A 72,089-nucleotide genomic window follows, 5' to 3' on the forward strand; every position below is an offset into this window, starting at 1 on the left:
GTGGCATCCCACTTTTTGAACTTGAAAATATCACTTTGGCCTTCTTGCCCTTTGCTGCTTGGCATTCAATACAAATAATAATAATTAAATAAGCATTTTAAACTCTGTACTCCAGTTGATCTTCAAAGACCCGGCTTTGCACCTGAGTTCAGTCTTCTGCTTTTACAGTCATCTTTTCCTGAAGTTTAAGAATTAATACTGGCACAATGTGGCAAGTGGGAAAGAAAGGATGTCCTTAAAAATAAAGCTTTGACCTGGAATTCAGTACAATGGCATGAAGCACACAGGAATAACAATATGATCAAAAAAATATTCCTTTTGTATGGGACCAGAAAAGACCCTGAATTGCTAAGAAAATGTTGAAAACGAGAAACAAAACTGGGGGCATCATGTTGCCTGATTTCAAGCTTTACTACGAAGCTGTGATCACCAAGACAGCATGATACTGGCACAAAAACAAACACATACACCAGTGGAACAGAGTAGAGAGCCCAGATATGGACCCTCAACTCTATGGTCAAACAGTCTTCAACAAAGCAGGAAAAAATATATAGTGGGAAAAAGACAGTCTCTTCAATAAATGGTGCTGGGAAAATTGGATAGCTATGTGTAGAAGAATGAAATTTGACCATTCTCTCACACCATAGAACCTAGACAGTAACCTCTTTGACATCGGCCACAGCAACTTCTTTCAAGACCTGTCTCCAAATGCAAAGGCAACAAAAGCAAAAATGAAACTTTTGGGACTTCATCAAGATCAAAAACTTCTGCACAGCAAAGGAAACAGTCAACAAAACAAACAGGCAACCCACAGAATGGGAGAAGATATTCACAAATGACACTACAAAGGGCTGATATCCAAGATCTATAAAGAACTCCTCAAACTCAACACACACAAAACAGATAATCACATCATAAATGGGCAGAAGACAAGAACAGACACTTGTCCAAAGAAGACATACAAATGGCTAACAGACACATGAAGAAATGTTCATTATCATTTAGCCATCAGGGAGATTCGAATCAAAACCACTTTGAGATATACCTTACACCAGCTAAAGTGGCCAACATCAACAAGACACTAAACAAGTGTTGGAGAGGATGTGGAGAAAGGGGAACCCTCTTACACTGTTGATGGGAATGCAATTTGGTACAGCCACTTTGAAAAACAGTGTGGAGACTCCTTAAGAAATTAAAAATAAAGCTTCCCTATGACTCTGCAATTGCACTACTGGGTATTTACTCCAAAGATACAGATGGAATGAAAAGAAGGGTCATCTGTACCCTGATTTTCATAGCAGCAATGGCCACAGTCGCCAAACTGTGGAAAGAACCAAGATGCCCTTCAACGGATGAACGAATAAAGATGTGGTCCATATATACAACAGAGTATTATGCCTCCATCAGAAAGGATGAATACCCAACTTTTGTATCAACATGGACGGGACTAGAGGAGATTATGCTGAGTGAAATAAGTCAAGCAGAGAGAGTCCACTTATTTGTGGAGAATAAGGAATAACACAGAGGACATTGGGAGATGGAGAGGAGAAGGGATTTGGGGGAAATTGGAGGAGGAGACAAACCATGAGAGACTATGGACTCTGAGAAAGAAACTGAGCGTTTTGGAGGGGAGGGAAGGGGGGTTTGGTGAGGCCAGTGGTGGGTATTAAGGAGGGCACATATTGCATGGAGCACTGGGTGTGATGCATAAACAAGGAATTATGGGTCACTGAAAAGAAATTAAATTGAATTTTTAAAAAATTCCTTTTCTTTCTAGAAGTCATAAAGCAAGATTAATGGTCAATTTAAAATTAAAATCAACCCCCAAATGAAATATCTTCTCCTAAAATCACCATCATATGTTAACTGAATACATCTCTTTGCCCTGCTATTTTTCACTGCTGGCATCCTCCGGGTTTCCAGCCAGAAGCAGGAAACACTAAATGCCTTCCAGGAAGCCTGCACTGTTGCAGTTGGCCCATTTGGCAGCACCAGGAGTGAAGAGAATCATCACATCACCTTGTTTATCACATGGTGGTTTACTACTGATGAAAGCATGGCACCAGGCTCTCTTTAACCAAAGGGAACCCTGAATCCACACAAGCAATGCTGGCCTCCAGAAAGAACTGCCAAGTCAAACTGCCTTGATCACAGAGGGGATGCCCAGAGACAAATATTTTCCACCTCCACACAGAAGGATCTAGCCCAAATGCCATGCAGAACTATCTGCTAACTGTTTATGCAGAATAGAAAAGACATAAAGGCACGAGCTGCAAAGAGAAAATCTTGGCAAAGAACAGATACTGTCACTTAAATCATTTGTCAATCTCTTAACCTATGGTTGTTTGAAATTTCCAGGTGAAATTTTAAGGGACTGGAATAAGTGAAGATGCAAAATAGCCAGAGTTTGGTGTTTTACTGATTTACATTCAGCTATTCTTCAATTAAGACCACTTTCTTGACTGTATGGTTTCATTTGCCCACAATAGGTATTTTAATTTAAAAAAACAATTGGACTTGTGAGTCACCTAGTAAAAATAAATCATTAAAATTAGCAAGGCTTTACCTTGTATAAGAAATATGAGCAGAGGGGTGCCTGGGTGGCTCAATGGGTTAAAGTCTCTGCCTTTGGCTCAGGTCATGACCCCAGGGTCCTGGGATTGAGCCCCGCATGGGGCTCTCTGCTCAGCAGGGAACCTGCTTCCTCCTCTCTGTCTGCCTGCTTCTCTGACTACTTGTGATCTCTGTCAAATAAATAAATAAAATCTTTTAAAAAAGAAAGAAAGAAAGAAAGAAAGACGAGCAGAGTAGATATAAATAGGTATTTTATATTCATTTGGTACAACATTCTAGTCATTGCACCAGTTTAAATATTCCAGTGTACCCATTAATTAGTATAGGTATCATTAAATCAAAAAGAAGGTAAGGGGGAGAAAAATAAAATTAGTGACTCCAATATTAGGTCTGTTGCCAGATATGCTTTCTCAGCCCAATTAAGACAAATCAAGAGTTCAATTTTTATCTCTTCTCTTAATTAAGGAATTGGGAATACATATAAGACAGGGTGAAGTGTTCTTTTTTCATTTTGTCCCCTCTTTCCCGGTCTTCTTCATCGTCTCCTTGAAAGGAGGATGCCTTTGAAAGGACCCAAGAAAGGGAGACTTTGAGAGTACAATGCTACATCAAAGTTAGACTCCAAGAAAAAAAGGTTAGCATCAGCAGGGGAAAAGTTTGTCTTGTAGATGTGATACTCCAAAGACTTTGAAAGACATATGTCCCTTTACATGACACACAAGTCCAAAAATACACACAAAAAACCTGACAGAAACCCTCTAAGATGAACTCAGCAGCCTGGATGGAGGAAGAAGGTTAGAAATAGGTCATAAGATTGTAGGAGATGAAGAGAGTCCATAAAAAGAAAATAAGTCCTCTTCTAACATGGTACAAGATGGACTGACAAGACAAGGAGAGAAGTCAGACAAAGACCAATACTGTATGATCTCTATTAGATGTGAAATCTAAAAACAAAACAGAAAAACAAACAAACAAACAAAAAAACCAAGCTCATAGATACAAAAACCAAATTGGTGGTTGCCAGAGATGGGAGATAAGAGAAACAGGTGAAGGGAGTCAAAAGATAAACATTTTTTTAAAAATTAATACTATACATTTGTACATAAAAAATATATATAAATATTTAATTAAAATTATTTATATGTCAATATCTATATAATGGGATAAGGATAAAAGTGCTAAGGAGGGAAAGAATGCCATGTGGGATAGGGAAGCAAGAGAAATTGCCCATACTGAGTGATTTCAGTAGAACACTAGCACTTAGGGGAGGTGGAAAGTTAATGGAGTTATGAGAGGAGAACTCTTCTTGAACAAATGGAAAGATAAATGAACAAACAAACAAACAAAGGAAAATGTCCCCGGACCTTATTCCTCAAAGCTTCCTATCAGGAACTACTGGGACAGTTTCCTTTCTTTTGCAGAAATGACCAGTGCTCAGTTGTACTCCACACCTTTGCCTAAGCTGATCCGTTCAGTTCATCCTTTCCCACTACCTCTGCACAGAGAGCTACCTCTTCTACTGCCCTCCAGGTTAAGTGTTATTTCCTCCCTTAAGCCTTCCCCAATAACACTAATACCTCACCCTGACCTAGCACAAGTGCTTGCCACACATTAAGCTCCGTGATGCTTCTGAGACGTGGACAGCACTGTCGCTGTTTTCCATGGGAGGAAACAAAGGCACAGGGAATGTGAGTGACTTGTCCAAGACTGAGCAGCTAGAACTGGGACTGCAATGAAGATCTTCTGAACCCAAGCTGCAGGCCTGAAGAAGGGAAGAGCCATAAAAAGAACACAGGTTCAAACCTTGATGTTTCCTCCATTAGCAGGGCGACTCAAACAAGTTGCTCCACTGGTCCAAGCGTTAGCTTTCTCCTTTACAAAACAGGAGAAACAGAATGGGTTTGTTGTGGGGGTAGACCGTGGGGCCTCATCCCAGTGTCTGGAACCTGGGGACACTCGACTGTTAGCCACCCCCTGCCTTCTGCTCCCTCCTTCCCACCATGTGACAGCGACTGCCATAACTGTCTCCCAGCTCATATGGACCTTCTCTCCTCCACACTTAGACAGAAATCATGATCTCTTCCATGCAACTCGGTCTTTATTCAAATAGAAACTGGGATTCTATATGCCACAAGGGACCAAAGCCCAGGTCTAAAGTGGTTATAACAAAAGCATATTTATTAACTCTAATAACTGAAAAGAGCAGAGTTAGGTAGCTAGACATGAAATAGTCAGCAGGGTTCTGGTACCCCCACCCCCACCCCCGCCCTGGGATTTTCCTCTGGCTTTGCATGTGTCCATGCAGTCCTCCTTCTCGGGCCACTTCCCATCATGACAGCAAAATTTACCCCAGCAGTTCCAGCCCTCATACCTGCATGCTACCCCAGCAGTGAAGAGGTCTTGGTTGCAGTATTCTCAGAAAATGTCCCTGAGTCCCAGCTCAGGTCACCTGCCCCCCCTGAGCCAACCACTGTGACCAGAAGGATGACTAAGCTCAGAGTCTTAGCCTGGGTATGTGCCTGACCCCAGCCCTGATACAGAAATGGAGTCACTGCCCACGAACCAGCACTGGGTACAACAAGCATTTTAATAGATGTAATGGCAGTCTCCTGTTGGGCCCAGTTCCATGTCCTGGCCCTGAAGTGAGCAATGCTGAGAGGATACAGCCCTGTCAGTCCACAGCCTCCCAGCTCTTTGAGGGTTTCTACAGCCCAAACCTTATGCCCAGGTCCCACTTGGTTATTTTTTTAAAGTATTACACTTCTACCCCATAGCTAAAATAGCCACTCTGACAGGAGTCCAGAATAAATAAAATTGCATGGGATTGGATTCTGTCCCTAAATTGATTTTCTATCCTTTGAAAGCTTTATGTTGTTTTCGTGTGTGTGTGTGTGTAAAACTGTTGACCGGGTCACTGAGGGATGGTCTTATACAGAGTCACCCATTTGGCTTTTCGTAGGAATAAAATCCACATTATGACAATGACTTTCAACAAAGGTTAAGCAGGCAAACTTCGGTTTAAAAAAACAATTTGCCCATAACTCAACTGCTTTTATCTTCAAGCCTTTGAAGTGGAAGGTAAAAAAAAAAAAAATCAAATATTTCATCCTTGACATCTTCAGGGAAGGTGTGTGTATACAGGAAACACCCATAAAATCCCTGAACATAAAGAGACAGCAAATGATTATGCATAATTACAACCACAGAAATGTAAGGAGGTAAAATAGGTTAAGGATGTTGTCCTTGGAAGCTACTTTCTGTCAATAAGGCATAGATCTCTATATATTTCTTCTATTTCCCTGATCCACAGGTTAAATTTGCCATCTCCTAATCCCTTGTCATCATTTCAGATATCAGGCTAAACACCTCTGGGGTGCCTCTGAGGTATTCACAACCTTCAGAGGATTGGTGATAGTGATCACTTTCTTCTGAAGTCTTTGTTGATCCAAGAATACGTATTTTGTTGTGTAAGTCTTCATAAATCAGTCTTTCCGCCCATTTATCATCCTTGTGGCTTTTCTCTGAACACTCTCCAGTACGTCTCTGACTTGCTAATAATGAGGTTCCCAGACCACAGTGCGTCGTTCCAAGCTCAGTCTGGCATTGTGCAGAGAGGACTTTGCCTCGTTGCTTCCTGACACACTGTTTCTACTTCCAAGGTTCTGCTGCCAGATCATATAAGGAGCCGTGATTCACGTGTCCTCCATGACAATGCCTGGGGGAGCCCAAGCACTTCCCGGTGTAGGTCAATGTCTAATGTGTAGTAAGTGCTTGAAAAGATCCTGAAGATCCTGAAGGAAACAAGCAAATGAAAGCATGGGCTCCCCAGTTGTGTCTTCACTGTAGCTGAACTCCTATTATAAAATGAGCAAGGGAGAGGGAGTATGTGTGTTTGTGACAAAAGTGGGAGACAAGGGAACAAAGAAGAGACACAAGAAATCCTTCACTGATTATTTGGCCTTTGTCACTCAAACATTTCTACCACTTTGATTGGGTTGAGATATAGTGCCACTCTCATTTAGCAAAAGGCAAACGGAAGTTCAGAAAACTATGATATGTCACCACAGTGGCTGAACAGTTGAATTACAACTGGGAACATGTCTAGAATCACAATTCTAGTACCTGATGTAGCCTCCAGGCTAAACCAGTTTTAAAATACTTTTGGTAAAATCTTTGCAGGACTTAACTTCTTTAGCTAAAACATTTGAGGCATGGGTTCCTAACTTGTTTTATTGAGAGAAGTCTGGCCATGTCTATCCATAATAACAGCATTCAAGAGGATGGAAAAGGTAGCAGACAAGAGCTAACCTGTTTTCTTGCTTTCTCTAACCTGATGGCTCTAGTGGTAGTGAGAGTGACAAGAACAGTAGTTGCTGCTAGTACAACTGAGCACCTGCTGTACACTGTACACTCTGTTGACCCTTCACAAATATGTGATTTCATGTAACCCTTTAAACACCCTATTGAAACAGACATCATTAGATGGATGTTACAGTAAGGAAAGTGAGTCCCAGGTTAAATGCCTCAAAATCACATAGCAGAGCTAGGGTGCCAATTCAGCTCTGTGAAACTATGCCTCATTCTTCTGCCCCAACAGACATCCTATCCTTGATTGCAATACTATGTCATCCCTGATAGTCATTCCTACTTTCTGCTTTCTATAAATTTCTCACTAAGGAGGCCCCTGGGTGGCACAGTTGGTTAAGAGACTCTTGGTTTAGGCTCAGGTTGCAATTTCAGGGTTGCAATTTCAGGTGATTTCAGGGCCATGAGATCATGCCCCACGTCAGGCTCTATGTTCAGGGTGGAGTCCGCTGGAGATTCTCTTTCCCTTTCCCTCTGCTCCTCCTGCTCATGCTCTCTCTTTCTCTTTCTCTCTCTCTCTCTCTCTCAAATAAATAATCTTAAAAAAACAAAAACTTCTCATTAAGGACCATCTGTCAAAACTACTTGAGATATTGGGGGGGGTCCATTCCTTTTAGTTTCATTTAGAAAAGTTTAGAGTTTTCAAAAGGACCTTTTCTCTAGGAATTAAGGAAACAACAAACCATCAAGACTGTCACTTGCTAATAGGACTAGCCAGGTATAAGGCCAAATGTAAAGGCCTAAAAATTTAATGGTATAGTCCCTGCATGGCCACAGATGGCCACAGTGGCCCAGAGGCAATCCCCTCTTCTCCAATCCATCTATCCACTTGCTCAGTTTGTTCCACCGGGTATGTATACTAATGGCCTCTGGCTGGAACTGAGCAGAGCAGATGACAGAGCAGCAAACGGTACTGTCACGAAACACTACAATGAAATGCATGGGAAAACAAGTCCCCCGAATCACTCTTCTTTCAAAAAAAACTAATCAAAAAAAAAAAAAAAAGCAAGACCAAATAATCTCTTCTCTTGGTTAATTCCTTTACCCAAATTATCTGTACCATACTCTGTCTTTATGTTGCAACTCCAAACCAAAAAATACTTGGATGGAAAAACTGTAAAGAAGTAAATTTTTCAGGGAAGTCCACATGCCATACAAGAGACAACATAATTCCATAGAAATAGCACTGGAGAAGAAGTGAGAGTTGGTAGATATGTGGCTCTTATTTTGTTTGCAGGAACTATAAAGTAACCATTTTTGAAAGCCCCCTGGGATAGATAAAGCATTCTACGGTACTCACAAAACATTGGTTGAATTTGTTTAACTGAACTTGGATAAACCTCTCCATATTTCCAAGCTTTAGTTTCACCATTTATAAAACAGAAAGTAATAATAACTTGCTTATATCACATGACTATTGGGGGCTCCCAACAGGATAATATGTATGAAAGCATTTTTTAAACAATAAAGCATCACAAAAGTAAGCCATGAAGAAACGGGGATGAACTGTGATGGCTCTGCCAACAACACAGGCATTGTGCCAAACAGCAAGTTGGAAAGTTAATAGCACTTTTTTGCTATTCATCCAGATGTTAGGCACATTCTAACTATAAAAATGGAAGCGATCACTGGCAAACATTCAGGAGTTCAGAGGACTGCTAGAAGGAGCAATGTGAGTGTTCTCTGGCTCTCCTGGGCCCCAAGGAGGGCAGGAAAACTTCTGCGTCGAGCTCTTTCTCCTCTAAGAGAAACCACAACTCTTGCAGCTCTAAAGGGAAAATGGTGCAGATTCTAAATATTTTGCTATGGCGCCGAGCTGAGTGAGTGCACACAAGAGTTAGGTCTTTGTTTTCTCACTGGGGAATAAGCCCTTTGGATCTCACACTTTAACCCCACTTCTATAGCAATCAAACCAAGCCAGAAATTTGCACTTGCAAATATTTTTGAAAGATCTGACTAAGCCATTTTTAGATGTTTTTCCAGTCTTCATGTGCCTTTCCCTCCCACAGAGCACAATTAAAAAGGCACCTTTAAAAGGCTATTAAAAAACACTGATTGGCTTAACTGTGCTAATGTCATGGCTTTAAAATAAAATTCTATTAAGTCCTTAAAATATTGCAGACAAGTACTTTATAGCAAAAACTCAGGACAACCATCCTGAGGCTTCTGTTACTCACAGATATTTAGTTAATTACTTTAGTTCAGTTCATCTTTCTTATCATCTTATCTTTGAACTTTTTTAATCTTTTGATAGTTCTCATGAAATAACTCCCCCCATGGATACCGGAAGCCAGCACTCGGCAGCCCCATTTCCCCCCAGGCACCATAGTAAATTAAAAAAGAACAAGTCGGACACGTGTATGCTTTCACGTTGTTGCTATCGATACATAAGGAGGGGATGATGTCTCCCTACATGTGACAGTTAACATCGCAGAGCACCGCGCCCTCAGAGATGTCCCAAGAGTTACTGTGGATTCTGATTAGCCCACGTGATTAGGCCATCATCCCTGTGTATATACTGAATCACCCTTGTCCCTGGAGAAGCTCAGGAACACAACTCTAACATAGAGAACTCCTTTCTCTTCTTCTGTATTTCAATTCTTGCTGTTATGCCTCAGGCCGGTGTAATGCCTGAGACCAGATCAAGAAAGAACTCCTCAGGAACGGCTCTCATTTAAGGGGAGAGTTAACACGACATTCCAGTTTGGGTAATGTCTCAGGGTCCTGCTAACATTCTCACATACCCCACCTGGCCACAGAAGGCAGAAGAAGAGAAGCAAACAGTTTCACACACAGGAAGGTGTATGTAAACTGCTCTCTGTTTTGGAAATTCTAAGTGTTTGTTGTTGCTGCTGCTGCTGCTGCTACTGATGATGAGGAGGATAGATGGATGGAATGTTGGTGTTACTAAAGTAGGATTTGCTCAAGAACCAAGTGGACTCCCTTCTGACCCTGTGGAAACCTGAAAGTACAAGTGAGCTATGTGTCTGACTTATGTGCAAACTGTGTGAGGCAGCTTTATGAGTTACTACACAGACTCAGCTAAGAGATATGACAATGAATGAGTTATTATGGTTAGCAATTTCTCCGTAGCTCAAAGTCTGGGATCCACAGCCTTGAGAAAGGAACCTCCAGGACATGACTTCCCCTGAAACAAATTTCAAGGTTAATGAAGGTGCTTGCCATCTCCCATCCAGGTGACCTGTCCTTACATCTCTGTTGTCATTCATTTCCACCTTTATCCCAGGTGCTGACAGGCCTTCCCACCATCCTGGGCCTAATTCTATTAGTCAGTTTATGGAATGTGTATAAATACCATTTAATTTACTCTATCCTCAATTCTCCCCCCTACTGAGGTAACTCTCTGTTGTTTATTAGGCCCACAAGTAGACTAATTAAATATTCCTTCTCTCTACAGAACAGAAAATGACATTTGCTGCTATTCTACAAATAATGGCTTTTTTCCCAATTTTTCTAAGTGTTGAATGGACCATTGTGGGAGGAAAAGAGTCTGGGACAGAACAAGCAGCTTCTCAAGTCAAGATGCAGTGTTTGGAGAAGACTTTCTGCCCAGTCGTCTCTCCTCTCTACTCAACTCCACAGAACCATGACAGCTATAGGGGGAGAAAGAAGTCTCATTGTCCGAGCCCTCCAAAACTGCCTAGGACTCTGCAAATTCATCCCATTGTGCACTGGCTACCCCTGCTTGACCACCCTTGGATTTTTAACTCCTCCAATCACTCCTGCTCCTCCTGCAAGACCAAGCACTGGGGTCATCTGCAAGAATGTCAACTGCTATGGCACCATCTCTACTTCCTAGGATCACTTAGGAACTCTGAGCTTGTGATACCTCGTTCATATCCCTACTCATATTCATGTATGGTTCACTAGTTTTTGCAGGGACTACAAATAATCATTTTTAAAATTTTTTTATTTAAATTCAATACAGTTAAGACAGTATAACAGTTTCAGGGGTAGAATTTAGTGATTCATCAGTTGCTTTTAACACCCAGTATTCATCACATCACCTGCCGGCCTTAATGCCAATCACCCAGTTATGCCATCACCCCCACCTCCTCCTCTCCTGCAACCCTTAGTTTGTTTCCTAGAGTTAAGAGTCTTTTATGGTTTACCTCCCTCGCTGTTTTTATCTTATTTTTCCTTCCCTTCCCCCAAAATAATCATTTTTTAAAGTCTCCCCCTCCACACCACCACAAAACAAAGTACTCATGAAATATTGGTAGAATTTATTGAATTAAACTTGGGCAAACTTCCCCATGTTTCCAAGCTAAGATCTCACATATGCCAATAATTTGGTGCCTTTCAAATAGATATTCTTTAAATACTGATTTATTATTTACTTGGTGAAGTCAAGAAAAACTATTCATAAAAATAATAATCACTATGGGGCACCTGGGTTGCTCAGTCGTTAAGCGGCTGCCTTCAGCTCAGGTCATGATCCCAGGGCACTCGGTTTGAGTCCCAGGCTTGTGGGAAGCCTGCTTCTCGTTCTCCCATTCCCTCTGCTTGTGTTCCCTCTCTCATTGTGTTTCTCTCTGTCAAATAAATAAAATCTTTAAAAACAACACTACTAATAATAATCACTATGTTCAAAATAAGGAAAATGCTTGGACTGACATAATATTTAGACTTATTTGGAACTGTCTTTCATTCCACTTTCTTATTATCATGTATAACTGGATAGCATTTGTGTATTTGTTTTCTATTGCTGCCATAACAATTTACCACAAACTTGGTAGCTTAAACAACATAGATTTATTATCTTATAGTTCTATAGTTCAGATAGCCAACACAAATGTCACATCTAGAAGCTGCCTGCCTTCCTTGGCTCATGGCTCCCTTTCTCCTTCTTCAAAGCGAACAATGGTGGGCCAAGCCTTTCTCATGCCGCCACCTAGGGTTCTCATGTGATTATACTGGACCCAATAACCCAGGACACTATTCCCACCTCAAGGCACTTAAGCTTGGTCACAGCTATAAAGTCTCTTTTTCCATGTAAAGTAACATATTCACAAGTTCTGTAGACTAGGGTGTGGACATCTTAGGGCCACTACTCTGCTTCCATGATTGGTTTCCACCCCTCAACCCCTCACTTGGAGTAGATGCAACTGACAAGGACAAAAGCAGCGAGAAGCCATGAGAGGATGGAGAGCTCTTTTAGCAGCCTCCTCACTGTCCTCCTGCCCCTGCTTTGACCCATCCCCCATGCTGTTGCCAGATGAGTCTTCTAAAGTACAGCTCCCAGTTGCTAATTCCTGCTGAAAACTCTCCAGTGACCTACACTACTTTCCAAAGTAAGTATAAAATATTCTCAAAAATGTAATGATGATGGTAAGACAGAGATCAAGGTACCTGCTAGGAGTTATTACACTTAATCTTCATATGCTAAAAGAGGTCGCGGCTTTTAATGTCCCCAAGAATAGGAAAGACTTTACAAAAGACAAAACAAGGGACACCTGGGTGGCTCAGTCAGTTTAGCGTCTGCCTTCAGCTCAGGTCATGATCCCAGGGTCCTGGGATCGAGTCCCACATCCAGCTCCCTGCTCAGCAAGGAGCCTGCTTCTCCCTCTGCCTGCTGCTCCCCCCTGCTTGTGCTCTCTCTCTCTGACAAATAAATAAGTAAAATCTTGAAAGAAAAAAAAAAAAAAGGAAAAAGAAAGAAAAAAGACAAGTGCTGAGAGGTTGGCTAAACTGCTCCACCCACAACACATACATTATACTTTAATTCAAACGTAGATAAACTTGGCCCACAGGTCAAATCTGGCCTGCTGGCTGCTTCTGTACAACCTGAAAGCCAACAACTATTTTTTTCAGATGAATATCTGTAATCTATTTGATGACAGAGAACACTATCTTTGGATCCCACTTGAATGAAATGCTATCCTCCCTAAAAAAGAAACCATTGTTTTCATTAGTAGGCTGATATTATAAAATATATATATACACTCAAATATTATCATCATCATTATCAGAAGAAGAATTATTGTTGTTTGTATTTCATCAATAAAAAACAAATAAATTTGTTTTTTCTTTTATTATATAAGCAGCAACATAATGTCCTCAATTCTGCCTCTTGGTCTGCAAATCTTAAAATATTTACTCTCCAGCTCTTCACAGAAAGTTTGCCAACTCCCACTCTAGCCAATTGTCTCTCAAATATGAGTAAGATATGGACTTTAAAAAAAATTCCAATTAATTAACACAGTATTATATTAGTCTCAGGTGTACAATACAGTGATTGAACAATTCTATACATTACTCATGGCTCATCTTAAGTGTACTCTTCATGAACATCAACCCATTTTAATATATTCTTTCAGATGCCCAGCATTGAATTAAATCATTTCATTACAATGTTATTAAATGTGAACAAAAAATACTCAGTAAAAAATAAAAATAAAAAACTTCCTTATGCTCATAGCTTTTAAACAACTGCAAATCAAAAATTTATGAATTAAATACAAATAAACTTACAAAACCAATAAAATTCAAATAACATCAATTTTGTGTGCTCAGTCATGATGTTCTAATCAAACTCACAGCACCATGAATATAGTATCTGCTGCTCAGTGCAGATTATACAGAAGGTGGCCACATCAATGGCCAAATATGTGCTTATGTTCATTATTTTCAGGTCATTATTGAAATTAAACTAAAGTTATAGTAATGTGTAATGAGAACTCACAGTGGCCCTAACAACACCTTCATGGCCCCTGAGAACTTCACAGACCCCTAACTGAGAAACACTTTACTAACCAAGGTGAACTGTCCCATGTTCCCCCAAACATGCTCCAATTTGTGCCTCTGTTCAAACTATTCCCTCCTCATGGCTCCATGACTTCATTTGGAAGACTCCCAAATCCCTATTCCCATTTCTCAAGTGATGATTCCCAAGCCAGAGAATATGGCAAACACTGGAGAAACCAAACATCTCAGGGTAACTTATAGAAACCAAGAAAGCTGGAGTTGTAGAATGACCAACCTATTCAATCAAAGCCCACTTCTTGGACAGGATAAATGCCAGACATTCAAGAAGGAAGCAAGTTCCCAAGACTAGGGGATATCCCTCTGAGCTCTGGCCATGTTAGCCCTGGGACCCAAAGCCACTGTGTAATTGCCCAGAGGGTTCTTGGAGCTGCCTGACACTCCCGTGTAGCCTTATAATAATCCTTCCCCCGTGATGATTGCTGATCAATGTCTCTTCCTTAGAACTTTTTTTTATTATTATGGGAACATAAAGCTGAGTATATTTGATAATAGGTTCTAATATTGAAGGAAACTCAAAAGACATAAAAAAATTGTTAAAGAGTCTAACTAAACAATGTTGTCTAGAGATGCACATTTGAGTAATAAAGTTTAAAATAAAAGGAGATTACTATAAATATCAAGATAGTGGATACTTCGGGCAGCAAGGTGGATAATGATCAGACATGTCATGAACAGAAGTTCCTGCAGTGCTTAGTAGGGTTTTTTTAAAGTTCTTGATTTAGTGTTCCATGATACATGTTTGCATGTAACACCCAGTGTTCACTGCAACACATGCCCTCCCTAACACCCATCACCCTGCTACTGCCTCTCCCCCATCCCCTCCCTTCTGAGACCCTCAGTTCATTTCCCCAGGTCCATAGTCTCTCATGATTCATCTCCCTCTCTGATTTCTCCCCCTTCAGATTTCCCTCCCTTCCCCTATAGTCCTCCATGCCAATGTTTATGTTCCACATATGAATGAAACCATATGATAACTGACTTTCTCTGCTTGATTTATTTCACTTAGCATAATCCCCTCCAGTTCCATCCATATTGATGCAAATGATGGGTATTTATCCTTTCTGATTCCATTGTATGTAAGAACCACATCTTCCTTAGAACCTTAAAGAGCAGAACAAGTTTGTTGGCTTGTTAGCCTCATTCTTTCTGGAAAATTCTTTCAGAATATTTCCATGCCCTGTTCCTTTTTCTCCCCAGTCCCCATACATCATTTAAAGAAATTGTTAATCACAAGAGACAATGATTCCTGAGAACAAGGAAGCCTGGCTCTCACAAGAACTTACTGAGTAAACTTAATCATTCATTGAGCAGGTATTTTTGTCTGTTTTCCCATCAAGAATATAATTGTCATGGGGCACCTGGGTGGCTTAGTCAGTTAAGCATCTGCCTTTTGGCTCAGGTCATGATCCTGGGAGGGGATCCTGGGAGTCTGCTTCTCACTCTTTCTCTGCCCTTCCCCACCCCCGACCCTGACTCATGCTTTCTCAAATAAATAAAGTCTTTAAAAAAAGAATATAGTTGTCATAAATAACAGTTTTGTTGGGGTATCTGGGAGGTTCCGTCAGCTAAGCTATCTGTCTTTGGCTCAGGTCATGATCCCAGAGTCCCAGGACAGATCTCCCCAGCTGCTCCCCGCTCAGTGGGGAATCTCCTACTCCCTCTGACCCGTCCCCATCTCATGCTCTCTCTCTCTCTCTCTCTCTCTCTCACTCTCTCTCAAATAAATAAATAAAATCTTTAAAAAAAAAAAAAAGAACAGTTTTGTTGAAGGATACATATACACCATTACCCATTCTCTATAGATTTGGAGTTCATTTGAGACAAAGTAACATGGTGGTATAAGCTTAAATGAGATCCATAATTGGACCATCAACTATTCATCACTTATAGCAGTACCTACCAAATGTTACTTTGTGCAGTAGAAGAGAAGGAGAGAAATATAAGCTGTAAAACAGAATTGTCCAGGGCAAATAATCAACTGCCCCAGAATAAAGGTGAGTCAAAAAGGCGAGAAAGTGACATTTTTATGTCTTTGATATTAACATAGAATAGATTCTCTCATTTAATAGTATTTTTGAGTGCCCAATAAATATTCCATGCTGAATTACAGGAAACACAATACTTGGTTCCAGAACTCAAGAAGCCAAGGAAAACAGATGTAAAAAGAAAGAGTATCTACTGGCCCATGTGCCAGGTGCTTTTACAGATACTATATTATTTCTTTCTCTCCAGTGCTGGAGAGACATACTATTGCCCATTTTATATCAGAAGAGACAGAAGCCTGGAAAGTGAAGTAAGTTGCCCAAGGCCCATGCATGTGATAAGCATCAGAACCATAATTCAAAATTGTGCCTCTCTACATATCCAAAATCGTTATACTTGCATTAAGATACATTTTCTACTAAGAAGCATAACAACCATGGAAGTAATTACAAAATATTTAAGTTTCATAATGGGACATATACATGATGCTATGGATATTGGAAGGTGTAAAGAACAGAGACTGTTTCTCTAAATTCCATGGTTACTAATAGGCAACAGCACAGAAAGAAGTTCTGCTATTATCCAAAAGTCAAAAGATAACAAATATTGGCAAGGATATAGAGAAATGAACCTTCTGTCCTACTGGTGGAAATGTAAACTGGTGCAGCCACTGTGGAAAACAGTATGGAGGCTCCTTAAAAAACTAAAAACAGAGGGGCGCCTGGGTGACTAAGTGGGTTAAAACCTCTGCCTTCAGCTCAGGTCATGATTCCAGGGTCCTGGGATCAAGCCCCGCATCGGGCTCTCTGCTCAGCAGGGAACCTGCTTCCCCCTCCTCTCTCCGCCTACTTGTGATCTCTGTCAAATAAATAAATAAAATCTTTTTTAAAAAATTAAAAACAGAAATAGCATATGATCCTATAACCCTACTGCTAGGTATTTACCCAAAGAAAACAAAAATACTAATTCAAAAAGATAAGTGTTCCCTTATGTTTACTGTAGCACTATTTACTATAGCTAAGAAACCTAAGTGTCCACGGATAGATGAATAAGAAGATGCGGCATTAGCTAGATGGGTAGATCATGGAATATTATTACTTAGTCATAAAAAAGAATGAAATTTTGCCATTTGTAACAACATGGGTGGAACTGGAAGGTATTATGCTAAGTGAAATAAGTTAGACAGAAAAATACCATATGAAAGAGGTGCCTGGGTGGCTCAGGTCATGATCTCAGGGGCTTGGGATGGAGCCCTGAATTGGGCTCTCTGCTCAAAAGGGAGCCTGCCTCCCCCTCTCTCTCTGCCTGCCTCTCTGCCTACTTGTGAACTCTCTCTCTCTTTCTCTGTCAAACAACTAAACAAAATCTTAAAAAAAACAAAAATACCATATGAGATAAGTCAGACAAATACCATATGATTCCACTTAGATGTGGAATCTAAAAAACAAATGAATGAACAAACAAACAGAAGTAGACTTACAAATACAAAGAACAAACTGATGGTTGCCAGAAGAAAGGTGAGGATAGGCAAAGTAAGTGAAGGGGATTTTTGCAGTTACAAAATAAATCACAGAAGTGAAAAGTACAGCACAGGGAATATAATCAATAATATTTAAAATGGTGACAAACGGTAACCATACTTATTGTGGTGTTTTGTAACGCACAAAATTGTGGAATCACTATATTATACACCTGAAACCAATATAACAATGTATGCCAACCATAGTTTAATACAAAAATGCAAAAAAGCCAAAAGAAATACTTCTACGTCCTTAGTAAGCTAAGTTCTTAGTATCTGCAACAAAATATATATTTAAAAGGAATCACAAGATGCTATCATGAACATAAAGGTTAAAATATAGAAATGCTCAGGCTATGTGTTTCCAGCTCACTCTCAACCCAACCAGTCAGAATTTACTCATTATAAACCATTCCATGGTGTATATTTTATTTTTTTAACACTCACATTCATTTTAAAGGCACCTGCGTTACAAATCCCTGGATCTTTGTGGTCTCTATTTTGAGTTCTCCTTTTAAAAATTAGACCTTTCACCCCCAGATAATACAGGAGCCTTGTCCTCACATCCCAGCATCTCCTGAGCCCCCTTTCCAGCCGAGCTTGGACAGGCCAGTCTGACATGATGTACCAGTTATCCAGGGCCTACTGTAGAAAAAGAGCCCTTAATGAGGTTTTCTATTTCGAGCACGGGCCTTCTGGATTCTAAGCGCAATATAGAGTTTCTACTACTGAGATGGCATTAATTAGTTTATCACCTATGACCTGAGAGATTGTGACATTATATGGATATAATTTATCACAGCAGAAAGCTGAGGGCGTTGCATTTGAAACCAGACCATGTTCTCGTGTGTAAGGCTGAGAACAGTTGCCTTCCCTTCCTATCCACTCTTATCACACAACCAGAAACAACATCCACCTATTAAGAGGAATGCGGGCCTCACTGCACCTCTACGGTGGTTGTGCACAAACAAGAACCTGTACATACAAATGACTCTGCCCGCCCCACCTCCCAGAGGGGACACCAGTTTCTCTGGTCTTGATCTCGGTCCTGACAGTGTTTGATCTCACTTTCTGGAAGGGAAGGATAAGATATAAGAATGGACTAAAATCAGCCATAGAACACAAACTGATCTTGCATACTAACAGCAAAAACAACACACACCATTGGGAGGTAATGGGGTAGAAGCAAGGAAATGGAGATATCAATTAAGACCATGAACTAATGACAGGGAAACTAGGTTACCACAAATTTGGGACACATTGTCATCTAAGGATATTATTTTATAGCAAGAATACCTGAGCAAGGGATAGATCAACAGAAGCACTAACCACTTTTTCATCTCAACACAGGGTTATCTTAACATATCTCAACCTTCTGCTCTCACGTAATGAGCATACCATGAATGTTTGTTAAGTGCATGACTGATGTCACTGGGGGACAGTGCCACTGAGGCAGGAGGTCATCCCTCATTCTCCCATGTTTGTATCACCTTCTAGGTTCCAAAGCACTTTCAGATACATTATTTTATGTTTTCCCAATAATCTTGTGGGGTGGTATGAAATTATGATTCAGAAACGTAGAATGACTCACCCAAGGTCACACAAGGGTTATTTGAAACATAGGTCCTCTAGGCTAAAGCCCATTATTTTCTTCTTGGAGAAGGCTGAAGATGAGAAGCCCTATTTCTGTTCTCTTTATCTACCATTTCTCATTTCTGTGGGATTAGGGGCCACATATCACTGGGAATAATCCAGGTCATTAGTAATAATAACTAACATTCTACGTTTCTGAATTTAATGACTTTAATAAGTGTTATCCTTGTGCTTCAGATTCCTCATCATCAAGGTGGGATATTGGATTGAGGATTAAATGAACTAATGCATTTTGATAAGTGGCTGGCACATAGCCAATTATTAGTGATACCCCTTGCCTCTGTGCTAATCTTGCAACCAAAGCCCACTTGCCCACTGGAAGATTTTTTCCCCACCTCCCCCTTTAGGCAATACAAATGCAGTATCTTCAGGGTTTCTCCATTCTCTCAGGAACAAGAGTCATCACAAGCCTTGGTTTAGAGACTGAAATGCTTCCTATCTTTTCATTACCAAGAAAAAGACTTTTATTATTTTTCCTATGTGTACTTAAGTTTTTTTAAGTTTTCATCTATCACCAGCATTCATTAAATAATCATCTATATGGCCTCCTTACTGGGAAATTGACTATTTCTTTAGGTCATTTGAGCACTGAAAATAGTTCAGTCTCCCATTACTCCCTAAGAACCACAGACTGAGAATCACTGTACTAATCCAACCCCAACACTTCCAAGCTAAGAAGTAGACAACCCAAGATGTTGGGGGACTTGTTCAAGGTCACTCAGCCAGTTAAAGTCAAAGTCTGAGCTAGGAACTTAATCTTTTCACTCACTTGAGGGTGCTGACAGCTTTCTACTCTAAATCTATATATCTAGTTAGGTCCTTTCTTCCAATGAAACCATTACACCAGTGGTTTTTACAATCTGGATTTTGTAGAGTCAACACCAGCCTTCACCAAAATTGCAGAGGGATTCATTTTCACTATCCCCAGTGCAGGGTAAATGTTTCATAACCAGGGAGCAGTCAAAAGACCTAGTGTTGGAAATGTAGACGCTGACTTGATTATTTCAAGACAAACATCTTGATTTTCCATTTGCTATAGTTTGGGGTCTATTATGAACTTCAGGTCACTGTCTATAATGCCTCTGTCCCAGGAATTAAGAATCCTTTTGCCTATGCAATTTGATGGTTCTCCCTAATACTACCTGATAACCACTTTCTAAAGTTCTGTGGTTTTTAATCAACCATTTCTTCTTTTTTTAGTACAGGCCAAGACTGACTCTCTAGAACACAAGCCATCCCACCAGTTGTTTTTATTGGCAAAATTAATGAACAGATTCCTATTCCATCATCCCAGTCATTAAGGAAATGTTGACTAGAAATGTACCAAAGATGACCATTATGGAAATCCACTTAATCTTCCCATTGGCTGACACTGAGCCAATGACATAATACTGAGCAACAGTATAGGTCTCTAAAACTTGGCTTTCTAGTCATCCAGAAAAGACAAAACTCTAAGCTATGTTAAGGGAAAAAAAAAAATAACTTTAATTTGAGAAAAAATTTTACCAAAGTAGGTATTCTAGTCCCTGACTGTAAGTGCTATGTATTTCTTCCCCAAAGAAGTCACACAACTGAAAGGAAATATTCAGTGGAAATTTAGACCACATTTTGCTGTAATACCACAGGCTTCTCAGTGTCCCCAGCTGCATTCTCCAGCATCAACAGTCGCCCAGCAATTTTCAGACAGCTAGTTTTCCACATCTATCAGCCAAGGCTGCCTTTAAATAAAGTCTTATCTCCAGTACAGGTTGTAGTATGTGATTCTCCCTGGAGGGCCAGGCCACGGCATTTAATGAATAGATTATAATGAGAAATAAATATTCTAAAGGGTTTTTCATCTAGGACAGACTCTTATTCCAGCGTTGTGCTTGCCTAGTTATTTTCTCTAACATGAAAGTATAAAGCAATAGCCACAGCGTGAGCATAAAGCCACAGTTGATCTGCTAGCGCAGCACAGTCTGGTGAAAGAGCCATCTCCTTTTTATCACAATTTTTTCTGCTAACATGACCAAGAACCCAGTGGAATCCAAACCTGAGCACATGGCATTTCTGGCCATGATACAAAGGTCTACAACATCCTCCTAAATATTTGATGGCCCCCGGAGACCCTGTGGTGTAGCACTGCTGGGGGAACAGCTGAAGCTGCTCACAGGCACAGCTGTTGCTGTCTCCACGCGGTACTTGAGAGGACGGCTGCGGGAGGTGCTGGAAATGGAGGTGGGGTGCTGTTTGATAAAACAAGAGGAACTCACCAAGGACCACACGGCAACGCCAGGCTGCCTAAGTTCTCAATCTCTGAACTCTGCTTCCCATAGACTCCCCATCTGTCTGCCACACCTGGCCCCTCCTCCCCACACTGAAGCCCTCATGGCACCCCACCAGACAAGCTGCTGAAGAAAGCACCAGACTCTCAGAGAAAGGCCCAAAGCAGTTATTCCCGGGCTCTGTCCCCTCAGGGTGGAAGACCGGGATGGTAATGACAGGAGAAATGGCGGCACTAATTCCAACACCAGGACTAGTTACGCCACGATAATAGTCTCAGGTAAGTGTTTGAAAACACTTATGGTGGCTTGGGAAGGGACTGGTGGCTTCCGATAAAGAACAACCTGCAGATGCCTTGGTAATAAGAAACTTGGTCTTGTTCCCAATTTCTATAGAAATAATATTACCCACTCTTCCCATATCACAAATGGGGCCATTTCAAAGACGGCCTGAGGCTGAAGTTCCGTAAGGCTCCTCCCACGTGACCCCAACAATCAATGTAAGTGTGTGTTTGCCATGCCAGCGCAGCCTCAAGACTCACAGGGCCTTGGCTGATCCTGTGCGGAGCTCCAGAGCTCTGTGCCTGGGATAACCTTTCAGAGTCGTCCCAGTGGAGGAGAGGGGGCCAGACCCTTGACCTCTCTCTAGACAGCCATCGCTGAAAGGGAGCTTTCCTCTCCCTCCCCACCTCCAGGGCTGGGGAACCTAACCTCAGGTAAGGGAGCTGGCTTCAGTCAAGGACAATTCCTGTTGAGGGACTTGGCTGTGACTGACCAGGGGCTGAAAGCCTGAACAGCAGGGTAAATGAGGACTTTCATTCTGAAGGGTGATTTGGGCAGTGCACCCCAGGTTAAAAGAAAACAGTGTTATTTAATACGTTTTTATCAATGACTTGAAGCTGAGAATATGAGAACATAGAGCCATTACAGTCCACATGGAAATGGGACTGCACTGGAGACCTACATGAGGTAACATCTATGTAAGCCATTCATATCAGGGTTTTGCTAACAAAATATACTATTCTGGTTTCCTATGGTGAATGATCTCGACTTTGTCTCCCCTGATCTATCTCAGAGCCAGACATTACATTAGCTAAGGCACATTCTGAATGGTATCAAAAGGACACGATCCCCACAGAAAGGCAGACGGTGATAAGAGGTAACCAAAGATGGATTACCCCTGACAGTGTTGAGGCAAAATGTCACCTGTCACCAATACAGGTCAAGAGTACGTAATAAGACAACGGCTTATCAGAGCAGACTACTGGTAGCATCTCCGGGCAAGTTCTCACAGCTACAGATGCCATGGATGTGGCACATTTAATGTTCAGAAGCAGCATGCTAACAACAGCTAAGCGTTGCTTTGGTGCGTGTGGCTGCGTGCTTGGGAAGTTCCCTCAGTCCGAACGATGCGCTAGAATTTTGAGCTCACTGTGCATCACTCAGCGATGCCAGGGAAGCTCTGAGATACAGTTAGCTCTTGAGATGTTTCAACTTCTCAGAGAAAAAGAGAAGCAGGAAGAGGAGGGGAAAGGAGAAAAGGGAAGAGGATGAGAAAACAGAGGAGGGAGAAGACAGCAGGGGAGGTGATGAAGATGATACCAGAGGGCCTAGTTCTAGTAAAAGGCACTTGGTCTCACTGTATAAAGCTTATATATCTAGAAATATTTTATATTGCTTCATTTGACACATGGGTTTTTATTCTGAGCTTCTTCATAGCACACATTTATTTATTTATATACAAATATATTGTGTATAATATATCCTACTCATATAGAAACATAAATATAAATAAAATGTATTATACATAAGTGTACTATACAAATATTATTATATAATTTTATATATCTAAAATATGTATAAGTTATATATTTAAATGTATAACAAATACAGACATACACATAATCTCATAATGGGAATTAAAATGCAGTAATCTAGAAAAATATAACATCTGAACTCCAGGCTTTAAAATATTGTTATTAAAAATTTGTTTTCAAGATTTCTTTTTTTTTTTTAATTTATTTATATGACAGCTCAGCGAGAGAGGGAACACAAGCAGGGAGAGTGGGAGGGGGAGAAGCACGATGTGGGACTCGATCCCAGGATCCTGGAATCCTGACCTGAGCCAAAGGCAGAGGCCCTTACCCACTGAGCCACCCAGGTGCCCCCCTTTTCAAGATTTCTTGAGATCTCAGTGTCACCTTTCAATATCAGGCCATGAGCAGCTACGCTGTCTTCCATGGCTATTAAAGAGAAATGTTTCCTAGTTATAATGAATAACTTATAAATGATATTAACTCATAAGTACACTAAAGCTGCTAAAAATGTTGTCTGATGGACTAGTCAATCCCAATTTCCTGCTTATGAAATTATGACAAATGAACTTGCTTTATGAGGACATGTCTGTGGCTAAACCACTTGGGGAAAAAACCCATTTAAAATTTAAAAACCAAAGGCTTCTGACTCTAGCCTCTACCACTGACTCGCAAGATGCAAAGGAGACTGTGGCCCATCTCCAGTGTACACTTTGAGCAGCCCTGATAGAAAATTAGAATTTCAGACCCTGAATTAAAATAGACTCATATTCATAAAGGCCTTGTGATTGTCCCAGGTGCCAGTGATCAAAGGGGAAAAAAAAGAGTAAAAATCTTCCACATATTGTATTTTGCAGTAATAAAATTCCTATCTTTAAATACAGTCAAAAGATATTTCAAGACTCTAAAGACGCAGAACCAAAAACAGATTGATGAATTGAATGTTGATTAACTGATGACCTGAAGGTAGACACCAGACAGGTAAAGAAAACGAAAGAAAGGTATCTCATGAGCAAATTTCTCAAAATGCACAGCTGCAATGCAAGTCTACAGAGCCCAGCCTTCACTGGTCTACATGATTAACACTTTTCTGGTTCTACAGCTTATCTCATTTTCCCAAGGAGAGAACTATTTATGAAGAGTCATGGCCCCATCTTTGGCTGGATGGAAATGCTGCCCTCAAACCACCAGCATAACCTGGAATGAGAACGCTCCATTGCCTCCTATGGGACCCTGGGGACTCTTGTACACATACATATTTATCTTCTCCTCCCTATGTGTGTGAAATTCCACCGAGAGGAAAACCCATGCTCTCCCAGTCACTGGACTCTCGCAGCTCGCACCTTCCGGAGTGAAGAGAGCATCACCTCATCTGAGGCGCTCCCCCCAACTCCGGCACCGAGTCAGTGGCTCGTCTCTCAAACCCTTCTCCTTCTACTTTCTCCCCTCACCAACTCCACACTCTCCAACCCCCTTCCCTCCACTCCCCTGGTCTTCAATCTCTCCATGACCCTGAACAATAATCCCATTACATCCCTGAACTCTATCCAGGACATTCATCTCCATCCACCTTTTTAATGGCACTGTTAATGATTTGAGGGGAGTAAATCACAGTCAAGATAATGGCTGCAAAAAATTAATAGACATGATTTTTATGATATAATATACTAGTGTACTAATCGTGAGAACAGTTAATTGAAAAGCACTAAATATTTTATTATCCATTCAGCATTCTGTCTCCTTTTACCATTCAGCATTCTGTTTATTCTTTCCCCCATTCTGAACTTTTTACCTATTATTCTTTCATAATTCCCCATAAAGGAAAACTGCAGAGTAAGATAAAGAGGATTCTAATCACTGCATCTAATTACAGAGATGAGTAAATCACAGTTTAACATGTCACAGTCTTAAGGAAAAAAGGACAAGGCACAATTCGAGGAGAAGCTAACGCCTTAAAGCTTGGGGAAGAAAATCTCAGATAACCTAAAATTTGCTGAACTACTTGAGAAAATGGGGCCCTTTTTCTTTCTAATTCCTGAACAAGAAATATCAGAAGCTCTTTCCAAATGATGGTATTTTTTAATTGACTAAAGTCTCCTTCGTGGGCTTTGGGGCTGCTGTCCACACACTGGGGAGGGGCAGTGTGGGTATCCCATCTGTCCCCACAGCCCCAGCCTTGCTGGCACTGGGGAGCTCCAGGAGTCCCCAGCCTTCCACTCCCACCATATACCACTGGGACCTCATCCCCCTCAGGACTGCAGAATATGCTCAATTACTGCCTATTTACTTTCTTTAATGTTAAGAAAAATATAATACTAGCACACCAGAACATTCAACTTTCCACCCTCTAACTGCGAAAGTGGTTGCCACACAGCAAAGTCAGATATTTTCACATCTACTAAATTCTAATAAAAGTTCTCAAAAACTATATTCAGTACTCAGACTTGCTAGTTAGTTTACATAACCGCCCAGTTGCATTTTGTTTCCTGGGTTGAGAAGGGGATAAAAATCACAGTACCGTGCAAATTCTTGAAATCTAACAACCCTCTACCCCACTTAATATTATCATCTTCATCTCAAAGGAAGTAGGATAGCAAAGGTTACAAGCTGTGTTCACTCATCCAGAGCTGGCCCTGAACATGTTTGTCGAACCGGCCAAGTCTCTCTTCTACTCTGCACCCACTCCCAGGCCCTTTGATTCCTGAGTCTTCATCCCCCTCCTCCACCACCACCATCACCTCCCCAACCTCCCACCCCCATTATCTCTCTGCTGCCTCACCCCCCAGCCCCACAGCTCTCTCCTACAACATGAAAAGCCTTAAGTATTAACTGAGCCAGAACATTTACATTTTCTTTAAGACTCTTTAAGGCCAGAGAGAAAACTGTATTTAGATTTGTGAGTCTCTGGAAACATAATCTTTATCATTAGTCCCCAAACCTAGAGGACTTTCAGGATTATCTGGAGAGCTTGTTAAAATACAGATCCCTGGGTTTGTTCTGCAGAGCTAGACCCTTAGGGGGTTGTGGGAGGCAGCCTACCAATCTGCATGCAGGCCAGGGATCAGGAACAGCTTGGCTGCTGGAGACCATCACATGATCCACTACCTTCTCCAAAACCAGGCCTGCCTTCCACAAGTCAGAAAGGGAGCTTGAGGGGATTAATTACCAGAAAAGGTAGAAGCCATCATAACATGTATAAAAATGGAAGAAAGGATATCAGTTATATTAACCATGAATATATTTTGCTAAACAGGATGCTGGCTTCAATTCAATCAGCTGAATCTACAAGTTGACATATTTGATCAGCGATTTGTATCCTGCAAGAAAATGGCATTGGCTATTCTTAACTTCTTCATTCCATTAGGCTATTGTAAAAGGCAGGATTTATAGGTGCATATCAAGCCCTCTCCTTTCCTTCTCTAGAAACGAGAATGAACCCTGGCCATTCCTTAAACCCAGTCTAACATGTGTTTGACATCAGACCAATGCTGAACAATGATCACTTCCATTTTCCCCTTATTAGTAAGTAGAACCCTCATAATAATGCCAAGTAGCATAATAATACCCTCATATAATAATAACCCTCATAATAATGCCAAAGAGGACACTCTGAAACTGCTCTCTCATCTCAGCCAGGGGGGACATCTCCCTTCACACATCCTGTCCTTTAGAAGTTCATCTAATAAACCCTGACTTTAGAGGAGGACACTCTGAGTCCAAGTTCCTACTCTGCTACTCTATGACCTTGAGCATCATACTTACCCTTGCTTGTGGGGAGCTCTCATGGCATTTGTAGAATGGGCATCCAAGTATCCAGGTCTCTGCCTATCTTCAGTGAGATGTGAGGCCCCTACCTCTCTCTAGGTGTATTTCAGAAGTTACCTCAATTTAATCTCAATTCGACCAGTCCTCTACCCTGTCATCTCCCAGTTAAAACAATTTGATGCAAATGAGGGCTTTTACAGTTCAAATCTGATTGATTATTTTCAAACCACTAGTAAATTTCTATCTCAACAATAGACAATTACAATGCAATTAACCACATTATTATGATAAATTAGGACTGTGTCTATCTGAACCATGACAACCGTTGTTGGCTGAGGAAATAATGTCAGTGGACTTCTACATAGCCCAAGGTGGGTGGATACCCTTTAGGAGGGTACAGAGGAGGAGAGTCAGGCATTAGCTGAGTAGATGTACCACATGCCCTCAAGGACCCTTCCAACCAGAGTCTATGAAGTGACTGCTAATCCCAAATATTACTCATTATTATAAATTTTATTAAAGTTAATCTATTTTTCTTTACTCAAAGGTACATCCTTAAAAATTAGAGTCTGGTAAATCAAGTCATATTTCATGTTCAATTACTATGATTCTGCTACTCTAAGGGAACATGTAATCTAAGGGAACATGTAAGAAACACTTACTGGCGTTAATAACCCCCTTTTGCCTATCTTGACATCCTAGATTTTTCTGACCCATTTGATCCTTTTTCAAGTAGCACATCCTTGAATTTATGAATAGAGATTTTATACTTGTACAAGAGCATAAAATTATAAATTATGGAGGTTGAAGAAATGAGGTTTTTTTTTGGAGTACTGTGACTCAGTCCACGGAATTGACTTAATAATCATAAATTAAATGAGAGATTATCTTTCCATTCTCAATGCATCATTTCTAAGGTGCCATTACCTTTTTGACCTATCACAAAAAAGTATAGGATCAAAACAACATTGTTATTATTGCTAAAGTTCTGTATCTGCAGGCTCATACAAGTCTGCCTGAATTATAGACAGCTGTCATAGACTGTCAATATGGCCTTACACGGTTTTAAGTTCACTGAGAAGGTGCAGAATGTCCTTAACACAACAGTGACATCATTATGCTCACTGTAGACAAAGAACACAGCCACACATGGACAGATACCATGCACAGCTTGGTGACCCCTTGTTTCTGTTTGCCTCTTCAGGTCCCACTTTCCACACTTTGCACTATTCTGGGTAACCTGTGTGAACTGAATCGATGAGCTTCCTTGCTCTCAGGCTTCCAGGTGGGTTCGACCAATGGGAATATCAGCAGGTCAGAGTGAAGGAGGAGAATGAGATAAAGATACTTATTTTATTGACCGTTCCTCAGCACGGTGGCTTTGGGCAGGCCTCCTGCCTCAGTGGAAGGCCCAGTACTTATCTAGGAGCCCTCGCTCCATAATGCACACTCTATCTCCCTCCCACTTCTGGCAACTACTTTTCCCCATGCTCTATCATAGCCTAGTGGTAGAATAGCTCTCTGCTGGGAGTAACCCAGCAGCAGTTCTGCACTATGCTTTGTTGCTTTTCACAAACCCTAGCCCCACATTTAAATAGTCCATTTATTAATCTTTCTTCAGTTATCCATCTTGAATATGCCATCTGTTTCCTGCCAAAGACCTGAATAATTTTCTCCTTACATCACAATTTATAACCTGGACCAACTTCTAAGGTACATCAGGGCATGCTTTTCTGTAACACTGGGGTCTACAGCCAATAGCTCAGATTCTAGTAACAGATCCAGGCTTCTGACCACAGCGAGAGAGGTCAGACCAAGAAAGGGTCAGAGCCAATGCCCAGCACATAGGTTGCAAGACACAACAAAGTCTGGGAGCCGAAAAAAATGGAACTGGGCTAAGAGGGATGAGACACTTGCAAGGGGAGCTGGAGCCATGTCCAACCCAAGACTAGAGGCACAGAGAACTACTAGTTCAAGTGCCAAGTGGTGTTCCAATCTGGGGCAAGGCAGGGAGGTAATCAGCTACAGCTGAATAAGAGGCATTCCGTGCAGGTCCAGGAGCGCAGGTGGCTGGCAGGGCGCAGGTCTCTGATGACTCAAATATGGAGAGAACTTGAGTTCAAAGCGGAAATCTACTCAAGAAATAAAACACTGAGGGAGGGAGGGGTAGAGAGGAACTCTTCTAATATCACTGAGGAAGAGGCGCACATGGCAGGACTCCCCCACAGAAGAGCTAAGCTGTCAAGGCTCAGAATGAGACCAGATGCAAAAGCTGACCAAACCAGATCAATGAGCACATGTCCTTGGACTCCTTAAAACCATCTGCCTGGAGTCAGGAATGGAACTGAAATCTTGGAAGGACAGAGCTAGAAAGGTGGGGAAGGTGGAGGATAGGAATTAAATAAACCCAGTTGCCAGGATGAAAGGGATTCTTGAGCGGGATAACATGAAGGCTACTAGACACCATCCTACTTAATCCTGCCTCAGGGATTTCACTGGGGAGGCGGGGATGGCCTCTCTCACCAAAAGGCAGGAGTTTAAAAGGAAAAGGTGATTTTCTATGTGTCTAGCACTTACTGAGGACTTCCTATGTTCTAGGAAGTGGGCTTTGCATGCACCTTCTCATTACATGCACACGACCCAACAAGGTAGATAGTACTATCACCTCCATTTCATGGATGGGGAAACTGAGGCTTACAGAGGATAAATCATTTTCCTAAGGTTATATGGGAAGTTTGTGGTAGAGCTAGAATTCACACCTGTGTAAGGTCTCCCTGCCGATTGCTAAGACAGAGTCTCTGTAGTAACATAAAAGAGTCAATTAAGGCTGTGCCTATCAGTCACTGGCAGAGTGTATGCGAGTAGAAGGCATGTGGTGTGTGTTTTTATCTAGACAAACAACCGCATAGTTGTAAGCCCTTAGGGAGTTATGTTCTGCTGCAGAGCATTCTCATATGTTATTGTTAGGACAATAATTTCATTGTTTTCACACTGCAATGTTATCTTTCACCAGGAGAGAAGGTTTGCCTGCTTTCTCATCAGACCTGGTCCACTGAAATATGACATTCAAAATTCTTCTAATTACCCCCCTTACAAGGCAAGTTACTTTTTGGGCTCCCTGTCAAGGTGAACAGTGGATAGAAGGTGGGAGAAAAGGACATTTGTAATGGCACACTGGATTTTCAAAAGCTTTCAGACTGCTTTTAAGCTGCAGCGTCCTTTTATGAACACATCTTAGAACCTCAATATGTAAGCTTCACAGAATCAGAACTTCTCTGGTCAGAGTTTCAGAAGCACGCCCAAAACACTGCCAGAATCACCTTCCTAATTACTCTGAAGTTCCAATTAAAAACACTGATCTTTTGGCAGTTTTTACAAAGCTCCAGATAGTCTTACTATAGGATCCAGCAACTGCACTCCTAGATATTTGCCTAAATGAGTTAAAAACTATGTCTACACAGAAACCTGCATGCAAATGTTAATAATAGCTTTATTGATTGCCTCAAGTGGAAGCAATGAAGATGTTTGCTCAGTAGGTAAAAAGTAAATAAACTGCGGTGCATCCATACAAGTGGGTATTATTCAGCGATAAAAATAAATGAACTATTGAGCCATGAAAAGACATGGGGGAACCCTAAATGTGCATTACTGAGTGAAAGAAGCCAGTCTGCAAAGACCACATATTATGATTCCAATGTATGACATTCTGAAAAAGGCCCAACTATTGTAATAAGGTAAAAACATCAGTTGTCAGGAGATAGAGGGCAGGGGGACAGAATGAATAGATGAAACAGGATATTTAGGATGGGGAAACCATTCTGTATGGTACTGGAGTGGCAGATATATGACATTATGAACTTAGCAAAAGTCTCTGGAACTATACAACATTATAAAGAGTAAAACCTAATTAAAGATAATGTATCAACTGCTGGTGGGACTGCAAACTGGCACAGCCACTCTGGAAAACAGTATGGAGGTTCCTCAAAAGGTTAAAAACGGAACTACCCTACGACCCAGCAACTGTGCTACTAGGTATTTACCAAAGGTCACAAACACAGTGATTCGAAGGGGCATCTGCATCCCAATGTTTACAGCAGCAATGTCCACAATACTGAACTGTGGAAAGAGCCCCAATGTCCATCGACAGATGAATGGATGAAGAAGATGTGGTATAGGGGCACCTGGGTGGCTCAGTGGGTTAAGCCTCTGCCTTCAGCTCAGGTCATAATCCTGGGGTCCTGGGATCGAGCCCTGCATCTGGCTCTCTGCTCAGCAGGGAGTCTGCTTCCCCCCGTCCTCTGCCTACTTGTGATCTCTCTCTCTGTCAAATAAATAAATAAAATCTTAAAAAAAAAAAAAAAGAAGAAGAAGAAGACAACGTGTGTGTGTGGGTAATGGAATATTATTCAGCCATCAAAAAGAATGAAATCTTGCCATTTGCAATTATGTGGAAGAAACTAGAGGGTGTTAAGCTAACTGAAATAAGTCAGAGAAAGACAAATACCACAATATTTCACATATGTGGAATTTAGGAAACAAAACAGATAAACATAGGGGAAGGGAAGAAAAAATAAAATTGAAAACAGTGAGGGAGGCAAACCATAAGAGACTTAACCATAGAAAACAAACTGAGGGTTGCTGGAGGGGAGATGGCTCAGGGGTGGGGAATCTGGGTGATGCGAATTACGGAGGGCACATGATGTAAAGAGCACAGGGTATTATATGCAACTGATGAATCCACTAAACTTTACCTCTGAAACTAATAACACAGTATATGCTAATTTCACTGAATTTAAATAAAAAGTTTTTAATAAAAGATAATGTATCTGTACTGGTTCATCATTTATAAGAAATGGACCACACCAATGCAAGATGCTAATAATAAGGGAAAATGAAAGGAAAGGGAATATATGGGAACTCTCTTTACTTCCTCCTCAATTTTTCTGTAAACCTAAAGCTGGTCAAAAGAAATATGAAGTTCATTAATTTTAAGAAGAAATACTACTTTCAACAAATACTAAGTGTTCAATAGGCTTAATAAATGCTTACTGAAAAAAGTCACTGATTCAACACTAAACTTGGTTCATTCTGACACTGGGCATCTCTTTGAGAACAGACTGTTGCATTCTGTTCACAGGTTCGCAAGCATGGTTAGCCAGCTTTCATGCATGTGGGAGGCACAATAATGGGCCCTCAAAGATGTCCACACCCTCGTCCTCTGGACCTGTGAATATGTTATCCTACCTGGCACGGAGGGCTTTGCAGATGTGATTAAAGTTAAGGGCCTTGAGATGAAGAGATTATCCTGAATTATTCCAGTGGGCCTAATCTAATTGCAAGACCTTAAAAGCAAACCTGTCCCTGGTCAGTGAGAAAGAATGTGACCACGAAGATGAGCTGGGAGATGCAGCAATGTTAGGTTGGAAAATGAAGGAGTTGGGGGGCCACAAGTCCAGGAATGTGGGCCGTCTCTAAGAGCTGGAAAAGTCCAGGAAAGAAATACTCCCTAGAGTCTTCAGAAAGGAAAAGTCCCTGCTGACACCTTGATTTTAGCCCACTGAGACCCATGTAGTTCTAACCTACTAAACCATAAAATAATAAATGTGTGTTATTTTAAGCTGTTAAATTTATAGTAATTTGTTAGAGCACAGTAGAAAACTAATACAATGCATGTATGAATCAGAAACAAATCTTAAACTACTGCCTTACCCCTCCAGTGAAATGCAAACCCCTTCCCCAAGGAAATAATCTAGGCTCCCCATTCCCTAATCAATGATTATCCATGTAGTCATGAACTTAAGCAGTTTATTACAGTGAGACTTAATGCATGAGCTCATCAAGATACATTTTTCAGAGTAATGCTTACACTTTTTGACTTAAAAAGAAAAATAAAAAACTTCCATCTCCACTGACTCTTTTCTGTTGGGGGGAGGAGTACAAGTTAGATATACTGCGAAGAGCTTCTGCTTAGGAGCCAAACTCTGAATCTCAGCTCCTCATGAGCCTTTGGTTATATACAAAGTACTTAGCCTGAGCTTCCGCATCTTACTGGGAAGGGATAAAATATTAATCATACACAAAAATACAAAATATATAGTGACAATGTCAAAATGTATATTTGACAATGTTCACTGAATACACGATATACTGGTGCCTCTAAGTAAACAGCAAGTATCAGACATGCCAGTGGGACAGTGGAAAAGTGAAAAGGAATGGGTAAATAGTGGGAGAGGCAGTTTATAATCTAACAACACATGTAGTTTCCCATTAAAAAAAAAAAAAGCACTAACATGAGATAATATATTAATGTAGGCGTGAGCCCCGTCATTCCAAACTCCAAAACCTGCCTATCCCTGATGTTTCTGAAAATGCCTCTGCTCCTGGTAATTCACCAGCCTCTGCATCTTCAAGATGTTTTCTGTTTAAAATTCATTGATAAAGCAAAGACCCCTGAAGCAGAACGAGATCAATACCCTGTATCTCTCTCTAAAAAACAGAAAAGGTAAACCTCCATTGTTCAGAGTTCTGATTGCTTTTAACCCATCGGGCCTGTCACAAGCACCACCAAAGCTGCCCTAGGTAATTCACCTGCAAAGGTGAGGCTTTCGCTAGGCAGCCTAGCGAAAGGTGATTCCAATGAGAAATGCTGAGATTTCTCTTTCCTAAGAGCTTTGCAAAACACTACACCATTTTTTTTCCTTCCTAGAAAATGCTCAAATTATTCTAAAATGTAATCACCAGGCATGTTCCCATGAACACGAAAAACATAATGCATCCTTTTAAAAGCAGCACCAAAGGCTTCATGCCCCGTGGGAGTGGGTGAGGCATCAGTGGAGCAAGGCATTCACTGGTACATATCTGTTTCTGAGGATTATCACAGAGCACTGAAAACAAGATAAAGTCATTACCTGATTAAAAAGGTATTTGACAACTCATAAGGTTTTGTTTTAGTATACAAATAAGCACTCTGCTTTGAGAATACCAACTTGGTGTGTGTGCACTTTTGTTTTGAGCTTTATGAGATAAAACTATAAAATAATAAGATCATGCCAGGACTTAAACATTCTCAACACATACATCTTCCAGAATCCTTGAAAGCTACTTAATTTCCATAATGCTACTGTCATCAAAACATTTTTCTCTCTTTGAGGATCTGCATTCTGAACTCAGCCATATCCTTCTGATACAATCTTACTACTTCCAGATGTTGGTATCGCGAGTGATGGATCTGGTTGTTGGGAAGAATCCAAAGTCACTCGAAGCCCGGTTTGATTAGCAAGGTAGGTTATCAACAGGGATAGCGCATATGGATCAAAAACAAGGTTTAAAGATAAAATCATAACACTGGGTTTTTTTGGAAGCTCTGGCCAACTGGACAACGAGAGAGCTCCAAAAGGGAAGATTAAAAGGAGACTGAGAAATGATGTCACCAGACTAGGAGTATAGGATTTCAAAGTGACTATTTGAAAAGGAGAAACCTTCCCTTATTACATGCTACAGCATCTGTATGGGAAAGAGAGGGGAAAAGTCTCATAATTTGCAAGCAGTAGTTCTTAAATATTTGGTCTCAGAATTTCTCTATACTTTTAAAATTATCAAGGACTCCAAGGAACTTCCATTTATTTGAGTTCTAGCTATTAATGTTTAACCATATTAGAAATTAAAACTGAGAAATGTGTAAAATGTTGATTCATTTCAAAATAATAATAAGAAACCCACTACATGTTAATAGAAGTAATGTAGTTTTATACAAAATGACTGCATTTTCAGAACAAAAGAAAATTTAGTAAGAATGGTATGGTTCAGGGCGCCTGGGTGGCTCGGTGGGTTAAGCCTCTGCTTTCAGCTCGGGTCATGATCTCAGGGTCCTGGGATCAACCCCCACATGGGGCTCTCTGCTCAGCGGGGAGCCTGCTTCCCCCTTCTCTCTCTGCCTGCCTCTCTGCCTGCTTGTGATCTCTATCAAATAAAAAATAAAATCTTAAAAAAAAAAAAAAAAAGAATGGTATGGTTTCACATCTTTGCAAATCCCTCTAATGTCTGGGCTCAGAGAAAACTACCAGATTCTCACACCTGCTCCCACATTCAATCTGCCCCATGTCACGTGTTGTGTATTCTGGAAATACACCATGAGAGAATGAAAGTGAGAAAGACAGATACTACCATAACATAATGACGAAAATAGCTCTGATCTGACAGGCTCCCTGAAGGAGTCTCAGGACTGCTAGGTTTCCTCAGATCACAAGGGAAAACCACCACTTTATTGTCGTGTCACCACTAGCTGAAGTGTGACAATAAATACAACTGTGTGTGTGTGTGTGTGTGTGTGTGTACACGTGCAAATACAGATGAGAATTCAGAAGCTCTGTAATATTACTCTGAGGAAAACAGATGTTTCAGTCTTCACGTTTCTCACTTTACTTTGTACCCTAACAGGGCCTTGTGCTCATCTGCCGAGCAGCTCAGCTAAAACCTCGTCACCTCCTCTACTCCTCAGCTGCACTCCGTTTGTGCCCCGAGTGTCCTTGTCCGCAGTTAGCCTGGCACTTTAATTTGCTGCAAGGAGAATGAGCCAGAGGAGCTGCTGGGACCGTCCGTTGCAGGTCTGCTGCTTAAGGAAACCATTTGGTGGCTAAATGCGGGGAGGGCAGCCCAGACTTTTTCCTTATTTTCCCCAGTAAAACAATACCAGTTTACTCACTGTTATTCCAAATACACAGACTATTGTCACTCCAAAGTGACCACTGGTAGTACTTAGCAGATCAGCCATGGCAGACCTGAGACACCCCTCCACAAATCACAAGGAAAGAGGGGCTGGGTTGGGAAGGCCGGGGTATGCACCCAGTTTCCAGAACTCCAAAAGCTGCAGACAAGGTCTCTCAGTCAGCCAAGAAGGCATTTCTCAGACCCTTTGCTGACATGGTAGAAAGGTTCTGAAAATGAACATGACTGGGACCAAACATTCCAGGAAAATATTATAGATTTCAGAGAACTTTCATCTCGGCACACACAAATGGAGTTCTCTCTGTGTCCCAGGCACTGTTCTAAGGATTTGCTATCTTAGCAGAAAGAGCATTCAACTGAGAATCCAGGTATCTGGGATCTGGTCCCTGGGCTGCATCTAAATAGCTGTGTGTCCCCAGACAAATCACCTAACCTCTCTAACCTCAAGATTGCTCATAGGCACATAAGTAAAAATGAGGACATTGAAACAAACGAATTCTAATGCTCTTTGCATTCTAAAATTCTACGATCCTTTTTTGAATGATTTTTAACATTTATTTATTTATCTGAGAGAGAGAAGGAGGAGAACAAGAAGGAGAGGGAAAAGCCGGTTCCACGCTGAGCACAGAGCCGATGCAGGGCTCGATCTCACAACCCTGAGATAAAGACCTGAGCCAAAATCAAGAGTTGGATGCTCAATTGACTGAGCCTTCCAGGTGCCCCGAAAATTCTATGATCTTAAAGCCTGATGGTATATAAGCCTACAAGTATATAAGCAGAAGAAAAACAACATTTTTTAATGAGTTCAGAAGGAAGACTGCAGAGCCCAATTCTCTTATAATGGGGAATAAGGTCCAGGATTCTTTTCAGCGGCGTGGGTACCCATCCGTGGAATGGAGGTGTTGACACACAAAGCAGACATCATATAGAAATGATTCCCAGGCCTCAGGAGCTAAGGGCTGTGAGCACTCCCCACCCCCACCAAGTATGGCTGCTTTCCAGGGACTCTGCCCTTCGCTGTTCAGGATCTCATTATTCCCAGTGCTCCAGACGGAACACATGAAGCCCCGTGATGCTGAGCATATGGCCTGGCTCAAGAAGCACTCCCTGCACAGAGAAATGGGACATGTCACGGAGACAAAAACACCTGGTTGTAGCCATGATTCTCAATAGAATTTTCCTTATCCTTGAAACACGTGAGCACTGCTGATGTTAAGCCTTCAGCTAAACAAGAAAATGGTAGTAGCCTATGGACCATATTCTCCTGAATGACATTCTCTCCCCCTTTCAGCTCTGCCACAAGCTCACATGAAATATCAAATTGCTTGCAGCTCATATTGAATAATGAATATGCCCGCCTCAGCCTATCAGCAAGCCTTCAGCAGTCCGCCTGGGGAACAGGGGGAGATGTTAGAGGTTTGCAGGCCAAGCACAAAATTGAAGACAAGCTTGAATTAATAATTTGCTTATTTCTATACATGTGCTTCAAAATAAAGTGCAAATTGAATAAGGTAATAACAGAGCTTGAGAGGGGGAAAAAAACGCTTCCTTTCGCAAACTGCTGACACTTCAATTTCATGATCTCTCACCACGCTGAACGTGATTTGCAACTGTGCTCTCTCTATGTCATCATGTGGAAACGTCTTCAGGAAGAGCCAAAATGAATGGAAAACAATTCCATGGAGCTTTAGAAAATAAGAAATTAAGCCTCTCATTTGAAGCTGATTTTTTCAAGAGCACCATTTTCTAAAATTGTGCTCTGTGGACTTTTGCCGTTCAATGACCTGAGCATTCCTTGGAAATCTCAGGGAAGTTTCATACATTGTCTATGTCCGGTTACCTCAGCTTTTTCCTACAAGAATCTCCATCATGTTCCTGCTAATCATAACCACATACATACTTTAGGAGCCATGTTTTTTAATTAATCACTTTCAGGGTACATTTGCCCCTAATATGTTGGTGCCTAAAAACGTAGGTCCATTTACCTTTGCCTTTTTCATTGCTATCTCCCTTACATCATAATCAGGCACTTGTAGAAGAATGAAAACAATGAATGTTTGAATCCACTCCCAGGATCCTAACCCATCTAATTCACTGGAAGATGGGTACACACACCCATGCACACACATATCCACACACAGCCAGATACAATTTTAGATTCAAAATATTGAAAGACTCACATCCCTAATAAACCCGAGGAGGAACAAGCTGAAGACATCCCCTATCTCCTAGTTTCCTTGGAATAGAGCCCTCTGTGAGTGGTGCGGGGCAGCTCGAAGGGACCCTCTCTCCTGTGTATGGTGGGCAGTGCCTCACAATGCCTCACAAAGATCACCAGGGTTAAGATCAGAAAACTCCCTTCAAACACACTTTCCCTTGGTAAAAGTGCTTCCTTGTCTCCTGCACTCCCCTCCTGACCCCTTCACTGGATCATGCTCTGTCAGTCCGCTGTTAGCTTCCTTATTCCTCAAGATGGGGTTAGATTACCTTTGCATGTGCTCCCACAGCACTTACCAGTCCAGATTACAACTGCCTAATCACTGGTCTATAATTTCACTAAAATCTAAGCTCCTGTAATACAGGGACTCCAGCTTGTTGGGTGTTGCATCCCCAGCACTCTGTCCGTTGCCTGGCATTGAACAGGAACAAATTACTGGCTGAATGAATGAGTGAACAAATGAACACACTTAGACAAGTCTGACAATTCACTGTTATCCAGAGGAAGGAAAGGAAGGCAGGCAGAGGAAATGAAGACTATGGATCTAGAGATTAATGATAGGATGTTATGTCTCCCACATCCAGGTTACTGGTTTGCATCCAAACTTCGTAGGTGACTCATAAAACCCAGCATCAATAAATTCCTATTTGGTCAAAGGTACTCATACCACTTCTAGAGGCCAATATCTAAAGCCAGAGGAAATGAAAAATCATTGTTGTCCTTTTAATTATCAATACTATCCAAGATAAAAAGTGTTGGTTGGACAGTAGAGGCTAATAATCACCTTCCCTCTAGAGGCAGCCTCAGCACCTCTTGGCAATTACAATCCACAAAAACCCAAACATGGATGTTCATTTTACATCATTTTTTGTCTTTCATTAAGAAGCCCAGAGAAGGGACACCTGCATGGCTCAGTTGGTTGAACAGGTGACTCTTGATTTCGGCTCAAGTCATGTTCTGAGGGTCCTGGGATCCAGTCCCGCATTGGGCTCCACACTCAATGGGGGAGTCTACTTAGGTTTCTTTCTCTCCTTCTGCCCCTGCCCTGCCCCGCCCTGCACCCATACACATGCTCTCACACACTCTCTCTCCCTAAAAATAAAATAAGAAATCCTAAAAAACAAAATAGAGAGACCCAGATAAGGACAAAAATAAGGAAGATGACCTAGCAAGACCAATGATAATCACACCTTCCTCCTTCGCGGGCAGACCACTGTATCTAAAAATTAGAAATTGATCTAGGTAAGACTCTGCAACAAAATCTTAGAGACGTTTTAAGAAGTAGAAAGAAAAACATGATCATGAGACATTACAAGCTACAGGTCAGAGCGAATATCAAGTCACTTAATTAACTAGTATCTTCCTTGTTATCCAATCTGGAAGTCTGGACTCATTCTTGTCTCATGATTGACTTGTCCTTCTCTACTACCACCCCATCTAACCAACCACCAAGAACTATTGATTCTACCTTCTAAATATCTCACTTTCCATTGCCAGTACCTTATTCCATCATTATCTACTGCTTACATTCTGTATTACCCAGGTTAAATAATGCTTGTTTAACAAACAAGCTCTAAAACCTAGGTGACTGAACACAATAAAAATGTTTTTCTCTACCCAGCAAAGTGCAATGAGGGTTGGTGCTTGGGCCCCTGTTACAAACTGTTGTCCAGAGACCCAGGCTCTTCCTCTCCTATGGCTCCACAATCTTCCCGGGCTTTTGAGTCCTCCACTGAGTCCTCTACTTCTGGCTAGCATATGAGGGGAAAGAGAGAGCATTAAGAGTTGCCAAGCATGGGAGGGGCCAACATCTCATCCACTTTCAGTCCTTGGCCACGACTCAGCCATGGGGCCTTATCAAACTGTAAAAGAGCTAGAGAAGTAACCAGAAAGAAAAACAGGTGTTTATTGGCCAGCAATAGCATTCTCAGCCGACAGATCTCCTCCTATCTGTCCTTGTCCTAACTATACCATTCTAAGCCAGTCTTCATGTGGCAGATGAAATGGAAAAAAATTCTGATCACATTACTCTCCAGCTGCAAACCTTTCAATTGCCATCACTGCTCTTAGGATAGACACCCAAATCCTTCTCATGGTTTTTCAGTCAGCATGTGATCAAACAAGAAGGACCGCCACGATAAAGCAGTCTATGTCAGCTGTTGCCTCCACTTCTAGTTCTGAGCCTGAAGTTACAATAGATCAAAGACGCACCAGACTGGTGATCGGAAGGCCAGCTGGATATACACAAGAGCAAGAACACTCTGGAACCTTTGAGGATGATCCAGGATCTACAAGGACGTTGGGAAACTGTGAGGACAAACTGGGACCCCCATGACACTCACTACCCCCACCCTCAACTTAAGCCATGGAGCTGCACGTGCCCTTAGCCCAGGGCTTGAGGAAGCTGAAGGAAGAAATCCAGTGGGAGTGGTAGATCCAGGAGATGAGCGGGCAGATCTCAGTGCACAAGCTTCCACAGCACATGGAAACCTGCACCAACCCTCACAGCACGGAAAGTATGGCTGATGCTTCACTTCTGCCTTCCAAGTCTTCCACAAAATGTCTCTTATGACCTACAGTAATCCAGAAGCATACAAGGAAAAGATTTCTGAGAAACATGATACAGCTTCAGTAAGTGGGCATGGGTCCAAAGCCATCACACCCGACCTGTAAGACCTGGCATGATCTAGCCCCTGCCTATTTCTCCACCCTTGCCTGAGTGAATTTCTCCCCTTTTTTATTATTTAAAGGTCACTTTCCACAGAAAGATTCCCTTGACCAAGATCTTCTTTAAAAATACTTAGTGCTCTCCTAATTGCTTGTTCAAACTCTAACTTTACCCTTGACTACAAGCTCCAAGAGGACAGGGACTATGTGTACAGTATGCACTACTATATCCTAGTCCCGTATACAGAAAGCACTCACTAAAGAACTCATGAAGGAAAACTGCTTGGTGTATCAATGGGCCTCTTCTTAGGTAGAATTCCAATTAGGTCACATAGTATTGATATGTATCCACTTTATTTTCAAAGAATCTCTAGAGTAAGAAAAACAGCCACTTGAATGAGAATTCAATCCAAAGTCTGACATCCATTTTCATTGTACCTCACCTAAATCTTTAATGCCTTTAAAATTACCCAATGAAGTTCCTATATAAGAGATATAGTCCACTAAATTATTATATATTAGCATCAAGGAAGATAAGTAATTCTCTCTTTTGGAGATTTATTAGAAATAGTACACAGCTAACATTTCTACATTATATTAGAACCACCTGCCCAAAAGCAGGGAGATGGCTTCTATGACCCTTTAGGGAAATCCCCGTTCAATGAGCCTATCAAAGTTATTTTACTAGCACAGCTGTGTAAGATTAATCATCTTTGTGAATTCTTAATTGCTGTGGTCAGAGAACCCCCAGAGAGTAATCATACACCGTGGCAGAATTCACGCTCCTTTTTCATTCTTCCATGATAAAGGAGAAAGAAGGAAGAAGCAGTAGTTCACTACCATTTTCTCATTAATTCATTCAAGAAATAATTATGGGTGTTTCCTGCAGGGTAAGTGCTAGGGATACAAAGATGACTAAAGGAACTCAGAGTCTGGCAGGGAGAAAGGCAAGTAAACAGACAAAGTTGGTATTGCTTTAGAGGTATTCAAAACTAGCAGCTTCAATTTTAAAAAAAGTGACCAAAATATCACAGCAAGTACTCAGGAGATGTAAGCTATACGTCAGACAACAATATAGGTTATACCAAATGATACACTGACCCCCAATAACAGCTCTGTAAGGTAGGGATTCTTATTATTCCCCCCCATTTTCACAGAGGAGAAAGCTGGGCCTCAGAGAGACCAAGTAACTTGACTATGGCCATGCAGCAGGTCTCCAGAGCCGACTGATTTACAACTATGCCACTCTGCCTCAACCTATCTTCTTAATATTCTATAATCCCTCCATGACTGTCAGACCTAATAATTATGAATTAAGTTATCAGAAGTTCAATGATTAATCTTCAAAATATAATGAATTATCAGCATTTTAATAAAATGGCATTTAAAATCTATAGAGGTCAAATTTGTAAACTCTTCCATTTGTGAATATAAGTACCTACACAGTCTTAAAAGATGAATACAAATTATTCCCCAGAAGGAACTCCAGTCCTTGGCCATATCCCATTCTTGTCTGCATCAGTGCTTCTCCCTTTAGCTAGGGCTGAGTGATGTAGGAATCCTCCACTGCCACAAGTCACCACAAGTCACCACTTTTGGCAGGGGACAAGGAACAAAGGGTTACCCAACAATTATACACTGAAATAGTTTCCACCCTTCTTCTTCAATCCCGGGACTTCCTCTAGCAGCATCTTTGGAGAAAAAGACTGACTTCAGCTCTGTCCTAAGTGAAAGATGGAACAGAGCATATACAGAAAATGTGGTTCTTTTCATTCCATCAGGAGACATGAGGAGGCATTTCAAAAAATCATTTCTGCAGTGCCTGGGTGGCTCAATTGGTTAACAGTCTGCCATTGGCTCAGGCCATGTTCTCAGGGTCCTGGGATCAAGCCCCACATCGGGCTCTCTGTTCAGAGGGAATCCTGCTTTTCCCTCTCCCTCTGCCTTCCACTTCCCCTTCTTATGCTCGCACCCCTCCCCAAGAAATAAATAAAATCCTTTTAAAAAACCATTTCAATGAGAAATCCATTTCTCATTGAAATGGATTCAGATCAGCATCTAGAGTCCTCTTACGGTGGTACCGCTGCAGTGTCTAGTATATTCCCTCACCTGCCCAGCTCCAGCTGGTCCACACTGGATGCTATGGAAGCCCAGTGGGGTGGCCAGAAAGGCTTCCCAGAAAATGCTGAGCTCAAAAAACATAACATGATAAATCCACTGGAGAATCCAAGTAGTTCCCTATGACCGGAGGATAAAGGAGTGGGTAAAACAGACGGTGGGCGTGAGATGGGGCAGTCCTAGAGATGAATCTAGAGACATAATCAGGGGCTACATCACTGAGGGTATATAGACTTGTCTCTGGAGGCTATGGAGATCTGCTGGAGAAGACCAACCAGGGAAGACCTCTCTGGGAGTGGCAGCATACAAGACAGATCAAAGTTCTTTTTGTAGGACTTGTGTGGTGATCTAGCATTGGAGAAACAGCCCAACCTACTTAGTGGAGGTTCCCCATTGCCCTTAATAATAACAGATCAAAATAAAAGATAAGAAGGGTCTTTTTTTTTCCTTTTCTTTAGCAATGATCACAGAATACACAAAAGCCTAAGTCAGGTTCAAACATTGACAGTAAAACTCAGTGGGATTCACAGCTTCCAAAAGAGACTGTCTGGGAAAAGACTGATGAGAAGCAGAGATCTGGCCATGAGAAGTGTAGAGTCTCTCTAAACTTTTTTACAAAGGGATAGATAATAGTCTTGAAATGGAGTCGAACTGATGACAAGAAAGCATCAGAAATGCTTAGATGACCTATATTGGGGACTGACTTTAAAATATGGGTAGGAAGACAAAGAAATGTACAGAACCCCCGTCTGTCCTCTCTCCGTGACGGTGTGCACAGAGGTACCGTGGGAGTGGAGTGCATGCATCAAGGGCAGCCTAGGATCTTTTGTCTCCTAACATCTGATCGGGGAAGTTTTTATGATACTTTCCAGTACATAGTAGTTAAATTGAACAAATATTATGACCACAATAAAACACATTCTTATCATTGCAACATAAATCAGCAACCACTACATTGTGAGGGAGCTGCCCCCACAAGCTCAGAGATGCTGTGAGCTAGCATCCATGGGAGGAGAAGTTTAAAGGTAAAGCCACAGCATCAAATGTCATTTAAAATCAAAACACCACAAAGTTAAAACCTGTTCCCTCCAAGGCTTTCATGTAGCTTTTCGAACTTTTTAGAAAAAGCTTTTCCTTCTAGTGGATCGCTAAAAAGCCACCTACATAAAACCTGCTAATAAGGACTCCACTGGAGAGCCTCGCCATAAAATCAGGAATGCTTTGGAGCTCAGTGGAGATTCACTCCTGCCACACGCAGCTTGGCCACACAACTCCACTCAATCCCAGTACACATGTTTTCAATTACAAACTGGAGATTTCTATCAGACTCAAAATTAGTTGTTTTATACTGCTGGCATGGGAGAAACTCTTTGAGGAGAGAAAATGTCCACAGCTCACATAGCCAGACTTCTCAGGAAGATGCACCTCCCCACACACATCATGTCCATCCAAGGAGGGGAAAGCACTGAGACTCTGGTAAAGTGAAATCCATTTTGCAACTTTGGTTTGAATTCCTTGAGTTATAGCACCTTCTTGAAATAGTGAAATCAAAGTTGCATCTTAAAACAATCTAACAAGCACTTCTTTTTTATAGGCTCTTTGGCACATGGCAAATTTGAGACAACAGGAACATTCACATTCTGCTCTTTCTAGGGCTTAAGATGGTCAAAATAAAGTAGCTCTGGGGCCCAGTGGCTCAGTTGGTTAAGCATCTGCCTTCGGCTCAGGTCATGTTCTCAGGGGTCTGAGATCAAGCCCTTCGTCAGGCTCCCTGCTCAGTGGGGAGCCTGCTTCCCCCTCTCTCTCTGACCCTCCTCCCAGTTCGTACTCTCTCTGTCTCAAGTAAAAAAAAAAAAAGAAGAAATAGAGAAAAAAAAAAGAAAAGAAAAAGAAGAAAAAATTAGAAAAAATAATAAGAGTCTATTCAAAAAAATTAAAAAGTAGCTCTGAAGGCAGTCTGGGGAACTTCTAAGGAAAATGGGTTCAGGGAATGTTGCTCTTTCTAGATTTGGAGCCATCTAAGCTTATGAATTTACCAAGTTACTAGCTCCCTTTCTTTAAAAGATCTCATTTTTGTGGGATGACTGAAGACTAGTGTAATTTTGGAGAATTTTTTTAATTCAAAGAAACAAATCCCCCCAACATGGAAAGTGGTAATTTGCTCTATAAATATTTCTTTTTTAAGCTAGAAAATACTGAACACATAGCAGATGTTCACTCAATCCTTATAGCGTCCAATAAGGTACATGTTCTTATCTTACAAGTGAGGAAATTAACGTTCAGGCAGGTTAGTTACATCATTCAATACAACACAGCTGGTAAGGGATGGTGGTAGGATCTGAACCCAGCACTGTCTGGGGGTTCATTGCTGTGACACGGTGTCACCCCATCAGAAATGGCAATAGGATAATATATTATGTTAATAAAAATAATTTTTAAAAAAAGAAATGGCAACGGGAGACACACTGGCGTGAGGCCTCCATTTTCTCTCTACTGATGCATCAAGGGACAAAACCGGCTCATTAAACAGAGCAATACTCATAACCACCATGCCTCTACTTTTTTACCAATCACTCCAATTACAGAAGGCATGTATTCTAAGAGAAAAGTAACTCTATTGTTTTTGCAATAAATACGTATACATAAACGTGTACAAATGAGATCGCTCTGGTTTTCACTGACCCTTCTAAAGCCTGATGCGCAGACCACATCGGTGCACTTCAGACAACCAGAGTGTTTCCTGGTGCCCCACACAACCACTGTATTCATTATGTACACCAGGAAGGGCACTGACTTCACTTGCATACTTAACCTTTTATAAGTCTGTCTTTTCTCACAAAAGGTAACAAGGCATCCTTTGTCATACACACAGCAGAAACATTAATCCATTTTCAGGTTTGGAGCCTGCTATATACAGTAAGGGGCAACACATTCAGCCTCATCCAGGTTAAGGGCACAGGTGCAGGGAACCAAAGTCGAGGGGTTCTCCCGAGCCCGCTAAGAGTTCACCTTCAGCACCACGGCAAAGAAAATCGCACTTCCTCAGCACCCGTTTTCTGGCTCTACCTGATTTCAAGTTTCCCACCCAACACAGAGTTAACAATGTATAATACATTTTCATTGCCCCAGATAATGCAGGAAAAAGAGTTAGAAAATTCTCAGGGCAACCTGCAAGAGGAACTCAAATCAACCTTGTAAAGAGCGACCGTGTCTGGTTCTATACTAATTGCCATGTAAATTAACAAAAAGCGCAGCCCCACCAGCAAGGAAATGTTTTCTTCACAGACCATCAGCGAAGTGGCCCCAGAAGCCTGAATAACATCATGCCTGTTTCTTTAGACAATAAAATGCCAAAGTTTTTCTTTTGCTGTCAGCAAATGATGAATACATGTGGTACCGATTATTTAATACCACTAGACCACCAGGGAAGAAGATTTAGGTGAACTGCGGCAGAACTATGCCATTTATTTTTATTACCATGCATTAAAAATTACGTTTACAGATAATTGTTTTTCTCCTTCCAATAAAGCAAGATAAAAAAAATCCAGAAGAATATTTAATAATACTGGACCACCAGGGAGGAATTTTTTAAAAAGTTGATTTTTTTATTGAAAAATTAGATTTGCTGTTTTAAAATTTCCAATTATTTTTAAGTGCAATTTGTGAAGAAATTATTTTAAACCAGGGCAGTATGAATTTTCTGCTGGGGGAGTGTCTCACAGATTAAGTTACTCTTTTAACAAGAGTAATTACCTAATCAAATCACCCCTCAGAACCATCAGTTTTAAAATACTTGTGTAACTGACTGCCTGTTTTACAACTCTGTTCCACCACGTGTCACATTCTCGTGGTTTCTATTTGAGTCAATGTTTCCAAAATCTCCAGACAAAATAAACTCTTGATTTTTTTTTTTATCCCAGTAGCATTGTGGTAGATTGGGAAAAACTTCTATTTACCAGTTTCTTCTAAAAGGAGAATGAGAAGTAAAAGGAGAAGCAGTAGCAGCAGCAAACTGGAGAGGAAAACAACAAAACAAAGGTGGGGGGAGAAAAAAAATCAAAAGAATATTAAATTCGTCTTCACACTATGGTTGCAATGATCATCTCTCTACACTTCACCTGACATATTTACAATTAGGACAGGAGCAATCGTTTCTCTCCCTCTCTCCCTCTTCCGCCCCCCCCTCCCTCCCTCCTCCTCCCCCCTCCATCCTCCATCACCCTCCCTCTGTCACTCCTCCCTCCCTGCCTTTCTCCAGAGTGCTGAGCCCTATAATTAAAGGGGACTTCAGAAGTCTTCTAAGCTTATCCCCCATCAATATCAGAAGGCCCTCCATGATCCCTCACAGATGCCAGCCTATCATTTCAAAGCATTAGCTGATTTGCCCAAAAGGCGGGTCATTTTGTTGTCAGCAGACACTCCCCAAGATAGGAGAAGTCCTGTCTCTCTGTAACTCTCACTTCGGGCCCTAGGCTGCTCTTCGAAGCAATGAAATGAGAGAGCAGCTCTTGAGTGGACCGCAAGTCAAATGGCCAACGCACGCCACGCCTGCACACTATGGATTCCTCTGGGTTTTTAGTAACTGCTGTGAAAAAAGCAGACCCTGTGTTCTGGGCTAAAATCAGTCAAGGAGGAAGGACACACGGACACATACACACATCCCTCATGTCTGGTTTTCCAAAAGGAAAGCCGCATCGCAACTGTTCTCAGGATAGAAGACACCAGGGCCAGGCCCAGGCAAAATTATAAAATAACTCGAGGATGTCGTTGGCTCCTTCCACTTCTTCTCCAATTTGTTAATTCCTTCACAATACCGTTTTCTAATACATCCTAATTTTATTAAAGAAGTTTGTCAAAGGGTCGACCAAATCACCCCATTTCTTGTGGAGTTCGTGCCTGTACTTACATAGAGCCCATTCACATAATTCTCAGGATGAGTCTCCTCGGTGACTCAGGTTTGTTCTAGAACTACCAACATGACCTCATGGGAACCAGCAAGCCCTATTCAGTGCCAAAAGCTGGGTCTGTCTTGGGAGGCCAAGAATGTTTATCCACAATGTAGGACAGCCTGGGGTCACACAGCGACTCTCCTGATGACATACCATCTTATTATACTTTCCTTTGATTTTAGGACCAACTTTGTTATCACGTAAGTTAGCTTGCTGTGCTCTGTTCCTTCCAGACCAGAAACACTACAGGCTGGCTAGAGACAGGTCTGGGCAGGGCTAATGGGAATGGAACCTGTTCTAATAGAGTGGAGGTCCCAGTCAGTGGAAGCCGTGAGTGACTGCAATAAGGCTCAGAAAACCATGTGGGCAGGGCCTGCCCCACTCGCTGGGCCCTGACAACAAGCACTTCTGACTTCAAAGTAGTTTCTCTGCTGCCATGAAGTCAAAAATCATCTCTTTATTACTTCTGCCTTTTGAGAAAATCTCTTGTCCTTCCACTCCACTAGGCTATCCTTCTGGAACATAAGGCTTCAGACCTCACTTGTCTAGTTTCCACGTGCAGAGACCCAGGAGATCTGTGGGCCTCTAAGGAAAGGCTCTAAGAAGGAGTAGAGGGGTCAAATGCAAACCTCATCTTGTCATTCTCCTGCTTAACACACTTTCATGGCTCCCTACTGCCCACAGGGACAATGACAAACTCTGGCCGTGGGCTTCCAAGGCCAACCTGTTTGACCCTTTGCCCTCTCCTGCCTCAGTGCCTCACCAAATGAATCCCTTGCATTTCCAAGGACTTAACAATCTCTGAACTTTCGCATGCACAGTTTCCTTGCCAGGCCTCTTCTAAGAATTTCTCCCCACCTTAATCAGCAGGAGTAAGAGAAAAACCCTGATGAAGTCAGAGCTCTAAGAAGGAAGTGGATAACTGTGGGAGGCAGCATTTTACATCTGGGACAAACACTCCCAGATATTTGTGTTTGCAGGATTTTGTTACCAGGAGGAGAAGGAGAAGGAGGAAGATGAGAGAAAAGAAGACAAGGAGAAGGAAGGGGAGAAGGAAAAGAGGAAGAGAAAGAAAGGGAGGAAGTGAGGGGAAGGAGATGGGGAGGAGGAGGAAGTAGTTAACAAAACCAAACCAAGGGAGGATAACAGTTTCAGACGGTCAATGTCATGCATGCTCAGAGAACAGGGATGTCCCTATGATGGTTCAGAGATAGGATGTGTCTTCTTGGTCACCTTACTGTGGCCATGCAGACTTGGGAAGATGAAGATGGTTTGCAGAGAACAAATATCCTATATTCTGGTGGTCAGAGCTCATTCTTACTTATCCCCAGGGAGTTGGGGGGTCTGAAGCTGCTGAGTGGCCTCCCCCAGCAGGTTGGGGGGTACCAAAAGAAGATATCCCATCAATTGACAAGGATATTCTGGACCTGCTGGTGCACTGCTGAATGTCTGGTTCTCAGATCACCCTATGAATGTTTGGGCCAAACACTTCCTTACTATCAGCTCAACACCTTTTTCATCTAGCTCGCAAAAACCTAACTTACTAGAATACAGGCCACTAAACTGGAAATCAACTACAACTGAACCAACAGAGTAATAAAGCTACTACAACAATAACAAAAACCAATGTGCTTCACATTCAAACAGTGCCTCCCAAGCTAAAAGACTTTCACAAATGTCATCTTACTTGAAGATGGAAGCCCACCACACAGCCCTACTGTGAAGCACACCACCTTCTCCCCATAACACAGACGAGAAAACTGAGCTCTGAAAGCAGAGATGACTGCCTGAGGGCCCCACATCTCACAAGTGGAGTCAGAACTCCAAGTTCATGTCCTCACAGCAGCTCCTGTGCACTTTCTGCTATACTTTGCTGATTTTCACCAGGACTCAAACCAACAGCAAAGCAATCAAATAGATGTTTAATTCTCTGATTCAAACTCAATGCAAGCACAGTTCAACGAATGTTTGTTTAGTCTCAGCTCTGTACCTGTACAAGGCATCACCCCCAAACATCTCTCAAAACTCATGAGACTCTCGTGGCCTTCAATTGTCTAGACTCCTGTTTTATTCAAACAAAATATATTGTCCAAAAATTATAAAAACTGACGGTATTTAAATGTTTAGCATTAACAAATTAATGTGATGAACACATATACACACAGTTACAATGATTGAATATAGAGAACTCACTTGGAAATAATGTCCAAGTCTAAATAAGAGCCCTTAGAAAGGTAAGGTGAGACCTTCCTGACCCTTGTAACTGATTCTGCCTATGCCAGGAAATGCCTAATTCACTAGAGAATCCAAACATTTTTTGACTCTAAAATGAATTTTAAACAAAAAGATAGGACTTCAGAGACCTTTTATTAAATTCCCAAATTACCTAATATTTGCAATGAGTAAATGCCAGTGGGTATTACAGAGCGCTGGACTAAGAATCTAGAGACATAGGTTCTAGACCCAACTGTCCTGCAGAAGCCAGAAAACCATAGAGCCGCTAACTTCCCAGGGCTCAATTCTCTCATCTGCCCATCCATTGCTGGACTGTGCCACAGGAGACATCTACAACTTCACGTGCTGTGATTTGACTGCCCATCCCTGGAGAAGCTCCTTCCTGGTCCATGAACTCAAACTAACAATAGCTTCAAGCGAGCAAGACTGTGAGACTGTGTAAGAAAAAGAGAATGTGCAATCACCAAAACAAACAAGCCCTGACTTCAGAGACCAAGCTGTCCCAAATGATGGTGAACAGCATTAACTTGGGAGGCTCACTGCACCTAAAAGGGCATTCTACTCTACATGGTACTGGGGATGTGCGGAAAACCGTGGATTTTCATCAACACCCACGCGCAGAAATTTCCAAAGCAAACATTCTTTGGAAATAAAAACTGCAGTCCTAGATGTCATCATCTTCCCTGGGCTATGAGTGACTCAGGTGACGGCATCCTGTATCAGCCCCCCACAGGGGGCTTCAGAAATCTTAATTTGTCCAAAGATGCTAATCAAGCCTAGAGGCTTAGAGTCCTGAGCTTGCTGATGTGCTGCTTGTTTTAAATCAGACCGCCTACTTGGTGTGAGCTTGATCTCTGTTATTAAAACCCCTTTTGTTCTGCCCGTACACCCATCAATCTTATCTTACAAATCAAATAGAGAAGAGTTAGCATGTTTATAATTAAACCCTGTAAGCTGTTTCCAAATATCTAGTCAGTTGCCCTATACAAGTGCACCCATAAATATCCGTTAGTTATAAAGTGAAGCTTATCTTAATGGTATTTATAATCTCTTTTGCAGTAAAACAATGGCCTGTAATCTCTTCTGGGTTTAATATAATTTAGACTATGGAATTTGCTTTGAGTTAGAGTATTACTCTGATTATCTTGATTGTATCCAAGACGGGACAGTTTTATGTAAAGTAAGGGAAAGAAGCTCTTATAACCAATGCCAGCTAACTTTAAAAATTCTGAACTCATAAATATATTATCATTTGTGTTACTAATTACTAGTTTGGAAGTCAGTCAGAGACTGTCCCCAGTATTCATCTGCTCCTTCTCCCTTTTAGAAACATAATGCCCTCCCAAATTCTAGCCATGCACAGAGCCCCCCGATAAAGACCATCTCTCTGCCTCCCTTGCAGCTAGGTGTGGCCACGTGACTGAGTACTTATAAACAAGTCATGAGCAGAAGTGCTGTGTGCAACGTCCAGCTCTTGGTATTTTAAGAAGTCTGAATAGTTACTCTTCTCTCTCCCCTCCCATTGCTAGAATGCGGACATGATGCCAGGAGATATGAGCAACACCTTTGGGAGTAAGAGCAACAGGAGAGGCAGAGTCTCAATCCCAATGAAGCCAGACCCCTGCCTTGTTCTAGGCTAGTGTATGAAATAGAGATTGGTCTCTACCTTGACTGAGCACTGCAGTCTGTTACCACCATTTAGTAAATATTCAAAGATAGAAATACTAATTTAACCTTTTACTGTACAGCCCCCTTTCCTCCTTTCCTCATGGGAAATTATACCTTCCCATGCATTCTTCTTCCTGTGTGGAAATTCAAAGAAATAAACATTTTAATCTGTGTTATATATACATAGTACAGCACAGTGTAGTATTTCAAAGTGAGGGTTCTGACATCAGGCCCCAGATTTCAAATATTGGCCACCTCCTAAATTTTACGTAACTTCAGGAAAATCACTCACCCTTTCTAAAGTCAGCTTCATCATCTATAAATGTGATAATGCCTACCTCATAGGGTTTTAGTAAGAATCAAGTGATAATGCATATTGAGAACATGATAAGTACTCAGTAGGTGTCAGTTTTTATGATAATGATAATGGTGTTGCTACATTTAAGTGTATAATACTTAAATGTATATACTACTTTAAAAAAAATAGGACAAAAAGAATTGTGGAGTATAGCTTCAATTCGTCCAGACTCAGATAAACCAAACCAAAACAGATGATGCAAAATTGAAAAATCTTGGGTTTTTTTCACTCATTGCCTGCCTCCCTTTTTTCCCCAATGAAGCACCTCTTCCCCATAGTTCTTGCTTTTCTAAACTGTGAGCCCAGCAAGAATGGATATGTTCTCCTCAACTCTTAAGTTCACCTAGGTATTTTTATTTAGAGCCTCTGTTCAGGGAATCCCAGGCATACATTATATGTAAGAGAGGTATTTGGTGGTGCCTCTTACTAAATTTATACTGAAACTTATTTTGTCATTGGTCCTTCATCCCGCTCTGCTGTTCAGTCACCACGCTTTGTCCTCCCCAGTCCCTCCTAGACACTTGGCTTGAGACACAGAAACACACATTAGCTGTTCAGGACACAGCACATGAGGAGTGCAAAGAGCTGACGAGTGCAGAGAGAGAAGCCATGTAATGACCGAACACAGGCCACTCCAGCCCTGGGGCCTGGGGAAGTTTGGGGGTGGGTAGGGCAAGAGAAAAGATACGGTGTTGGGAACAATGGAAACTGGCCATTATAAGATCTGGGACATGTATATTTTAGTGTGGGGGTTGTTGAAGACAGTGGTTAAAAATGAGAGAAGATAAACAGTGCAGGGTACTAGAGCGAATGTTAGCATAGAAACCCATTACAGATCCCAGAGTAATGAAACCGAGGTGAAAACCCTGATAGAAGAGTTTTAGAAATCATAAAGTGTAAAACAGTGAGGCATCAACAGGAGTGATGCTGCTGGTGAGGACGATGATGACGATGATAACGATGGTGAAGACAGTTGAGGCAGAAACCTTTGACAACAAGCGCCCTGTCCAGCTCCTCCATTAGCCGACATGCTGGTGCAGTGCAGCTCTCAGAGTAATACGTCATCCCTCTCCTCAGGCCAGAGTTGGTAAAACAAATAGAAACATCTAATCCAAGATAGGACCATCAGATTTTTGCTCTAGAATATATTAATCATTTACTCAACGGTTTCTTTCCATTTGTGGCTATGACAGAGCAGACTCTTATCTAACCAACCCTCTTGCCAAGAACAACCAGATGAGTTAAAACACATTAAAGTAAATGAGCTACCAAGGTAGCAAGACCTGAGAACTAAGATCCTAGAGAGAAGGAAAGCACACATAGACTAGCCTGACATTTGGCAGTACTTTTCTCCTTGAGGCGTTTTAAAGAGTGGCCAAGAGACTAGAAAGCTGAGAAGAGTTTTCTGCTTTCAGTTTTCTGTTATTGAGACAATAAATAAATAAATAAATAAATAAATCAGAGTTCAGGGCCTACCATGAAAAAGAGTCCTGGAAACACTCCTAAGCTCTCCATTGGAACTGCTGGAGGGCTACCCACTAAGAATAAGGGCTTATTAGCACCAGGGGAGGTCCTTGGGGAAACATGACTACCACTTGTCCCCAGAGCAGGACCTGGACAATCAGAGGCTCCTTACCACCATCCCCCCAGCCCCTATCCTTAGAATGTGTGCTCTGCTGCCTTGCCCACTCCCAGAAGCTGCCGCAAGGCTACAGCTTTGAGACAGAGATGTAGTGCTGAGACCATCAGGATGGTGTATGTGACTGCATCCAGGTAAGGCCTCTGCCTTTTCAAATCTGGCAGGCAGGTGCGGAGATGCACTCCTCCTGTGGTCACCTCAGACATGCCTCCTAAATTCCCTTACTTATGAAGCCCACCACCCAGACCATGTGGAGTGGTCTGCCTCTTCCACCTCTCCCCACCCTCTGCATAAGGGGGCTGGTTTCAGATTACACCTGGGAAGCTTCCGAGGAGGTTGCGAATCAACAAGTAGAAATAAACAACCTCTGTAAAGACTGAAACACAAATCTGAATTAGCTCAATCTCAGATTAGATTAAGGTAATTAGCCTCTATCTTAATAGCTTTGTCCAAGCATCAGCAGCAGCAAAAGTATATTCTCTCTAGGCGGTGATAATATCACTTGAAATGATCTCTTCAGTTTTTCACATACCACATTCAGCACTCAATAGGAGACCATTTAAGCATCCCAAGAGATGAAAATATAGGCGACAACAGAAACAAACCCCTGGAGATCCAGATATTGGACTCATCCTTTACTCACCAGCCCACTGCACCAACCACATGTCATAAAGTGAGCTAGCCAGTGAGAATATCCTGAGGAGCAGACGGTTATTGTGCCCTGCCTTCATGGAGCTCTAGTCTGCTGGGCCAGATCAACAGCAATCCCTCACTTGAAGGGGAGGAATAAAAAGCCAGTGAGAGTCCATTAGATGGTCATAGGGAAGAAACCGTGAGATCATGGCAGGTGGTGGCCAGACCCCATGCCCATGTAAATTTCAAAGAGCCAAATATAAGAATCGTGCAAAGAAAGCTTGTCTACCACAGAAGAGAATGGAGTATATCTATAGAAGAAACACACAGACACAAAAATATCTAAGCCCAAAGAGAGAACCAAGGAGGTAAAGTAGCTTCCTGATGGCTTTCTAGTTCCCAAAAAGCCCAGTCAACATTTCCTATAACCGGGTTCCATGAGATTAACACTATACTGTCTTCATCAGCGCTACTTTGACTTGAGCTTCGTTAAGTGAATTTCTGTTCCTTGCAATAAACAGGATATCTGACAAAGACAGGAGCCATTAATGTTACCTAGAGACTAGGATGCTAACTGCCATGTTGCAAAAAAGGGAAGAAAAATCAATTCAACGTGTTGGCTTAGCTTGTTATGAATTTCATCCAGTTACAGGAGAAAATCCCACTTATGGATGATCAGACTTACCCAGGGTAGTCATATGCTGAGAATGGTAAACAACAAGAAGGGCGAGCAGGGGCCAAGCAGTTGTGCTCTTGTACCTAACATAATGCTCCAAACAAGTCAAGTTACCTTCCAGAAAGTGAAAATCTAAATGCAGTATTCAAACAAGTTTTATGATGCTCCATTCACAAAACATATGCCCAGCATTTTTACCCATGTAGTCGTGTATAAAAATAAATATAAAGTAAAAATAAAAATACTTTTTCTAAAAGTATTTTATTGTGGGGGGCACCTGGGTGGCTCAGTGGGTTAAAGCCTCTGCCTTCGGCTCAGGTCATGATCTCAGGGTCCTGGGATTGAGCCCCACATCGGGCTCTCTGCTCAGCAGGGAGCCTGCTTCCCCCCAACCTCTGCCTGCCTCTCGGCCTACTTGTGATCCCTGCCTGTCAAATAAATAAATAAAATAGTTTTTTAAAAATAAAATAAATAAAATAAAAGTATTTTATTGTGTTTTATCTGTGCAACTCCCTGTCTTTGGCCTCTCCTCCTGCCAATATGGCTCCAGTTAAAACTTCCTTCTGTCCAAATTACATATATTCAAAGTGGTCCAAAAAGAGAGTGCTCTGCAGAGGCAGACAGAGCAAGGGCACATAAAGGAACAGAATGCACTGGGGAGACGTGCAGGAAGGAGGAAGTTACTTGAGGTTCAGCAAAACAAACCAAAAACCAATTTAAAAGCAATATAACTAAAAGACACTGGGCATATTTGAATTCCAAGAGCCAGAACTTCAATGCTCTTTTGAGACCTTGACCAAATATCCTCTGGCCATGGTAATTATATTTTCTTTTTACTCATTTTGGCTTGTTTGCAAGTAGACCAGATTATGTTCACTTACAGGTTCATGTTATTCATGCTTATTTACGGGTTCATCTGTACATCTACACCCACAAACACCTACAGTTTAGGAATTTCAATCAAACACTTTAAAAAAAGAAATAAATGTTTTCTATTAGTGAATTCAGCATAGCACAGCTTGGAATTTCACCCATAGAAATGTCAGGTCCTTCTTCCCTCATCCAAATAGACAAAAATGAAACAAAAGAAACGTGCCTCACTAAGTAAAATGAGCTAAAATTAGCAAGCAGCAAAGATGATGCCAGTTGCCGGGGGCAACAAATGTTTGATGGATGGAATAATTAAGATCGACAGTAAACTAATCTCTGCTCCTTTATTGAAAACGAAGTCCCCTGAATCAATTAGCCTTGTCATGGATACCTTTTATAAAGCAACTATGACATCCCAGACACTTGCCTTTGTTTATGGATTTGCCCACCCTTCAGTAAGTGCAAAAACTCATTTCAAAAGCACCAAGAGATAATAATGGAAGATTCTGATACATGAGGCACTGCACAAACAAACATAGCCACAGCCCTTGAAAAATGTAAATATCACAAAGTAAGCCCAGAAGACTTCATGCACTGACTCAAAGGCACATTATCCTCCAAGGTTTGCTGCTAAAAACCCTACAAGCCATTCTTTTGCAGGCCAAGCAGGCACCTGTCAGACCAGAGATCTAAGTCTATTGTGAGGCCAACCCTCACAAGTGACAGAGCTAGGAGAGCAAAGAGGTGTCAAGGGGAAACTTCCAGCACTCACACAGTCGCTTTGGGATCAAGCAATAAGACAAGAAACTGAAAGAAAGGACAGGGCGGTGGTTGTGCTAACATTCTATGCCAAACAGATCGACGTGCAGCTACTGCAAGCATTACCCTGAAGTTAGGGAATAAATCGAAATTATTGGAGATGGCGGAGGAGAACTGCGGTCCGCTCTCCAGTGTTTCTATGACCTGAATTTAAGCAATGGTGACTGCAGTCCCTTGAGAAGTTGAGGGATTCTACAGCCAATCAAAGGTCTTGGGGCAGAGGATTAGGACTTAAGCATAAAACCCTTCTTGAGTTATTTTTACAGAAAATTCTGCTCATTTTATTTGTCTCCTCTCCTGCTTCTTTTTCAGTACAGCAAAGAAAAGTCAGTTAATGTTTCTTTGATGGTGTGGGCTCTTGCAGTGCTCTTGGAAGAAGTACTTACGAATATCCTGGTTGGCTAAGTTTGTGAAATAGGGGTTTAAACCAGAAAAGGGGATTTCTTTGTTACAGAACATTTCAGGACATTTAATGTGAGTATCTGAATGGAGAACAGAGTTGGACAGTAACATAGTACATAGTGTTTCCAAAACATTTTGGGCAGAGAATCAGATTTTTTTTTCCACAAACATGTCATGGAACTATTTAAACCACAAAATACACTTCTAGAATTTGTATTTGAGAACATAAATGTAAATATTAAAGGTGCACAAGAACAGGCAGAACAGATAGGACCTTAGGATATATCTTATAAACTGCCCATTAAAAATGTATATACCACTGTCACTTTAATAAAGGGAGGAAGGAGTATGGAGTTATCCAATAAAAGAATTTGCTTTTTTTCCCAAACATCAAAAATCAAACCTTGGGGGGCACCCAGGTGGCTCAGTTGGTTAAGCGGCTACCTTCGGCTCAGGTCATGATTCCAGGGTCCTGGGATCAAGCCCCGCATTGGGCTCCCTAATCAGCGGAGAGCCTGCTTCTCTCTCTCCCCATCTCCCTGCCGCTCTGCTTACTTGTGCTCTCTCTCTAGCTCTCTGTCAAATAAACAAATAAAATACTTTTTTTTTTAAGTGGTTACTTCTTTAAAAAAAAAAAATCAAAGCTTGGTAGAAAAATAAATGAAATGAAATGAAAGTTTGGCAACTTAGGATATCTTAATTACCTGATTACTTTTTAAAATAAGATTTTATAACCCTCTTACACGGTTGGTGGGAATGCAAGTTGGTGCAGCCTCTTTGGAGAACAATGTGGAGATTCCTCAAGAAATTAAAAATAGAGCTTCCCTATGACTCTGCAATTGCACTCCTGGGTATTTACCCCAAGGATACAGATGTCGTGAAAAGAAGGGCCATCTGTACCCCAATGTTTATAGCAGCAATGGCCACGGTCGCCAAACTATGGAAAGAACCAAGATGCCCTTCAACGGACGAATGGATAAGGAAGATGTGGTCCATATACACTATGGAGTATTATGCCTCCATCAGAAAGGATGAATACCCAACTTTTGTAGCAACATGGACGGGACTGGAAGAGATTATGCTGAGTGAAATAAGTCAAGCAGAGAGAGTCAATTATCATATGGTTTCACTTATTTGTGGAGCATAACAAATATCATGGAGGACAAGGGGTGTTAGAGAGGAGAAGGGAGTTGGGGTAAATTGGAAGGGGAGGTGAATCACCAGAGACTATGGACTCTGAAAAACAATCTGAGGGGTTTGAAGTGGCGGGGGGGTGGGAGGTTGGGGTACCAGGTGGTGGGTATTATAGAGGGCACGGATTGCATGGAGCACTGGGTGTGGTGAAAAAATAATGAATACTGTTTTTCTGAAAATAAATAAATTGAAAAAATTATTTAAAAAAATAAGATTTTATAATAACAGTAATAACACTGGCAAACTTTCATATCTAAATATATATGCTATATGTGTGTATGCTGCAATTTTTGGTCACAGAATTTTATCACACTGCTCTAAGATGAAAACATGAAAGCTTTAGCATCAAAGCTAAAACCAAGTGGTCCTGACTTTCCCCCGGAAGGTTGGCATCTGTCACAAATGTGCTAACCCAGGGCAAATGCAGAACATCATTATTTCAAGGCAAAAATATATAGAGCAAATCACAAGAATTAGATAAAGTAGTCTGGGACCATTTTATCTCCTAACAGAGAATAATAAAAGGGAGTAACAGATTTTGCCTCATTGTAAAAAATTAAACCCTTTAAAATCATCACTAATGGAACTGGATTGTTCCACTTTATTTTTTAAATAAACACCTAGTTTATGCAGATTTAAAAAGTGTTATACGCTCACTATGGGAAGCCTGGAAATCACTGGACATTATTAATAGACACAGGACTAAAACAGACCCCTAAGCTTGCCACCAATCATGGGCATTTTGGTTTATGTCCTTAAAACCCACTATTTGACAGGGTTTAGGTCACACGGTGTTTAACTGACATCCTACTTGTTTCCTTCATTTACAAATGACCTGTAGCATTTTTCCATGCTTTCGGAACTCTTTGAAAATGGCTGTCTATGATTTCCAAGCCTTTAACATGCCCATTACCAAGAACGTTCTGCCACAGGGGGTTCTGTTTCCCTCCTTTCCTAAGACCTCACCTTGCAGAAACCTTACTGGCTACATAGCCAGGATCCTGCTGTCCGTGGACAGGCTTTGCAGGCCATCTTACTGAATATTCACCACACACAACAAGCATTTTCTTCTACACAGTCAATTTCAAGGCCCAAAGCTGCACTTTCCTCTCATTGCAAATGTAAAATGTACCCTTAGGCCTAAAGTGCTATTTGCTTTTGCCAACTCACCAAATGCGGGAATCATCTGTGCAGTGGCCCAAGACAGACACGGCTGAAGCTGCCTTCTGAGGACTGTGATATTACAGAACCTCGATGCTGCAGGAAGCACAGCCTGAGAAATCTGTGAATCACAGGGAAGAGTTTCACTATCAGTAAGTGTATGCATCTCTGGCCGTTTAAAATTCCTCTTTATAAATAAATACATCCAGGGGTGAAAAGAAAACAAATATGTTTATATTTTTCCTGTGATTATGGGTCCCATCCGAAGTAATACAAAAATTCTGCTATCAGTATAGGTGGGGGTGGGGGGAAGCTTCCACCAACCACTCAAAATGCCATCTATTAACTAGGATGGGGCCATCTGTTGCAGAGAGAGGGCAGTTCAAGTTGAGTAGGCACTCCTCCTTCCTGGTGGGCTGTGGCTGGAGTATTCCAAACACCTTTTCCTGGGGTCAGGAAGAGCCATCAGTAGGAAATAACTTTGAATCACTACCCATGTGGGCTGGATATGAACCAGCCCCCTTAGAACGGCCGATCTGGACAGAACGACACTAAACTCTGGGCCCTGCCAGCCTCCCACAGCCAGGCTGCTGACACTTTTATTTGCTGGCATTTACAGTGTTGCAGCAGCTCAGCCCTACTAATGCGGCTGCTTCCAACACAGCACTTAGGCAAGGACTTCTGAAAGGAAAGCAGAAGGATGCTTCTCTTAGGTAGGGGACCTTCACCAGTCCTGTTCACACAAAGGGCAACGGCAATGTCTGAAAAGCAAAAGCTGGGGATTGGTAAATCTAGCATTTGCTGCTTCACAAACAGTGGAATTACTGGTCTCTCTCTCTCTCTCTCTCTCTCTCACACACACACACACACACACACCTGTTAAGGTATTTATCGTTATTTTTTCCTACTACTTATAATGCAGCAAAGCAATTTGCCACTTAAAACCACAGCCGCCTCCTCAGGAAAATGGCCGCGTTAAAGGGAGGAGGAGCATCTGCTAAAGCTGGAGACGGCCGAGTCACTGCACTGCGGTTTCTGCATATAGAGACAGCTGTAGACCGACTCTGGAAGTCCGCCTGAAGCCGGAGAGCTTAAGTGTCCTGCAAAGAGACAGAGGGAGGAACTGGGCATTTCCAGCGGCCATGGTGCCGAGAAGGGCAGAGGGTGTGGGCTGTGGAAAAGCACAGGAACAGGCGCTCAGCTGGGCAGACATCCTGATGGTGCGAAGGACCGGCGGACTTGGCCCCACAGGGATGCCTCCATTTATCCGCTCTGGTATAACCTTGGGACCCGCAAACCTTCAGTGCAAATTCTGCTAAATGCAAGAGCCTTGTTTACGTAGTTGATTGGGAAAGTTAAAACTTAAACGAAGACCTGGGACGCCTACATGGAGCGGTCGGGCTCTCGGCTGCTTTCTGCTCAGGTCGTAATCTCAGCCCCGCGAGATTGGGCTGTGAGTTCTGTTCTCGCGAGATCCAGCCCCTCGCGAGTGTCTCCGCGCTCAACAAGAGTCCACTTGGGATTCTCTCCTCCGCCCTCAGCCCTCCTTCTACTCATTCGTTCGTTCTCTCTCTCTCTCTCTCTCTCTCTCTATCTATCTATCTCCCCCCTTCTCCCTCTTCCTTCCTCCCTCTCTCCCTCTCTAAAATAAATAAATCTTAAAAAAAAAAAAAAAGCCCTTACTGAGACCTACTGTGCCTTAAACTCTGTAGGTTACAAGTACAAAATGAATCCTTCCAAGGTATCATAAAGTAGGAGCTATTATTATCATAATCATTCCCACTTTACAGTTGAGGGGACAGAGAGACGTCAACAGGCCTGTAAATGGCAAGGGTGGGATTCGTTGTTGTCATTTTATCAACGCCACAGTTTTATTTGTAGAGAACAAAATATGAAAAGACATTACTGAATGTACTCCCAACACCTGAAAAACCCACCCACAGCAGTTTCTCTGAGACTTTCGTTAAAGTGCTTGATATCACAATACTCTTTCAAGTTTATAGTATGTTCAGATGAAGAAAAAAATCCAATTCTGATGCATTGTTAACAATACAAAGAAACACAACATAATTTGAATGAATTTTATTTTTAAAAAGATACATTGGGGGAGGGGGCCTGCCTGGGTAGCCCAGGTGTTAAATGTCTGCCTTTGGCCTTTGGCTCAGGTCATGATTTCGGGGTCCTGAAATCCAGTCCCACATCAGGCTCCTTCTCTCTCTCCCTCTGTCACTGCTTGTGTTCCCTCTCTCTCTCTCTCTCTCTCTGTCAAATAAACAAATAAAATCTTTAAAAAAAAAAAAAAATACACAGGGGGCGCCTGGGTGGCTTGTTGGGTTAGGCCTCTGCCTTCAGCTCAGGTCATGATCTCGAGGTCCTGGGATCGAGCCCCACATCAGGTTCTCTGCTCCAAGGGGAGTCTGCTTTCTCTTCTCTCTCTGCCTGCCTCTCTGCCTGCTTGTGATCTTTGTCTGTCAAGTGAATAGATGAAATCTTAAAAAAAAAAAAAAAAAATATCCAGGGTACATTTATACACAGTTCAGGTGTCACATGGAGGACTATTTTTTATGTTTAACACCCTCATTTGATTGACAAAAGGAACCTCTGACTATACCTCTCTAGTGTCAACAAGATTTGGTTTGGAGTATACTGGAGCCTCACACAAATACATTCAGGAAATTGTATCAAGCATGATTCCCTCCTACATAACCCAAGCATGCCCTGGATTCCTTTAAATGAGAAGTTTTTGCATGTATTTCTTCACTCTGGTTCAATGTGATACATTTCTGGGGCTAATCTTCATTCTGTCCTTGAGGGGATGATCAGCTCAATGAAGATCTAGGAGGAACTTAGATGATGGAGTTCCAGGACCATACGCTTAACCACTATACCATACAAAATTAAGGGACAAAAAGAAATAGGGGCTAGAAGCGATAAGACCCTAGAAAGAGTCAAAATGCATTAGGGAAGGGTATTGAGCCAGTCTTCCCCAGATCTTCCTGGGCAGGATGATAACAGCAAATGTCGGAGACACACCTCTCCTTTCATGTTGATTCACTGATTCAAAACAAATACAATGAGCCTCCTACAAGGTGCTGAGCAACACATTTTACATGAAGAATACTATGAATAAGGCAGCCTGGCTCTCGCCCTGACAGAGTTGACAAGTTAAAGGAGAAAAAGAAAGATAATCATTCCATAGTAATCAACATAATATAAGCTTGCTATAAGGGAAGTATACCATGCTTTAGGATATACAGGAGGGGCTCTTAACACAGACTTGGAAGCCCAGACAAAGCTTCTTGGGAGGTGTGGGGGGACAACAAACATCGAAATTTGAGTTCTAAACTCTCAGAGTTATCCAAGAAGAAAGAGGACAAAGAGAAATCCAGCAAAAGAATCAGCATGTGTAAAAACCCACAAGCAAGAAGGCCATAGTATGGTAGAGCTGGAACCATTCAGGAGAAAAATGAAAAGAAATATACTTGGATATTTAAAATGAATATGGATCATACATGTCACATAAAGAAGTTACACTTTATGGAACCCCTGGATAGCTCAGCTGGTTAAGCGTCCAACTCTTGATTTTGGCTCAGGTCATGATCTCAGGATTGTGAGACCAAGGCCATGCTGGGCTCCATGCTGGGGGTGGACCCTGCTTAAGATTCTCTCTCTCCCTCTCCCTCTGCCCCTCCTCCCCCCATCAAAAGAAAGAAAGAAGTTATACTTTATCACAGAACATGAATATGATTATCATGTTTTATGCAAAAGGAGGATATGATTCATTCATTCAACAAATATTTACTGAGCACCTACTATGTGCCAGGCATTATTCTGGATACTCAAGGTAAATTGGTGAATGAGTCAAAGATCCAGGCTTTATATGGGGGTGGGGGGAGGCAAACAATTAATACTAAACATAAAAAGTAAATTAGGCAGAATGCTCAAAGAGGATAGAACAATAAATTAAAAAAAAAAAAAAAAAGCCATGCAGGGTAAAACAGATTGGAGTGGGAGTGGGAGAAGGAAGCATGGCCAGATGCAATTTCGGAGTTGTCAAGAAGAGGCCTAATATGGGTGATAGCAAGCAAAAACTTGCAGGTTCTTACGACTGGTCACTCTGCAACTCACAATCAACATATGCAAACATATTATTAGATACTCAAAATAAAACTTAAGGCTTTTTCATGTTTGTTCAATGCCACAGTCTTGCTTACCTTACTCAGAGTCATAGTCCCATTTTCATCCAGAAACATAAAATTACTTTAGACTTCAGAATCTAGAGCCTAGAAATTAACAACAACAACAACAAAAAAAAGAAATACACTGAAATTTAGCCCAAACCTCAAGTATTTTCATAAGCTACTAATATTATATGTACCCCTTAGATATCTTTCAGTGACTTGAAACTTTCTATACCCCTTAAGGCTTATGTCCATCTCTTTTAAAATTCAGCAGATTAAAAACATTTGATTTACATCTATTTTTCCTATGGCCACCCCAAGGACTTGTTTCCCCCTGGAAGACAAAAGCAACCATATTTGGTCAATTTGGTTTCTGTCCTCTCTCTTTTTCTTTTCCGAGTTTATAATTGTCAGGAACAGCTGTGTGCATTGCAATGCCTTCCCCAAAACTAACAGGGCTCTAACATACAAAACATCTATTCTGCTTCTAAATTTGTTTTTAATTATATTGCAAGATGGAAAAAGAAATGCCTTAGCTGTTAACACTGGCTCAGTGGGGCCAACAGTAGACATAGAGCAGACACAAGGAAATACTTCAAAAAAATTTTTTTAGATTGCCATGATTTAATAGCAGATATTCCTGGCTTTGAGTGAACTCTGCAATATCCCAGTGCGACAGGATAAATGGTCGTCTACCACTATTAATTTTAGGTCATAATGTCTGAAATGCCGCTTCAAAAATAAATGCAGTATTTTCACTTTATTTGGTCAGGTAAATACTAAACTATTTTGTCATAATAACTTTACAACACTGTGTTTCACCTTGTCTTGCCTTGACTGCTGAAGGTAATAGGGACCGTTTTATTATGTCCATAAATTGAGTCAATTGACTTATCCTTATATCCTGTTTCCTGAACTTAACGAGAGATTCTGCCTCATTAGGAAAACACACCATCCTGCAGCAGGATCAAAAGCAAAGGAAGCCTGATAATAAGTCATTTTGATTTCAGGGAATGTTCACCAGGCAAACTTTCAATATTCTGGCAGAAGTAAAACAAATAACTAGCTTTGCAAAGCATGGTTTGCTCAGAGCTGTACTTATGCTGGAAACATCCCAGAAGGGTCCACATATGGGGGGAAAATATCACTGCTTCTGAATACGAAGTGGCACTCATCATGACTCTATAGATTTAAGTGGTTTCACATATCTATCAAACAGCACAGTTCAAAATATTAAATATTTTTGCAAGGAGACTTTTTAAAAGATCTTTAGAGTCATCATTTTTAAAATTCAGACTAACAATCACAATCATATTCTTGGATTAAATCTGACTATGAGAAATAAATGGTGAAGCCGAGGTATTCCTTCTGGTCTGCGATCTCTGAAAGCCATGGCATTTGTTATTGTTGCTGTTCCTGCTTTACAGGGCCTGGGACATAGCTCAGTAAACAGTTGTGTTGTGGTGCTGTATTAACCAAGACAATGGCTAAGGTGAGAAGGTCTATGCATTGCATTCATAGGAGGATCAGGACCCAACCCACAGATACTGATGGTAGAGAGGATGAGCAAGAATGATTTTAAATAATTACTATCATAGCCTAGAATCTGCACTGTACTGAGGACAGTAGGTTACTTCCTTTGATCATAACATTTCTATGAGTTACGTACCATCATTGCTATCATCTTATAGATGAGTAAACATAATGTGCTCAAGTTCATCCAGCTGTCAGGTGGCATCTGCTTCCAAAACCTGAGCTTTTGGAATTTAGGGTCCAAACCTTATAGGCTAACATCCAGAGGAGGCTGCCCTGCCAGCAGACACAGACAGCCACAGCAGTCTGGTAAGAAATATGCAAAGACCCTACAAATGCAAAGAAGAGCTAAAAACAATGGGCAAGGTTGAGCTGAGCAAACAAGTTGCTTGTGTCAGTTAATTCAGCTTGTTAGAGGCCACACCCCCAGTGGATACATTTGGCCCTGCTAGTCCCCTGGGCCTCTTCCACATGCTGAGACCACAAGGGAACTGTTCTGCCAGAGCAGATGAACTTCCTCCTTATTACCTTATAGAATGCCCATATTCTAGTTCAAAGAATTTGAAGATCTCCAGCTTCATAATAACAAACACAACCAGAGTAACTACTCTCTGAAGTATTGCCCAAAATGCTTATGTGCTGAGGACCCAATTCAAGCCCACCGCGAGTGGGTAAACTTCAAGCAGTCCCAATAGATGGCAAGCTCAGGAGAAACAATATAGAAACCACTTCACACTATAGTTACATAAGCCAAGTAAGTTAGAGAACTAAGTAATTACTAGTGAATTTCATTCATATTGTAGACCATTAAGACACATAAGTATTCCCATTCTCCACTATCTGGAAGTAAAAGTAAGATTCATCCAGCATTCTGTTGGAGTCATCTAAAAAAAAAAAAAGAATTATAAACCTAGATATGCCTATAAGGAGTCCAAATATAAATTATTATTAGCTAGGGGCTCCTGGGTGGCTCAGTGGGTTAAAGCCTCTGCCTTTGGCTCAGGTCATGGTCTCAGAGTCCTGGAATCAAGCCCTGCATTAGGCTCTCTGCTCAGGGGGGAGCCTGCTTCTCCCTCTCTCTCTGCCTGACTCTCTGCCTACTTGTGATCTCTCTCTCTTTATGTCAAATAAATAAATAAAATCTATAAATAAATAAATAAATAAATTTTATTAGCTAATGCCCAAGGATGACAATGGTGCAATCTGGCCTGTGCCAACTCTCCAGCTTCATCTTAACTCCACTCCTCCTCACTCACTGCTCTTCAGCCACATTGAACTACCTTCTAATTCCACCTCACAGCTTCACATGCATTGTTTTTCTGTCTGCAGTGGTCCTCTTCACTCACACTCATTGCCTGGATAACTCTTGTATCTTTTGAGGTGGAAATATCAGGGACGCAAACTTGACTGGCTCACATAGTAAGAAACACATCAAGAAATCCAAAGCAAGGGATGCTCCACAGTTAGTTTATCAACTTAAGAAAGCTAACAAGAACCAGGAATTTTTTCATCTTCTTGCTCTGCCTTTAGTGAGTGGGCTTTGGCCTCAAGGGAATTCCACTCAAGGTCACCCGACATGACAACATCCAGAGGCAGAATCACTTCTTCTTTGTAAAAAGTAAGGAGACCATTCCCAAAAGTCCTCTAGCCCTTCTCTTTGGTCTTAATAGCCAGAATTATAGCACGTGGGTTAACTAATCACGTGCTCTAACTTACCACATACCTAAACCCGTCAATGGCAAAACCACGAAAACTATCCTTATTACCTCAGATCAATCAAGACCTATATTCTGGAGCCAACTTCCCTGATGAACGTGGCTAGATAGAGGAAGTTGGACACATAAAAATTAAAATGGAGGATGGGAGTCCTCAAAGGAAAGAAGAGGAAAGGGAAATTGGGTATTTGGAAAACAATCTCTAGGGTGTGTGATGAACAACACTTAGGGTTTGTTACAGATGTCATTTTCTCAAGGAAAGACTTCCCTGAAACCTACTCCACACCCAGACTTAGACCTCCCCACTACAACTATCAAAGAACACTTTCCTGGGACACCTGGGTGGCATAGTCAGTTAAACATCTGACTCTTAGTTTCGGCTCAAGTCGCGATCTCAGTATTGTGGGATTGAACCCCATGTGGGGCTCTACACTCAGTGAGAAGTGGCTTGGGATTGTCTCTTCCTCTTCTGCCCCTCCTGCTTATGCTCACTCACTCTCTTTCTCTAAAATAAATATTTTTTTAAAAAAGCACTCTACTTCTTCATCATAGAATTTATCACAATTATAATTAAATAATCATGTGCATGAATATATACCTAATGTCCTTCTGTCCCCCCCATACTCTCTTGTTTATTGCTCTAGCCACAGCACCTAGCATGATACCTAGCAGAGTTGTTTGGCCCAAATGGGGTCTCCTTCCACCACTGGAGCTGTACTGCTATCAAGACTTCTCTCCTTTCCTTTCCTTCAAGACATTAGGTCTACTCCACGGACTCTAAGATGTCGACAGCAGTCAGGGCCCTAGCAGTCTGTCTGCCTCCGTGCCTCACTGCCAGCGGCACTGTTGGCCAGTGACATGCCCTTCTCCATCTCCCTTATCCATAAAGACAGGCTATGTGAGCCCCTGCCAAGAGAGCAGATGGCCAGGCTGTGTCCAGCTTAATCTCCTAAGGAGGTATATTTCCTCTTGCAGCTCACAACCTCCATGAACAAGTAGCCTATGAGACAGAAACTTGGCACTGGCTCATCAAAATTTCTCCAAACCAGTGTCTCTGGTGGCATCAGAATAAGATGCATAACTGTGTTTTTGTTTTTGTTTTTTTAAAGATTTTGTTCATTTATTTCACAGACAGTGAGAGAGGGAACACAAGCAGGGGGAGTGGGAGAGAGAGAAGCAGGCTTCCTGCTAAGCAGGGATCCCTGCCTGATGTGGGATTCGATCCCAGGACCGCAGGGTCATGACCTGAGCCAAAGGCAGACACTTAACAACTGAGCCAGCCAGAAACCCATAACTGTGTTTTATTCCTTCCCCTTGAGAGAACAACTGAGCTAGAAACACTGAGTTCTCTGGAGTCAAACACACTTTGGGAAATAATTTAATCTTTCTGCATCTCCTTTTGTTCATCTTTAAAATTGAGAAAATCATCATTCTCCCATGATGATACTGTGAGGTACCATGTGATAATGACTATAAAGATGTAACAGATGATAGATTTCATCAGTCTTGTTGCATTGACACCTACTGTCGGGGACTGCCTCCGGCCGGGGAAGTCCCCGCCATTACAAGAAGGTGCTTGGCTCACTGCTAGCAAAGTACGCTGCAAGTATACAATGAACTTTCTGGTGAAGCCCACCTAAAGGAGGACATAGTTATTGGCTGTATCAAATTTAATCAGCATAGTAACAGGACTCTCATTGGCTCTCCCCATTGCTTGACCCCTTATTGGTCATCCTGCTGTATATAAGCTAAGGAAGTTGATTAAATAAAGGGAAATGAAGCATTAAGACCATACCAGGCTCATTGTCGTCCTTGCGGGCCGAGGGCGATAACCTACCAGAGCGGAAGTGGGGAGGGGCATTGGTGAACTAGGTGATGGGGACTAAGGAGGGCACTTGTGATGAGCACTGGGTGATATATGGAAGTGTTGAATCACTATGTTGTACACCTAAAACTAAGATAACACTGCATGTTAACTAAACTGGAATTAAAATTTTAAAAATTAAAAAAATTTAAAAAGAAACCATATGAGGCCACTATCCAGTGGAAAGTGGTGGGAGGTGGTGTGATGGGCCTCAGAACTACACCTTGTTCACTAGAGATAAGACGACAGCTTTGCTTCTGCCAAGACTTATTGGCCAAGCCTGGAAAGTACTTCCCTAAGGAGTTAACAAAGGTTTCTGTGCTTAGAATGGTTTGAGAAACTTCAACATTAGAAATCAAGAGTAAGTAATTTTAGAAATTAAAATTAAGAGTTTAGAGTCCAGGGGCACCCGGGTGGCTCAGTGGGTTAAGCCTCTGCCTTCGGCTCAGGTCATGGTCTCAGGGTCCTGGGATCAAGCCCCACCTTGGGCTCTCTGCTCAGCAGCGAGCCTGCTTCCCCCTCTCTCTCTCTGCCTGCCTCTCTGCCTACTTGTGATCTCGCTCTGTCAAATAAATAAATAAAAACCTTAAAAAAAAAAAAAAGAGTTAAGAGTCCAAAAGTACTTCCAGTTACTATACTCTAAAGGAACAGTATCCAGCCTAGGAATCATGATCGTGAGAACTTCCAGCTACTCCTTTCTGGAAGCTTACAGCTTCCTCTTGTTATCCCTTCACCTTTCCCTTTGAGGGAACTGGATGTTTATCTTCAAAGTCAGCTGGGAGTCCAGTTGATTGAGAACACTGTATCTATCTTCTCGAGAAAAGAGCAGCGGGGCAAAAGGTGACTGGTTGCTGCTTTTTCAAGTAGAGGAAAGCACATTGCATCCAAGGGCCTACACCAAGAATGGGGGGAAAAGGACATCGGAAGCCCACTGGGCCAGAGAACTGTCTATCCCCACTAAGGGCCTTCAAGACCATTGTTCCCCAATGACAACACATCCTTCCAAGCAATGTCTTCTCTTGCCCTCAGTGGATGTGGAGAGGCCCTACTATCTCAGGTCAATCTTTAGCTCTGCTGGATGAAGAATGGACATTTCTTTTGCAAGTGGACTGCTCCTCTCTGCCCATGGACCCTTCACCCCCATTCCCTGCAGAGAGCAGTCAACATTGTTAGACATCACATTCTAATGAACACAATGATTCCAACTTGAAGAGTTCAAGAAAAGACCTGGTTGGAAGACGTGCTGTTCTACATTCATGCCATAAATTTAAGAATGAAAAATTTAAAGCTACAAGAAAATAATTGTTTGCATTTCCCCATGTACTCTGGGTAAGACTTGCATTTGTGGTCATCAAGGAAACACACTCAGTCTCAGTACAGTCTGAGGCACTGGAAGCCAGTATTCAACTGTGCCAGGGGGGATGATGCCATATCATGAGTAATGATATAACCAGCACTAACATGAATGGTATTAAAGTGCCCCAGCAGCAAGAAGATGTACACTGTTTCAATGCGAAAGTTCTGAAGAGCCACGTCATTGTAATAACAGTATTGCTACTTCTTTATCGCATGAGAAATAAGAAATCAGCCAGGAACAATGCCATTAATGATAAAGAACATGAAGAGATGCCTGGATACGTGCACTGACTAGATAATGGACACATACACAAGTCCCTCTTCTATACGCATTATGTAATCTTCATCGACAAATCACTTTACTTCACACAGGCCCAAGGATTTTGTAACACATTTTTAATTGAATTGCATAAGGAGATGGAGTCCCACAAAAACACATTTGCCCAAGTCTCTGCACACCCTCAAGAAAGCCAGAAGCCCTGTCTATTGATAGCAATTCTCCCCTCTACCATAGAACATTTTAGCTGAACACATGATCACATAAAGATAATATTTTCCAGGAGGAGTCAAGATGGCGGAGAAGTAGCAGGCTGAGACTACTTCAGCTAGCAGGAGATCAGCTAGATAGCTTATCTAAAGATTGCAAACACCTACAAATACATCGGTAGATCGAAGAGAAGAAGAACAGCAATTCTAGAAACAGAAAAACAACCACTTTCTGAAAGGTAGGACCGGTGGAGATGTGAATCCAAAGCGACGGGAAGATAGACCCTGGGGGGAGGGGCCGGCTCCCGGCAAGTGGAGGAGCAACGGAGCACAAAATCAGGACTTTTAAAAGTCTGTTCCGATGAGGGACATCGCTCCAGAGGCTAAACCGGGGCGAAGCCCACGTGGGGTCAGCGTGGCCTCAGGTCCCGCAGGGTCACAGAAGGATCGGGGGTGTCTGAGTGTCGCAGAGCTTACAGGTATTAGAACAGGGAAGCCAGCTACAGAGACAGAGCCGACAGTAAGCTCACACTCGGGGGTACCTTGACCCGGTCGCGGGCTCGGTGAGCTCGGAGCGTGGCCGGAGGTCAGGCAGACGGGAATTACTGGGCGCTGTTCTCTGAGGGTGCACTGAGTAGTGGGGCCCCGGGCTCTCGGCTCCTCCGGGCCGGAGACCAGGAGGCCGCCATTTGTATTCCCGTCCTCCAGAACTCTATGGAAAGTGCTCAGGGAACAAAAGCTCCTGAAAGAAAACCTAAGTGGATTACTCAGCCCGGCCCCTGGTAAGGGCAGTGCAATTCCACCTGGGACAAAGACACTTGAGAATCACTACAACAGGCCCCTCCCCCAGAAGATCAACAAGAAATCCAGCCAAGACCAAGTTCACATACCAAGGAGTGCAGTTTCAATACCAAGGAGAGCAGCAGAATTCCAGAGGAGGAGAAAGCAAAACATGGAACTCATGGCTTTCTCCCTATGATTCTTCAGTCTTGCAGTTAATTTAATTTTTTTTCTTTTTTATTTTTTTTCTCTTCTTCTGCTAAAATTTTTCTAACTTTTACCCTTTCTTTTTTAACGTTTTTTTAACTAGTTTATCTAATATATATATTTTTTTTTTCTTTTTTATACCCTTCTTTATTCGTTTTCTTTTTTTAATTCTTTTCTTTCTTTCCTTTTTTTTTTCTTTCTTTCTTTCTGAACCTCTTTTTATCCCCTTTCTCCCCCCTCATGATTTGGGATCTATTCTGATTTGGTTAAAGCATATTTTCCTGGGGTTGTTGCCACCCTTTTAGTATTTTACTTGCTCCTTCATATACTCTTATCTGGACAAAATGACAAGGTGGAAAAATTCACCACAAAAAAAAGAACAAGAGGCAGTACCGAAGGCTCCCTAGCCTAATCAATACAGACATTGGTAATATGTCAGATCTAGAGTACAGAATGACAATTCTCAAGTTTCTAGCCGGGCTAGAAAAAGTCATGGAAGATATTAGAGAAACTCTCTCGGGAGATATAAAAGCCCTTTCTGGAGAAATAAAAGAACTAAAATCTAACCAAGTTGAAATCAAAAAAGCTATTAATGAGGTGCAATCAAAAATGGAGGCTCTCACTGCTAGGATAAATGAGGCAGAAGAAAGAATTAGTGATATAGAAGACCAAATGACAGAGAATAAAGAAGCTGAGCAAAATAGGGACAAACAGCTACTGGACCACGAGGTGAGAATTTGAGAGATAAGTGACACCATAAGACGAAACAACATTAGAATAATTGGGATTCCAGAAGAAGAAGAAAGAGAGAGGGGAGCAGAAGGTATACTGGAGAGAATTATTGGGGAGAATTTCCCCAATATGGCAAAGGGAACGAGCATCAAAATTCAGGAGGTGCAAAGAACGCCCCTCA

Source organism: Mustela erminea, chromosome 8 (genome assembly GCF_009829155.1).
Source record: "Mustela erminea isolate mMusErm1 chromosome 8, mMusErm1.Pri, whole genome shotgun sequence".
NCBI lineage: Eukaryota > Metazoa > Chordata > Mammalia > Carnivora > Mustelidae > Mustela > Mustela erminea.